General features: G+C 46.9%; 1 protein-coding gene and 2 pseudogenes across 1 annotated transcript; 1 reads left to right on the forward strand and 2 right to left on the reverse strand.

Moving 5' to 3' along the window:
* The first annotated feature begins 3,910 nt into the window (after window positions 1–3,910).
* LOC8043273 (prefoldin subunit 2) lies at window positions 3,911–26,963 on the forward strand. Its single transcript, XM_029978292.2, has 3 exons — window positions 3,911–4,095; window positions 16,415–16,538; window positions 26,556–26,963. Exons 1-3 carry the CDS (start codon window positions 3,938–3,940, stop codon window positions 26,724–26,726), a joined length of 453 nt encoding a protein of 150 aa, XP_029834152.1. The 5' UTR covers window positions 3,911–3,937; the 3' UTR covers window positions 26,727–26,963.
* Window positions 26,964–33,635: 6,672 nt separating this feature from the next.
* LOC115318614 lies at window positions 33,636–34,631 on the reverse strand (annotated as a pseudogene).
* A 36,584-nt stretch (window positions 34,632–71,215) lies between these two features.
* The window catches only part of LOC121836802, a 950-nt pseudogene continuing 76 nt past the window's right edge, over window positions 71,216–72,089 (reverse strand).

Here is a 72,089-nt window from a genome sequence, read left to right on the forward strand (position 1 = left end):
AGGCGTACAAATGAATTGGCGTTCCTTCATCTTACGTTCAACTTCACTAGAGCCATGTTGCTGTTGGTGTTCTGTCCAATCTTGTTCGGTTCAAGTTCTGCGAATGTTGCCTTGATTGTTTGTTTAATAAATTTCCTTGCCTCCTCGCCCTCTACACTTATACCCTCGTGTGTGGTCAATGAACAATGGAACCGTTGTGTTTTTCTCCCCAGTGCATTAACGTGCTCCCTAAACCTTTTTGCTGCATTCCCTACATTCTGATTTACATCCATCATTCACTGCACTCCAGCTCTACCGATCTTGGTCTGGATTAAAGCAGATGGCTCTCTTTTTTGTTCCTGAAATGTACTCCATTTCGATGCTACCTGAGTGGGTGTGTCCCCCCTTTTCTTCGCCAATCTGTGTTCCCTTGAGGCCTTTTGTCGCCATGCTATGGCCACCTTAGCCTCACTGTCCCGCCAGTTTTTTGGTGTGTGTTTCCCACTCCTTCTTCCTTTTTGTTTGATTTTGAACTTCTCTAACTCTCTTTTAAAAGTGTTTACCAAATCGTCATATGTCGATTCTCTCTCGCTCAAGAATTTGTGTCTCTGGTTCTCCACTCTTTATTTTAAGTCGCTTAAGGGGTATTCACACGAGGCACACGTTCATCACGAGACGAAAACGCGAGACTTTTGCACATCGCAAAGCCTGACGTTTTTGTCGTGGGATGCGCGTGCCGGGGAGAAATCCCCGGGATTTCTCCCTCGTGTGAATACCCCTTTACGATCACTTGCTAAGCTTTTCGTGCCTTCCTCGTCTATTTGCATGTGTCCTAATTTGCTGGACAATTTGCGAGACATTAGAGAGTGATCAATAGACCCTTTCCGGAATTCAGTGCCATCTGGTGACTCAAATGGCAGTTTATCTTTTACTATACTAATGGCGGCAATGAACCTTTGGTCTGCAGTATTTAATGGGGCACCATCACTTAAAGGTCAACAATAAACGAGAATGTGCACTTCACTACAATTATTTTTCAATCTCTTTTAGTGTCAATGGCGAAACAAATGCAGCCAGTCGGAACGAAGCACCAACCCACATAGACGCCTTGATAGAGTCCTATACATCAAGGGGCTTTGAGTCCGAGTGAGTGCTACTAACAGATTGACTGGGCCCGAGTTAGGAATGAACGCATACGCAGCTCTTTCGTCCAATTCCTGCTTCACGCCGCGCTAACATCTAGAATGTATAGGCCTCGAATCATCTGCTTAGGAGCGTCTTCAACTTCTTCTTTCATCAGTAAACAGAAGGCCGCCATTAGTATAGCACATATGCCGTTTTCAGATGATGATGATAGTGATCAAAGTGGCCAGACTGAATTCCGGAAAGGGTCTATTGTCGAGTGCAAATTGTTTCTTTCTCGCATTATTTTTTTCGTCGCATTTTACTCTGAATTAGAACAAGAGCATCGCGAAATTCTTGTAGAATCCTCCCCGTAGCATCGATGTATATCCGTCGAAGTCGTCTAAACGTTCTTTCATGTCTCCTAAGATAATTATCTCCAGATTAGTGACAATTTCTCCAACATCTTTGGAAATGCACATTAAGTGCTGTGCATTTTCCTCTCTTGAATCAGTTCCTGTTTCAAGATAGAAAAATCCTATGAGCGTCGTCTCTAAACCTCCGATATTACCTCTTACCAACATATGTTCCCTGCAGGTTTCCCTCTCCCTTTCCCAGCCCTGTCCTTTCACTAGCACTCCCAATCCGCCTCTTTTCCGTTCCCCTTCACATCGATTGCATCCCACCCAAAAATAACCTGCCGAGTAGGGTGTTTCCTCCATATCCCTAAAACGCGTCTCTGCCAATTCATACACTACAAAATCTTCATCATTTAACTGTTCCGCACTCTCTTCCCACTTTATTCTATTTCTACCCCCCCCCCCCCCCCCCCTGCACGTTTATAAATCCCAGCAACCTTGGCCCCGAGTGGTTGCCACTTCTTGAGGGTTTTGCTAACTTCACATAATTTTTGCGTTCTTTTGCGTCAGCCAGGTGAGCTGATGGCTTTTAACCCTTTATTTTGAGTGTGTGTTGTTGCCTTGTCACTGTCCAAATCAAGCAGTAAAAAGAAAGTGGCGTATCTCACTTATAATGTTTCCGCTTGGCATGCAACGGACCCAGGTTCGATACACGCGGGTGGCGGGCGATCTTTTTTGAGAATTCGCCAACGTCGACGACGGACGCCCTACATCGACAACAACTACTACAACTACATCAACAACTGCGACACCAACAACGGACGTCATTTCCGTTGATGAAAATAGCCCAAAACAGCTCTCGCTGTAAAAATTGAGCGATACTGTGTTAATCCACAGTACGATCCCCCAGCGATAGCTGCTGCATGTCTCGGCGAACTCGTTGGGAATCGGCGTCAGGTTCAAGCACCGTGGAGTGCGTGAACAAGAGCGTTGTGAACAAAATAGCCCCCTGTTTTGTTCCGAACGTATTTTGCTTAGTTACATTTTGTTTCCAAAAGCCCTTGTTTTTTTGTTTTTTTTTGTGCGTTTTCTTTTCTTTTTTTTTTTTTTTTTTGTTCCCAAGCGTGCAAAAGTGCGTCTTTCGGCACGAGCTCTTGGCATTGGCAGTGCTGCAACGGCATGCTGTTATCTGTTCCTTTTTTTTTTTTTTTTTTTCTAGAGAGCATGTGCAGTGGGTAATCGCTGTTAAAAAGGGAATTTGCATAGAATCCTAGGTGAAAACAACTCGTATTTAGGTTGGGGTTATTTTTTTAATTTGCTTCATGAATTAGAATACTGTGGGATACGTGGTATCGCGTTGAAGCTTATAAGATCACTCTTGAAAAACCGATTTGATTGCGTGAAAAAAATAATAGGGAACTCTAATCCTTTGGAAAGTAAGTATAGTGTCCCTCGTGGCCCTACTCTGTGTCCTGTGCCCTTCCTTGTAGGGGGTGTTGTTGTTTTTGTCAATCCAAAATAAAAATAATAAAAAAATCTGGCGCTAGCTTTTTTTTTTTTTTGTGTGTGTGTGTGTGTGTGTGTGTGTGTAATGGCAGGATTTACAAACAAAACCTTCCTCGTCTCCCAAACACATCCAATGCCACTGCTCGCGTCTGTACGGACTCCACTGATGCGTAACAACAAGGCTTTAGTACTGGGTTTTGCATCTCAGCCACAGTGGGCCACTACTGCAGTGAAGTAGGAATTCTACGTACACGTTCAGCTGGGTGCCACGCTGTACAGTATGTGTATGTACAGCGTACATACAGGGAAAGCTCGCGCTGGAGAACCCAGGATCCTCGGTTCAATCCCCATCCCTGCCCGCTTCGATCTAGATGAGTATCGTACTGGCGTAAGATCGCGTAAAACTACTTTGTGCACGCTAAAGATCCCAGGTTAGTGGTTGCACTGCACTGGCTAAATTTCTCATCTCCAGCTGAGACACCAGCCGCCCACTGAGGCACACTAACAACAATTTACCTTACATCGAGAGGCTCTCCAGTCAAAGCTGCGGCATTGCCATCGAAAAAGAAATTTACTCAACTTTGACTCCAGTCTCCTTCTTTCTTTCGCCTCTTTTAGTTAGTGCATAAATCATTCAAAAGCAAAGAGCTGGGAGAGGTTGTTTCGGCTTAGGTTGCGAAACCGAAACGACCGCGCGCTCTTTACGCGTCGGCGATAGTTCGCGAGTTGGTAAGTGGCGCCATCTATCAAATATTATCGCAGACTCAGTGAAACAGACTCGCAGCTTAGGAAAAAAAAGGGCAAAAATAAAATTAACCTAATTTATTACATTAAAACGTTTTTTTAAGTTAAAACATTACTAACATTTATTTAAATCGTTATTTAATATTATTTGTATGTCTTTAATAGCACGTTAAAAATGCCACAAACAACACAAACAAAAACTTCACTGCGGGTCTCACCTCTCCGAAATGGCGGCCGAAGGCGACAAGAAAGCTTCTAAAAAAGACGAAATGAAGCGTCAGTCTCAGGAACAGGGCATCGTAGATGGTTTTAATCAATTGCGACAAGAACAGCGTTCCTTAACAGCCAAACTGGTCGAGCTCGAGATGGATCTCAACGAGCACAAGTAAGTTTCCGTTGGTCCGACGCCCGGTCAAGTAATAGCGGCGTGCGTCTGACAAAAGCGTGTGGTGGTCTCGCGTCATTTGCTTGGTCCTACCGTCGCAAAGCCTTCCCTTTTTTGTTTTCATAAATAAATATTAGGACATCTTGTGATCCGCACATATTCTCGAAGCAATATCCGATAATTTCGCGGCTAGGACATAGTTTCAGTAAAGCGTGGGCAGACGTTGAGACGTGTTGTCAGGCGCGTTTGGGCCGGGGTGTCGAATTCGCGGTGTAGTTAATTAACACAAATAGAATTTTAGTGAGTGTCCGTCACACCCACTCGCTGAATGGCACATGGCTTATTTTTGTGTTTTCCGTGAGACACTAGAAACAAGAATGGTAACTACTTTTATCTGATGTGTGGGCGTCGGGCGAGGCAAACTTGCGGAGTCTACGACGTTTCTGTCATCTGTCCGGTATCTTCTGTGCCCTACACGGAAAAAGTGTACCGGGTGTTTTTGGAGAAAATAGAACCTCGCTTTTCTCACCTAGAAAGTAAGCCATTGATAGTTGAACGCTCAGTCTCGCTGAATGTAGTACGAGGGGAATCGCCGAGTACCGGAATTCCGATCGGCACATTCATCTGAAGCAGGGGCGTAGCAGGGGGAAAGGGGGGGGGGGGGGGGGGAAGGGGGGTTATTGGGCTTCCCCCTTATCCCCAAATCCAGCCGACTGTATCATAAACACAAACATTTTGACCCCCCCCCCCCCCCCCCCTCCCTCCCTCCCTGCTAAGCCCTTTGCTTCAGAGGGATGTGCCCATTTGAATGCCAGGTTTCGGGAATACATATAATATCATGACTTGAATTAGTTGAATTGTGCAAAAGCTCGTCGGCCTTAGTCTTCCGGCTTCATACATTTTGGTAAAAAACGCCAAGTTTGTTCCATATGAACGGTTTCTACTCCGTCATCAGTGTGAACACGTGACTTGTCCAGCCAACCAAAGAATTGAGGGAAAATGCTACCTTCAGGCCACACCTCGAATTTGTTAATTGCATCGAAAACTGACTCGTCACCCGGGATGTGGAAGGAAGAGTATGTGTCAAATCGTGTAAACATTTTTAAACACAAGACCTGCCTTCCCACTACAAAAGGCTCGATAAGCGCAAAAACATTTCCACACTTGTATCTGGATCTACCCTTGATACAAAAAGTTCTAAACGACGATTCTTCCGAGGGACAGCGGTCACCTTACTCGGTTTAGCCGTTCCAGCTGGCGGCTTGGTTTGCCGTTGGGGCCTTACCATGGTGTAGCCGTCGTCCACAGCGTCCTCCCCACCCGCAGCTCTCGCACCCTTCGAGGAACTCGACTCCAAGCCCAGCCCACCCTGAGTCGTCCCTGGAACTGCATTGGGAAGCGAATTTGCAGCTCAAGATCTCAACATTGACGTTGGCGCAGCAGGCGGCAGTGCTGCGACGGATGCGTACACGGTTGATGAAGAAGACGGAGGCAGCATTCGTTCATGGTCACTTTTACGGAGATAAAGCACTTCGTAGCGAAGGCTGTTGCTGTCCGCCCTAAGGCACTTGAGCTCTGTCGTAACTATATCCAGTTTGCTTGATAGGCTTTTGATGAGGCGTAGCAGAGCGGGTGGAACGGAGCCGTCATCAAGTGTCACATTTGGTGGTTCGACAAACGCCACAGGAGCGGGAACTACCCCTCCGGTACCAGCAGCGGCGTCGTTCCCCGGTGACACACTGCTCCTTCGGGCGCAGCCCGAGCACCTGAAAGCGTTCGTGCCACTCTTCATGTAGAAGTTGTACTCTTCATGGGCGACGTTCAAGCACTTACAGCGGAAACACCGATTGCAACCTGCTGAGCAGACAAGAAACTGCTGCTTTACATGGAAGCGAGCCTCGCACGAGCCACATACGTCTTTTTGCGTATGTCTCCTGTCCGGCGTCATTCTGCAGAATGGCGCAGGACGCTATGTTTTGTGTGTTCCACGATTAAATCAGTCTCTTGTTATGTTTTCCGCTTCTACCGGCTTCTTGAACTGCTGTAATGTTTTGCAATTGCCTGGGCAATTTTTCTGTGATTGATATTCGCTAATTAAAATATGCGACGACCTGTGACTCCGCGATTGTCGAGTGCGGACAGTCTCTGTCACGCACACGTCGGTATTACCCTCGGCACAAGGATCGCTTAATTTTGAAATCAAAGAGGCACACATCCGACTTTTCTGGACAGCAAAGGAACTTCATAGATCGAATTACACTTGAGTTCTTATGCAAATAAAGGATTGTTTGAAATATTTATTATTAGCTCAAATCTGATTTTATATTTTAGCCTGAATCTAGGTTTTCATAGCACAGACCACTGACACAGACCGATTTGGTACCATATAAAATAATTAAAAAATTTAAAAAATAATGTTTATCTCTTCTTTTTTTTTGAACTTCGAGCAGAATTTTCATTGACATTAATTTTCGGGTGCATGCATGCTTGTGAACAGGCAGTTTATGTTGTAGTCCTAAACAAGCTCCAGCTTGTTTAGGACTATAGATAGATTTAAAAGAAAAAAATAAAAAGGATGAAAACAAAGTTTGAGAGTTTGTGTCAGCGGTGGACTTAGTTTACCGCTGACAGGACCACTTGGAACCAAACCTGGGGGTATGTTCCACATCAATTTCAGAAATGTCGATTTCAAAGTCAATCTTCGCATCTAATAAAGCGTCTGTTCATGACATGATTGAAGCTAGACGTGAAACATACTGTAGCATGAAACCACTGGTACCATCCTTTTGACTTTATTGCTCGCCCACGCCGTCAAACGCAACAGCACTCATGTGTGTCTGCCCAAACAGAACAGTTTGAGCAAACGGGATATGTCCCCAGGAGTGTCGCGTGATTGTAACAAGTCGGGCATGACACTAGTTTTCTTGCCTTATTGCCTGGGTTCTAGAATCTAAAACAGCCTTTTGACATCTGCTTCTGCAACTGTATCCACGTGAATATCATTCACTGGATTGCTATGGTAGGTCGATGTTACAGTCACGACATCTCAAATCATCATTGAAAACACTCTGCTTCTTTTCGCAGAGAATGAGTGGTGCAATTCAGTGGCGTCACAAGTGGGGGGGGACCGCCTCGGGTGCTTTGCTTCGGGGGGTGTCACGGCAGACAACGAAGAGGGGCAGGCGACAACTAGGTGGGGGAGGGGGGGGGGGGGGATTGTGAAGGTCCACTGCCCCGGGTGCTGCTGCCCCTAGTGACGCCACTGGCGCAATTGTACGCACTGCGGCGGCTTTATCCCCATCACAATATATTTACTTTCCGTCAAAAACACACCGCTCACTTTTTCCGGGGCACAATCGAGCACGAGTGGCACAATCCTTCACACCCTCTTTCCACTACATTTGACAGGCATAGTATAGTTCAGCTTTGGCCAGCTGGAACTCTCATGGCAACAACGCGCAGTTGGCGAAGCGATGTTGTGCTCGCACATGCTCTCATACACGAAAAACACGAAACAATTACATGTCTCGGTTGATTTGTGGGCATCTAACTTGTTAAATGTCTCCCATGCACACAAGTTTCCGCTGGGATGTTAGGTAGGGCCACACAACTTTTGCCGCGGAGGCCAAATAAAATGAGAGACGGTGCTTTTTCTCGGCACCGTATGTTCCAGAAACGCACATCGAGGTATCCTATGTCCAGTTTTTGAGGTATCTTTTTCATTTCATTTAATTTCATTTAATATACCCTTATAAGTGCCCGGTAGGGGCTCTACATAAGGGGGGGGGGGGCAAAAACAACAATACAGATACAGGTCTACAAGAGCCAGGAATCTTTCCCTCCTTCCGCTCTTTTTTTACATATTGTCGAGAGTGGCAATTGTGGAACGAAATTTAATGGACTCTTTTACTGTTATGATGTAGTCGGGGAGGGAATTCCAGTCCGATATAGATAACTGCAAGGGAGAAAATTTGAAAGTGTTAGTTCTAGGAGTGGCAAGCTGAATTTTTTGTGAGCTGTCTCTGCGTGGCTAGCAGCTAGGCAATATTTTCCTTTCTTTGAGGGTGAATGATAGTACAGGTGATGAAGAGCAGTTAGTTGAGTTGTTTTACGTCGGTCAGCAAAAAGGGATATATTAGTTTGTTGTACGTATTAGTGTTATACTTGTGTGGGTATAATTGCGGAGAACGAAGCGAGTGGCTCGGTTTTGAATGGCTTCTAACTTGTTATTAAGATATGACTGATGCGGGTTCCAGATGAAAGATGCATATTCCAGCTTGGGACGCAGAAGAGATGTGTATGCAATCAGTTTTGTTTCCAGTTTTGCCAGGTGTAAGTGATGTCTTAGAAAGCCTGAAGTTTGATTAGCCTTTGCCGTGACATGGTTAATATGTGGTTCCCATGAAACGTTCGGCGTGAAATGAAGTCCAAGATATTTATATGTATGAACATTTTCAATGGAGACACTGAAAAGGGTGTAGTTAAATTGTGTTTGTGATTTTTCGCCGAGAATTTCTTAAAAGATGCACTGCTCATCCTTGCTCATTGAAACATACACAAGAAGCTGGTTAACTGGAGGTTATCTTGGCCACAGGAAGTTCCACTATTACTTGTTTATGATTACCTTGGAATACCATGTATAGCCTGCAGGGGCAACTTTTGGCAAATAAAAAAATAGGTGTTCTTAAATAGTCTGTACCTGGTGCATAGTTCGTGCTAGGGGTTTTCTTCATCTATGCTCTATGCCTGCTAAAAAATTATAAATCGGTAGTTCCCTATCGAATTGCACTTCTCATAAAACAATATGAATGTAAATTTGTCTTTTCATTGTTCTTACTGTTTTAAAACTTTGTATTGTTTATTAAAATTAAATTCAATGTGAACTCTCATCTTTATTTGGATGTACCTTGCTGTTTTACACACCCCACAGTGGACATATTTACTTGTAGTAATAATTGTACCACTGCAGGCAGTGGGCGTTAATATCATGAAGATCTAGCCTGATTCACAATGTCAGTTTCGGCGCAGTTACCTTGTGTGTCAATGACGGGGGCGTTGAGGGTGAAAGCAATACACAGAAAGTCTCAGATTTTTTTGCTGCTTAATTCCCAGCATGAAACATTGTGGTCTTGAAAATTGCACAAAATGAAAACGAGTAGTTTTTAAAAAGAAATTATTGTATATTGTGTCTTTAGATAGTCCACATAGAATAAAAATATTACCTTGTATACATGTACACTCTGTAATGTATACACCAACTCAACTCTTCTACGTCACGCCGCGGTGGTGGCGCGCCGGACGCACCTCCAGTCTGGGGCGATGGGCAGAAGTCGCCGTGCCAGACATGCATTCCTGTGTTCCTTTGGAAGAAACGAGACAAAAAACCTGCCTTGTCAAAATGCTGCGACGGGGGCTGTACCAAGAGAGTCTGGAAAGGCTTGAAGATCAGTTTTCATGTGTTTCTGCCCCCTCCATTCGGCCGAGAACGTGGATAGGAGCCGTGACAAGGGCAAACCAGACGCTGTCGAACTACGACTGCTTGTGCGGGCAGCACTTTGTGGTCGCCAGATGTATTTGCTTTGTTCCAACATGAACGAGAGAAAACCTCCAAGTTGTCCGAACCACCCACGGGTTCAGTGCGTCTTCGAATTCCCATGGCCGGCTGATCGTTCGAACTTTCGTCTGCTCTTTCAAACTTGCCTGCTTTTTGTCGTCTGCTCGTTCAAACAAAAGCGGCCCGTAGACCAAACTTTGACCCGGTGATAGCACTAAGAAGTAATTGCAGGCCTCAAAAGACTTAAGTAGGCTCCGTGTAAACAGTAGATACAAGATGTTGATCATTGGTACCGGTGGCCATCACCGACTTGATACGCTTGCTCTGTTCCCGCTTCCGATTTGCAGTATCGACGTCGATCATCGCCGCACCTTCTACACTTTTGCAGCACGAGCGACGTCGCAACTGAAAATAGCTAGAAGAATCTCATTGTGGCCGTCAAAAGACCCAACAGATGCCAGTAAAGAAGAAGCATCGCCGACAAGCTCCAGTGCGCCTTTTGCACGTGCGAAAGACCACTGGGGCATGAACACGCGCGTCCCGAGGCTGAAGCTCTGACCAACCGCCATTCTCATTCTAACTGATCCCGGTACTCGGTCAGTTAGCTGGCTCCGAGTTTATAATGATAATTAAATATAGTTTCTATTTTAAGTAGCATGGAAGTCCACGTGTTTTCAGCGCTACATTGGTGACCCGGACTCGAACCTCTAGCTTCTCATCAACCGTGCCACATCCCTTCGACAGCAATGACGGAGTCTGAACCGCCAACTGGTTCTCCCGCCGCTGATCCTATCTTGCCGGCTGCACACATCGCCAGCGCAAATTTCAAGCTGCCCACCTTTTGGGATGGCGACGCGGAACTCTGGTTCTTGCACATCGAGGCCCTGTTCCGTTCTCATCGGATTGCCTCCCAAAGGTCCCGTTTTGACTTTGTAGTAGCCGCACTACCCCAGGCTACAGCCGCGATTGTCCGTGACATTCTTCGTGCACCACCAGACAATCCATTCGATCACCTTAAAGATGAACTTATTCGCCGCACCACGGCGTCAGAGCAACGCCGACTTCAGCAGCTCTTGACATCTGAAGAATTGGGTGATCGAAAACCAACGGACCTTCTGCGACGTATGCATCAGCTACTCGGTGACAGACCAGACAGAGTCGAGGAACCAATTTTCCGAGAACTATTCCTTCAGAGGCTCCCAAGCAACGTCCGCATGATCCTGTCCGCTTCGGAAATAGCATCTACCGAGGCCTTAGCTCGCATGGCTGATAGGATCATGGAGGTGAATACACCTGCCATTGGAACTCTCTCCTCCACGACACCTTCATCGAACCAAGCGGTTGACCGTCTAGAGAGACTCAACGACGTCGTCCTACAGCTCTCAAGAAAGATGGACCAACTCTCTTCTGAGGTGTCATCTCTCCGTGTCACGGAGTCGTCTTTCTCAAGCAACCGTCGGGGATCATCCAGGTTTCGACCCAGAGCAAGCAGATCTCCTTCCGCCGAAGCAAGCGGATTGTGCTGGTACCACAAACGATTTGGCGACATGGCCCACCGCTGCATTTCTCCCTGTTCTTACCAGGGAAACTCCCCAACCACGCATTAAAGACGGCAAATGCCGTGGTACCTGATGTCAGCCGTCTTTTCTTTATCACGGAGAAGAATACTAAAATGTATTTTCTGGTCGACACAGGGGCGGAGATCAGCGTTATACCTCCCACTCCAGACGATCGCCGACACCGCCAAAACTGCTTGACACTTCAAGCTGCAAATGGTTCTCCCATCTCAACGTTTGGGGAAAGATCGCTCACGCTAGATATTGGTCTTCGTCGCACTTTTCGCTGGGTGTTTTTAATAGCCGAGGTAACTCGACCCATTCTTGGAGCCGACTTTCTACGCTTCTTCAACCTTATTGTGGACGTACGACGTAAAGAACTGACTGACGCGGGAACGCGACTCAGCATACAGGGGTTATGCTCAGACAAACCGCCCCTCAGTCCCATCATTTCAAAGGTCATGACCGATTCTCCATGGCACAACATTCTCAAAAAATTCCCCGCCCTCACACGGCCCTCTATAACAGAACGACCTGTCAAACACACCGTAACTCATTGCATTGAAACAACCGGTCCTCCCGTGTTCTCCCGACCACGCCGTCTTGCTCCAGACCGTTACCAGGTCGCCAAGAACGAGTTCAACCATATGCTTGAACTTGGCCTGGTACGCCCTTCTTCCAGCAACTGGTCTACTCCACTTCATATGGTACCCAAAAAGTCAGGTGATTGGAGACCTTGCGGCGATTATAGAGCCCTTAACAAGGTCACGACTCCTGACCGGTATCCTATACCCCATATTCATGACTTCACCGGTACCATCGCAGGATCAACAATATTCTCCAAGATTGACCTTATTAAGGCCTATCACCAAATCCCGGTGGAACCGTCCGACATTCCTAAGACAGCGATTATTACACCTTTCGGATTATTTGAATTTTTGCGCATGCCTTTCGGCCTCCGTAATGCTGCACAAACATTCCAACGTTTTGTGGACCATATCTTGAGAGGGCTGCCGTTCTGCTTTGCATACTTAGACGACATCCTTGTCTTCAGCCACACTGCAACAGAACACGAGGAGCATCTTCATACCATATTTTCAAGGTTAGACGACTACGGCGTTACCATACAACTTGAAAAATGTGAGTTTGGCGTGCCGGCACTTGACTTCCTTGGCCACCACCTTGACCGAAATGGAATACGTCCACTACAGTCTCGAGTCCAAGCAATCAATGACTTCCCCGTGCCGTCAACGGTGAAGCAGTTGCGAGAATTTCTCGGCCTACTGAACTTTTACCGTCGATTTCTTCCAAATGCAGCAGCAACACTCAAACCGCTCAACACCTTACTAGCGGGAATTAAGAGCAAAACCGCACCACTTGTGTGGAATGACACAGCAACTGCCGCGTTTACTACTGTAAAAAAGCAACTTGCTGATGCAGTACTTTTGACTCATCCACACTGTGATGCCCCCTCTTCATTAATGGTGGACGCTTCTGACGCTGCAGTTGGTGCAGTTTTTCAACAGTATCTCGGGGGCAAGTGGTGCCCGATTGGATTTTTCTCCAAAGCTCTCTCTCCAGCTGAAACCCGTTATAGCACGTTCGGCCGAGAATTGCTCGCCATCTACCTCTCTGTGAAATACTTCCGGTACTTACTCGAAGGACGTCAGTTTTCTATCTACACCGACCACAAGCCGCTCATATATGCAATGACCTCTAGCGCTTCGCACTCACCTCGAGAAATCAGGCACCTTGCCTTTGTCTCTGAGTTTACCACAGACATTCGACACATCTCCGGCCACAAGAACGTCGTTGCAGATGCCCTATCAAGAATGACTGTGAATGCAACAGGCGCCACACGTCCTTCCATCGACTATCCTGCACTGGCCACGTCACAAACTCTGAACAATGAGCTTCAACAACTCCGAACATCAACAACTGCCCTTGTCCTAGAAGACGTCCAGCTGGATTCACCTTCAGTGAAATTGGTTTGCGACATGTCAACTGGCACACCTCGACCTTATCTTCCCCCCGAATTCAGACGAAAGATCTTCGACATGTACCATTCTCTATCACACCCTGGCATTCGTGCCACTCAACGCTTAATTGCAAAGCGATATGTGTGGCCTCGAATGAACACAGACGTTCGTCACTGGGCTCGGACATGTCTAAAGTGTCAACAAACCAAGATTCATCGTCATACTACTACCCCAATTTCAACATTTCTTTCTCCAGATGCAAGATTTTCCCATGTACACATTGACCTCGTCGGTCCCCTCCCGCCGTCAAGAGGATATCGGTACATGTTGACCTGCATCGACCGATTCACACGTTGGCCCGAAGTGTGTCCCATTGTCGACGTGTCTGCAGAGACGGTCGCGAAATCCTTTTTGTCAACTTGGATAAGTCGATTTGGCGTACCGGCGACTATAACAACGGATAGAGGACGACAATTCCAAAGCCGGTTATTCGAAGAAATTTCACACCTACTCGGCATTAAGCATATTTCAACGACAGCATGCCATCCCGCGTCTAACGGACTAGTCGAAAGATTTCATAGGCAACTAAAAGCAGCACTGAAGGCTTCAGACACCACATCCTGGACAGAAGCCCTCCCCATGATTCTTCTAGGAATCCGAACTACGCTCAAAGAGGACACCGACTGCACCGTAGCCGAACTAGTCTACGGATGTTCGCTTCGTCTGCCAGGGGACCTTTTAGTTGCCTCACCAGACGCGGAGTTGCCAGACCCTCTCAACTACGTAACACGACTTAAAACAATGATGCAGGCCCTTCAGCCCGTTCCCTTTCGCAAACCACGTCAACCACAAGTGTTTGTGAGCCCCGATCTGGAAACGGCAACCCACGTATTTGTCCGAAATGATGCAGTAAGGCGGCCACTACAACCTCCGTATACCGGTCCTTTTAAAGTAATTTCGCGATCGTCAAAATATTACAGGCTTAACATTAATGGCAAAGAAGACACAGTATCAATAGACAGGTTGAAACCCGCTTACATGGCCAACACACTCGAAACAAATGCAAGTAACCTTAAGTCTTCCAACGCCTCCACAAAAGCTGAGACAAACGACTCAACTAAAGGCCATCCTACGACAACCACAACCAAGGCACCGACAAAAAATACGACTCCCAAAAGGGTGCACTTTGTTACTGAACCTCTTCCACACCATCGTAGCACACGACGTGTTCCCCGTCCTGTGACTAGGGGGGAGCTCCTGTGGCCGTCAAAAGACCCAACAGATGCCAGTAAAGAAGAAGCATCGCCGACAAGCTCCAGTGCGCCTTTTGCACGTGCGAAAGACCACTGGGGCATGAACACGCGCGTCCCGAGGCTGAAGCTCTGACCAACCGCCATTCTCATTCTAACTGATCCCGGTACTCGGTCAGTTAGCTGGCTCCGAGTTTATAATGATAATTAAATATAGTTTCTATTTTAAGTAGCATGGAAGTCCACGTGTTTTCAGCGCTACATCATCATGGTTTGGCATCCATTCTGCGGCGTTCATGCGAATGAATCGCCGCACGTCAAATTATTTACGGAAAGTTTAGCGGCATAACGAGCCTTGATAATTTCGCTCAGGTGATTAAAGTGGTAAGACATTGCAATGAGGATGTAGAATCGACAATTCCAAAGCGAAAAAGAGTATGCAGACTCACACAGACGCCGGCAACGTGACATTCGAATGGTTTGTTGACGCGGGACGCGGTGCTTTTTGCCCGTACTCCATTGCGCATGGGTTCGAACTGTCGTCTGCTCTTTCAAACTTAGTTGCTTTTTGTCGTCAGCTCATTCAAACGACAGCGGCCCGTAAACCAAACGTTGACCCGGTAATTGCGATAAGAACTAAGTGCAGGCCTCAAAACACTTTTGAAGGTTGGTTGGGGTAAGTGGGCCAACTGTAAATAGACACAAGAAGGTGTTGATCATTGTTACCAGTGGCCATCACCGACTTGTAATGCCCGATTCTACTTGCGGTTTTCAGTATCGACGTCCACCATCTCGGCTACGGTCCACGCTTTTGCAGTCCGAGCGACGTCGTGACTGAAAATGGCGAGCAGAATCTCATCGTGGGAGTCAGGCTTTAGCGCCCATTCCGCGGCGTCCACGTGAAATGAATCGCCGCACGTCCCATTATTTACACAAAGTTTTGCCTCGTTAGTTTTCCTGAAGCCGCTTAAGTAGTCAGACATTGTTAGGAGAACATAGAATAAACAATTCCAACGCGAAAAAGAGCACGGGGACTCCCACCGACGCCGACAACAACGCAATTCAATGGCTTGTTTATAGGCGACGGCGGGCTTCTTGCCCACCATCCACCGCGCATGCGCGGCGCCGGTGGCGTCCGCTAGGGGCACTCCGGTTTGTTTGTAAACATGAGTTGGTGTATAGTCCTGAAAATATGGTAGATTGTTTTTGCAGTTAGAAAGACGTTTTGTTTTTTTCAACCTCAAACACTGGATACTTGCTTATTTCTCGTTACAATGGCCGACCGCTCTTGCAGACACATAAGGCAACTTTGTCAATGCTCGAGCACTGGGCGCCCAGAAATAATAGGGAAATTTAGATTGCCTAAGAAGCAGACCCCCTTTTTGTGTTTTTTGCTTCCCTCTTTGCTTCCAGCGATCCACTGGAGGGTGAAATGGGGACGCAGTTATTAGCCTGTGCCTAATCATGTCCCTTTCAATTTTTATTCTTCATCTTTTTCTACTGATATGTTCATCTGTTATTCTAAAGGACTAAAACTCCTCAATAAAAATATATAGCATTTTTAGGTTGCTTTTTTTTTTTTTTTTAAAGTGGCACTTCAAGGGTTAAACATAATCTCATAAAAAAAGAAATTTAGCTTCATTTTGGGTTTTTGTGAACAATCTTTTTTTTCGAGATTAGTGAAGAAGGAAGCCTCTTTGAAGGAATTCTCAAAATTGCTTTGATTGAGGAACCTCTCTTTTGGTTCAGTTCTAGCATCCCAAATTTAAAACATGCCTCATCTATGTATTTTTATATTTATTTGTATTTCTGTAAAAATTAAAATAAATAGTTTGTAAACTATAGTTCTGAAAATATGGTAGATTTTTTTTGCAGTTAGAAAAACATGTTTTTTTGTTGTTTTTTCTTTTCCAAACATTGGATACTTGACGACTTCTTGTTACAAGTGCTGAATTTTAAACATGCCTGATCTGTTTCCAGCCTCGTGGCAGAGGCATTGCAGAAGGTGGACGGAGACCGCCGATGTTACCGGATGGTGGGGGGCGTGCTCGTTGAGAGGACTGTGAAGGACATCCTGCCAGCTGTCATGCAGAACAAAGACAATGTGAGTTCATCTTTGCTTTATTAAAAATATGTGGTCCTCATTGTGTTGTAAGGAAGCAAACTATGCTTCCTTACAACACAGGTATGGTTTTACCAATGGGTGTTAATTAGGGCCAGGCAATTGGTCAATTAACCTACCGAGCAATCTATTACTGCTTTAGTCGGAATTAAATCTTGAGACCGGTTAGTCGATAAACTTTTGACAAACCAACCACAAGAAAGTAAAAATTCAACGCTTTCACCACGCAGACGTGGACGAGAGCACCTGTATGAAGGGCTAACTTTAGGTGGAAGTTTAACTTGAAGTAAGGTGTAGGGGCAAGGTTAGGAACTCCTGACAAGTGCAGGAGGTTACACATATAGCTCAACGCCTTGCAAGTGTCCGCTTAGTCCAGTTAAGACTATTGTGAACAATTAAAGGAGGTTGCTCTTGCCGGAGAACATCATTGAACCTCTTCGCCTCATGCAGATGAAGTAATAATCTGTCAGTGCGAGTGTCTAAGAACATGTCTCAACCATACCTCGGCGAACCTCACTCATGAGGGCCCTCACTCACCCTCACTCACCCTCATCTTCACAGGTGAGGTGAGGGTGAGTGAGTTTCTGAACCAGGAAAATTCATGAGTGTGAGGGTGAGTGAGGGCAGTGAGGGCTGTGAGGGCAGTGAGGGCTGTGAGGGCTGTGAGGGCCGTGAGGGCCGTGAGGGCCGTGAGGGCCGGGAGGGCTGTGAGTGCGGTGAGGGCCGTGAGGGCTGTGAGGGCCGTGAGGGCCGTGAGGGCCGTGAAGGCGGTGAGGGCCGTGAGGGCCATGAGGGCCATGCAGGCGGTAAGGGCGGTAAGGGGTATGAGGGCCATGAGTGCGTGAGGGGCGTGAGGGCGGTGAGTGGCGTGAGGGCCATGAGTGCGTGAGTGGTGTGAGGGCGGTGAGTGCGTGAGGGGTGTGAGGGCCATGAGTGCGTGAGGGCAGTGAGTGGCATGAGAGGCGTGAGGGCCATGAGGGCCGTGAGGGCGGTGAGTGCATGAGGTGTGTGAGGGCCATGAGTGCGTGAGGACGGTGAGTGCGTGAGGCCCCCTTCAGATCGAGCATCATTCTCAGCAATTTTGGTGTTAATGGCGGGTTGTTCTCTAGCTTTCCCTAGATCGACACGAATTGCTGAGATCGGGTCCGGCTCGAAATAAGCAAGCAACTCGGAGCAATTGGAATACGTTTGGAGCGGCTGCATCCGATCAGGGACGCAAAATTTTCCCGTGATATTTCGTGCCGGTGATGATGACACCGAAAGACTTGGTTCTGGTTTGAAATCGATTGTTTTTTGGAAATAAACTGTTTCAGAAAGGTGCATTAGTATTCTTAACGAGATTTAAATGCATAAAACCACGTTTATAACGCGTAATTGTGTCTAAATAGTGCAAGAAAAATAAAATTTTATGATGACAATGGCAAATTGCAGCAATTGGTTGCTGCGTGTGATCGCGGGTGGCCCGTGTTGCTGGTGTTGCGACGTAAAGTTTCTGGGTCAAATTGCTCCATCTGAAGCTGGCCTGAGTGACGTGAGGGCCATCAGTGCGTGAGGGGCGTGAGGGCCGCAAGGGCCGTGAGGGGCGTGAGCAGAGTGTCGAACCGATATTTTTATCGGTTCGGTTCGAGTTCGGGTTCACGGCTTTCGGTTCAGTTCCGGTTCAGTTCCGGGGAGCAAAAAATAACGGTTCAAACCGGTTCGAACCGGTTTGAACCGCTAAATTGAGAATATATTTTCCGCGTTGTTCTGTCAATAGGCACTATTTAGGCCGTGAAACTAACTGCTGTGAACGATCTGATTTTTGCGAGGACCTATTCTTGAGAATTTCGTGAATCGCCTACAATTCTCGGAAAATGGGTCCCGCAAACAATTTCGGTAAAATGTAAACAGATTGAAATTTATATTGAGATTCCACCGCGGTCAAGAAAATTACAACCCGCGAATTATTCCAAAACTTCAGCTTTGACCTAAATCGCGAAATATTGAGCCCACGAAAAATAAGTCGTTTACAGTGTATAGTTTTCTTTTTTTTATCGTTTCTTCAATCCAGTTTTATTTTCAGGTACCAAAATTATAAAATTCTGTTATTTATTCCTACACAACAAGAAAAGAAAATCTACATTAACATACAAAACGTCGAGTCTATACGACTCAACATCCCTTCGTTTTCCAGAGTCACATGCATTGTACCTGAATCGAAATGTTTTCGCGAAGTGAAGTTGGTTGCCTAAAATACCCGTGATTGGTACAAATTTGTATCGCAGTATCAGATGTTGAATCGGGGTTTTGCCCTGAAACTAAGGAATTAATTACAGTGATTAAAATCATGAAATCGGCACCTCGTCGCCATATATACCATAAAATGTGTTTTACGGAATACGTTTCACAATATATATATGATGACGAGACGACTGAGCTTAAGGCAATATAATTTTCAAAATGTCACGAAAGTCACGGGACAAGTCCTTCCAGTCTATATTTTATAGAAACACTAAGCGACAATCGCAATGCTTGTTTTTCTAACTAGCATTGTTTGCTCTCAGCACCATGATGCGGGCGACGAATCATGCGAAAAGGAGTGGCTGAAATTGTTCACTCTAATCTATGAGCACCTTCGTACTGATATCGAATCTGACCTAAAACAGTGCTTACCCATGTGTACATTTTCTTACATTGGATAAACTGGCATAGCCTGGATGTTGAGGTTTGCTCTTGACAAAATGCCGGTCAATTTAATTTGCAAATGAGCATCATTCTCGCTAATTTATGATTTTTGCTAAATAGAACAAAGTGGTATTTCGTGCTCTACTCAGTTCGGAAGCTACTTAATCGGACACTTTCTGAGAGTTTAAGTGTGCAATTGTCATAGTTCCAGCATTCGTTCCAGTAAAAAAACGCGATAATAAAAACATAAAAAAGGCGATAATAAACTTCTATATATTTGAGAAGTTATATATGCGTGAGGAACATATAGGTATTTAAATTAGCTTCAAAATAAAAAAAAAATTATTTAAAGCTTTTCCAAATCACTTATAATTAACGTGTCTATAGAGGATAAAAGCGCCGAAAAAGATTTACAGAACATCTTTCAGATAATTTAAAGGTGCATTTACTTATATATCTTTGAGGTGAGGATCTCCTATTTATGCTGCCAAATATTCAGACAGGAATTAAGTATATTTTTATTATCGTCGATAAATTTGACTTTATGAAGTTCACATAACCGCCTGAGACCGACACGGAAGGACGACACTCGAAAATACGCCAGCTGTTGAGTCTTCGGCAACGTGCTTTTGTTAGCTGTTTTGCAGTGTAAAATACTGGGTTGCAGGGTATGCCAAAAAACACCGTGGTCACATGATATATCGGAAGGCAAATACAGGAAATGGGCAGAAATAAGGAGATGACACGCAATTTTTCCTAAATAATCCCTTACACAACGCTTTACTGCAAAAAGAGATGCATAGAAATGCATAAAATGATATTCCTAATTAAACATAGATTCCGCGCAGGCCAAACGAAGGTTTTATAAATCCTAATATAAATCACTTTTGGGCATCAGCTTGCCTCAGCCAAAGCCGCCTGTATACAGGCGGCTTTGCCTCAGCTCGAAACGTCGCGAGATACTACCTCGGAAGGCTAATGTTACCTCAGGTTTTACGTGCACTTGTTTTGGGACCTTACTTCACGACTCTGTTCTTTATCAGTCATGTGCTCCAACATCTGCGAGACTACTATAAATACTACACAACTTTACACCTTGGACGTCTACTGCTGGTGTTGCAAACGTCGCACTTCACCAGAAAGCTGAAGTATTTAACATGGTTTGCACGTGACGTAATCGCACTAGATAGTGGTTGTCATTGCGAGTTGTTCTTGCTGAGAATATCAAATCCGGTGGGGCAAAATGCACGCTGCAAAAGTTTCGCGCTCAGTGCAAGCTGTGTATTTGAGAGGCACACATTTTTCTTGTTGGTGCATCGTCGTTAGGCACGGCGCGAGTAACTCGCACGACGAAAACGTGCTTTCTGGCAAGAGTGTTTTTACAAATAAAATTTTTACCAACTATCCATCTGTCACTACCGTTTCCAAGCCACGCTTTCTAGTCTGCGCCGAAAATGCGGGGCAGAGGAATCTTTACGACACAGTATGTTTTAAAACTACCCCCCTCCCCACTCCCTTTTTTTTTTTTAGTTGCTCCTTGATAGTTTTTATTCCTCAGGGATTGCCTGCCCCGTATTGAGTGGTGTTCACTCGACAATTATATTTATGTCACTTGTTAACAGTAATTCTTCCTTGCTTTTACTTTGCACCACACTGTGAAGTTTAAACAAAATACAGGGCGGTCGAATCTTGGAGAACTTGAGAACGACACTCCTGTGAGACTTAGAGCGGCTGCTATCCCCCTGAGGCCACTAGGATCCCTCTCGCACACACTAATAGTTCCATGTAACGTCGAACTAATACGTCACATATAGACACTTTAACACTTCTATTCTCGGGACAACTTTTTGAGGCAGTTCAGCAATAACGAAAACATGTTTGGGAGCCTCAATGGTGTGCATACATGTAAAATGGGTCGTGCAGCATTTTTTTTTTAACTTAAGTTCAATAAATACCGCTAAGATGTAATCCCTGACGTTGATAACTTACAAAAGCATCCATTAGTTTTCCCCTCCGCGAAATGGCAGACAGTCGAAAGAAAGAAATGAAACAGCATTCCCCTCCTCAACTCGCAATTAGAACTATCAGCCACGTGATCTGATCCTAATATACACACCGTCAGTGTTTATCATAGTCATACGCAGGGTTGGCAAAGCAGAGAGCGTGGGCTGATCTTCAGATATAGTTTTAGTTGGGCTACAATGCCCGAGCCCCACTAAAGCGACAAACAGAAACAAACAACAGCGGCTAGCCTTAAACCAGAGTATTTCGCGATTGGACAGGCTTTGTAGAATAAAGAAGGCTATGCTCAAACACGAGAATCATGCACACGATGGTACCATTTTCAGGCTTGTAAACGCTCGTGCTAACTTCGCGAGCACCGAACAACTGAAAGCCGTATAAAGGTACTATCGCGAACATGCTGCATGTGTCTGAGGCTTGTCGCTGTCGTTTGTTTCTGTTTCTAGTTCTAGTGGGACTCGGGCCCATCATAATCTTTGAGTTGAACACGAGCCGTCACCCGAATGTTTGGCGATGCTGGTTGTCATGAACCAGAGCATTCAACTCGGGATCATGACAATCGGGCACATCATGGTGTCACGTCACTCTCAGTGCGAAGTTGTGATGTCATGTGACGTCACGGTATCAACAACGTTAATAGATCTAGGGACGTCCTCAATTTGAATCTGCGCGGTGAGTCACGTGACGTCACGGGGTCACGTGATGTGACATTACTTGATAGCGTGTCTTGACGTCATGACGTCACGTGACGATGTGACACATGGTTAATCATAGTGCCAATAAGAAAGCGTCGCAGAAAACCAGGATTTATTATACATTGCAATTCTGTATATGACGATTTGATCAATATAGAAATACAGCTGCCAGTTTTTTTTTTATTCCCAAATAATAAATTTGTAATACTAACAAAAAAAAAATACCGCGAACCGTTTTGAACCGGTTACCGTTATATTTTTTTTTCGGTTCAGTTCCGGTTCAGTTTCAAGATGGCGGCGAAGATTTCGGTTCGGTTCAGTTCCGGTTCGGCTAAAAATAACGGTTCTGTTCCGTTTTTCGGTTCGGTTCGGTTCCGGTTCGACACCCTGGGCGTGAGGGCGGTGAGTGGCGTGAGGGCGGTGAGTGGCGTGAGGGCGGTGAGTGGCGTGAGGGCGGTGAGTGGCGTGAGGGCTATGAGTGCGTTAGGGCCGTGAGGGCCGTGAGGGCGGTGAGGGCCGTGAGGGCGGTGAGTGGCGTGGGGCCGATGAGGGGCGTGAGGGCCATGAGTGAGTGAGGGGCGTAAGGGCCGTGAGGGCGGTGAGGGGCGTGAGGGCGGTGAGTGCGTGAGGGCCGTGAGGTTCAGTGAGGGTGAGTGAAGGGCTGAAGGTGAGTGTGATGTGAGGGTGAGGGTGAGTGAGGGGGTGAAGGTGAGTGTGGCTATGAGGGTGAGGGTGAGTGAGGGCGACCTAATATGCCGACCTCTGGTCTCAACTACACATTGAGGTTGATTCATAATTAAAATTTTATATTGCATCATTCATTACATTATAAGCCAAGATATAAAAAAAAAAATTAAATGTTGACTTTTAAAAATCTTTTGCAGGGAAACGAATGAGACAGGATTAATCAATTAGAGTCGCTATGAACCGGGGTAAAATTTTTAATCTGCACTCATTCCTAATAGTAATGATTGGCTGTATTGTTGTGAATAATGCACGCTAGATTCTCAGTTCCTATGTTCCATAACAAGAGCCCTAGATCACTTTGGACTGGTTGTCTTCAGTCATGCTGCAGCTGCCAAGAAGCCTTTATGACCACTGATAGTATGAGAACGGCAGTGACATTCTTCAATTGTCCCCCGTCTGTGAGAGCTTTCTATTTCTGACGACACTTTGGCCTCTTGTAAACGTCGAGCTTGCGCGCGCAGCAAAAGCACGGCGGAAGGCAGTGGGCATGTGCCAGAGGTTGGCATCCGATAAAGGTGCCCTCTCATTCTCATCCTCTCAATGGCTATAGTTGATATTTCCCTGGAACAGCAGTTGGGAGCTCATATTCAGGTCTTGTTGCTGACTAGTTAGTTTTTTTTTGGCTCCCTTGTTTATTTTACTCATGCGGCTTATTCACTTGTGCACCTGGGCTGTGTGCTAGCAGAAATGCAGGGGTGTACGTAAGTATGCAAGGTGTTTCACCGATTGCAATTTCTCCCTTGGTGTCGATATGGCACTGTAGACGGCCTAACGTTGTAGAATCTAGTACAAATTCTAATAGCTGCTTAACATGTCTGGATGACGGGCAACAGAGCTTTAATAGGAAATTGTAAAAAGAAGAATGGAAGAATGGGCAGAGAGAAGGCAGATTCTGTGGTAGCTTGAACACGGTTTCAGGAGGGATAGACGACTAGATGATAACTTATTCGTAATGACTCGGTGCATAGAGATGGCAATGACAAGCCAAAGGCCATTATGGGTAGCATTTTTGGACATCAAAGGGTATATGACGGTGTGAATTAGGAAAAACTCTGGGACTAACTGAAGGAATATGGGCTAGGGCAACCATGGTTACGTTTCTAGAACGGGTTGATACGGAGAATAGGGTGGTTATAACATGGGAAGCCGAAACTACAAGACCAGCACAGCAATAAAAAGAAGACATAGACAGGGTTGCCCATTGTCTCCGCTGCTCTTTATGATATACTTATACCTCAGTGAGATGAAGAAAAGATTAGAGCAGTGCAACCTAGGTTTTGACCCGACTTACATGGAGGAAGGACACAAAGTAAATCAAGTATTGCCAGGGTTAATGTATGCAGACGACATTGTACTTGTAGCAGAAAGTTGTGAGACAATACAGGAACTGATCAGAATTTGCAGCAGGGAAGGGGACAGTTTAGGCCTAAACTTCAGTAGGAACAAGTCGGGAATAATAGTTTTCAACGACAGGAAGGGGGAACCCCTGGAAGTACAGGACACAATGATCGAACACATAGAAAAGTGCAAATATTTGGGAGGATGGTTAAGTTAGGGACGAAAGTATCTAAAAGGACATGAAGATATTGTAAGAAAGAAGGGGAAATAAGATTCAGCTATTATGAAACACAGATCACTCTGGAACTATAATAGATATGAAGTCGTTAGAGGTGCATGGAAGGGAGTCATGGTGCCAGGACTGTCATTTGGGAATGCAGTATTGTGTTTGAGGTCAGAAATCCAGGTAAGTTTAGAGATACAGCAAAGGGGTGTAGGTAGGTTGACATTGGGGGCACATGGGACTACACCAAATGAGGGAGTACAGGGGGATATGGGTTAGGCATCTTTCGAGAGTAGAGAAGCGATCAGTAAAGTAAAATTTGAACAAAGACTAGCTGAAATTGAGGATACACGGTGGGCAGGCAAAGTGTGTGAGTATCTACATATAAAAAGTCTAAACACTAAGTGGACAAACCGAACCCGCATTCTGAGATCTAAATACATTCAACGAGATGGGGCCAATCAGAACATATCAGTAGAAAAGGGCGTAAAGGAAACTGAGAGGAAATTGGGGGAAGAGAGAATGCACGGAAAATTAACTTCAACAATATACAGGGCACAAAAACAAGAAATAAAGAAGGAACATTTGTATGATAATTCATTGGGGAGCTTATTGCTGTTTGAAACTAGAACGGGGGTGCTAAGAACGAAAACATATAGGGCTAAATTCCAGGAAATAAAAACTCTATGCGACATATGCAAACGTGAAAGGGAAACTATAGAACATGTAATTTTAAGGTGCACGGATCTTCGTCCCTCCCTCTTGGGGGGGATGACTACGGATTTGGAGGGAGCACTGGGATTCGCAAACAGGTATGGACGAATGGATAGGGAAAGAATTGCGGTAACTAAGAGCAGATTGGAAGGTTGGAGGAAAACAAATAGGGAGGAATAAAAATACAGCTAAAATTAAGCAATGGAAACACTTCAAAGGGAGGGGGGCGGAGGGGTTGTGTTAAAACACAATTTATACAAATTAAAAAAAAAGGGATGACGTCATGTTAGGCTAGGTGGCGCAAGTTGCCGCCCGTTACAAAGATATAGCCATTACTATCCATCCATCCATCTATTCATGCTATATAAGGTCAATATTTAAAAAGTTGGTTGGGGTATTTGGGGTAATTAGATTGCTAATTATCACTTTTCATTCATGCCCTCACGTCCACCTCGGTCAACAACATTCTGGGCTGGTTTCCACATACATTGCAGTGCTAAATCAACACTGGGAACTGCGCTGACTCAAACACAGCTTAGGATGTTACAGACCTGTATCACTAATGCAGCCTGACTTGGGCAATGTCAGTGTTATTTCCTGCGCTGTGCTGTATGTGTGAGTAGGCCCTCTGCCAAAGGAATCTTTTTTCAAATGTGTGTTGTTTTTCTTTTTTTTTTTAAGATTCTCGGCTGTGGGTGAAATCCCCTGCATATTCCTCAACTTTTATTCGAAGCAGTGTGCCAGTTTCATAAAAAAATTAATTTGCCTTAATTGCCGACTGACCTAGTGAGAAAGCTACATCTGTAAATGTCTGCATTGTCAAAAACCATCATCCTCATCGCTTTCCTTGGTGCTTCACTTTTCCTCTGCACGGAATGTATAGAGGCAGTCGAAAGAGGGAGCCCTCGAAATTGTGGAACCTCGTGTCCATAAGAAGTATCCTATGTAGATATCATATCAAGGATGACCTAAAATTCTGATTGTTGTGTCGTGGCACCTTTAAAGGGACCATGAAATGAATTTTGAGCTTGGATAGATTGAAATTTTACTAATTGCATATCGTTTAATGCACCAAAAGAAAACTAATACCTAAGGGTCAAAAGGCCTGCCTTTCAGTACAAACATTTGAAAATCTAGCATACTATTTCTTACCTTCTTTCCTTTGAAAGCTCCCCCCCTTTTCACTGCGATGGATCTGCTGTGCCCAAGTATGTGAGCCGAATTCAGCTCACGCTTTGAACATGAGCACTGCATCAGATGGACGTATGCACTTGTCGACAATTAATTCGTTGACGAGTATTTGAATTTGCGTTTGTGCTTAATCAGTACCATGACGGCACCTATCCTCATTTGCTAGTAATAAGTTTCATGGTATGTTTAAAAAGCACGGTGGAAGCTTCACCACATCCAGTGCCGAAGCGTCTCACAACCACGTGATTTCTCATTTCGCTTTTGAGTTGAGAATTGAAGCTGGGAAGGAAGAAGTTGAAAATTCATTTGAGAGTCCCTTTAAGCTGCCCACTTTCTACACATGCCACTGCATGCAGTATCTTGAGGTGGATCTCGTCAGAGTTTGCGTTGTGCATACCGTTCCAGATTGCAAAGTCCGTGGATGCGCTGAACGACAGGATTGTCAAGAAGGGACAGGAAGTGAATGAGTACAGGGAGAAGCACAACATCCAGATCAGGGTGTCTTCCAACGCAGCATCCAAGCCACAGTCAAGCGACAAGTCTGCGGCACAACCTGCGACAGGGGTTCTGGTCTGAGGGTCGTTTCTGGGTTTTACTACTTACCTTTCTTTTCCTGTCAGGCTCTCACAAGAATCTAGAGCAGATGGCTTTGAGAAAAGTGCTTTGCAATGCTGAAAGGAAGCAAAGGGTACAAAGCACACATTTGCTCTCAGATCCATCTTCAAAAGTGTGAAGCTGTTGTTTCCTGTCAATCTTTCTCTCTTTTTTTTTTTTTTACTGAATTAAAGATTGAAACTATTTATATTCATGCTGCAACACTCTTCCTGTCTTTATTGGGATTGTGATGTGATGCTTGTTTACTGATGAAAGTGCCTCCAGCGTTTAATCGTTTGTACCCAGTGCATGCGAAGTGGCACGGGCCTCTACGAGCATTTTAGCCATAAAGACGCAGCCTACAAGAACGAAGATGCATCATCATGGCAAAGAATAAAAAAAAGGCCGAAGTTTTGAAACCTTTGAAGAATTATATGCATTGCAGCTGGGACTCCAAAATGCTCCTTACAATAGAAGGTACTGTTTTCTTGTTTACACTCCAGAAGGACAAGCTAAACAAATGCTGCATCCACGGCACTAGTTAAAAAGTGGTTTCAACCAGGGTGTCAAACCTAACCGGAACTGAACCAAACCAATATTTTTTGCGCCATCTTAGAACTGAATCTGAACCGGAGAAAATGGAAATATTGTTCCGAACGGGTTTGACGAAACTGTTCAGATTCACAATTCGGTCATTTTGGTCCAGCTTTCCTATCGGCCTCCAACTTTCTTTTTGCTGCCTAGTTTCCATTTCTTAGCAGCAATTTTTTTGGTACTAATATGCATTGCCGACGTGCGGTCCTGTATCACTACAGCATGATGCTACCCATCGCACAGCACTGGCTAAATTTCTCATTTACAGTGTGTCACAACGTTGCCACATTCTGGCAAACTACACTCCCACAGTATAAACAAGTTATGACGAATCTTTATAAATTGCTTGAAGATTTACTTTATCGTAATGTTACTCAATAAAGTTACTAAATAACGTTCCGCAAACGTTACTTATATCCCAGCGCATAATAATTTCCCGTATATTATAAGGTAGCGCAGTCGAACCTGGATATATTGAAGTGTAAAAAAAGAAAAAAAATGCGCACAAACAGTATTGGTGCTGCTCCGAAAGTTAATGTCTAAGAAGCCGATTCTAGACTGCCCAACGAGATGGATGTCAACCTGCGCCATGTTAAGGAGGCTATTATAGATGGAGGAGTTCTGCAATGGGCTTTTCCGGTGTTTTCCGCAAACATTGGACGCCATCTATCAGAAAGCAGGAGAAACGTTTTTGATGGCCGGCCTTGCTTCCGATTCTAGCCGCTCCAAGCTATGTTGGCCATGTTGGCTGTCTGAACGCGGCAGGGGCGGATCCAAGGGGGGGGGGGGGGGGGGGGGGGGGGCGATGGGGACGCCCCCCCCCCCCCCCAAACTAAGTCGACCCTCGACCCCCCATCTCAGAGGGCAATTTGACACGGGCAGACCCCTTCCCCCCCCCCTCCCCCCCCCCCCCCCCCCCCAAATAAAACCGATTACTGACCTGCCAGGTGGTAGAAGGCTCGCTACTCAAGGACAAGAGTTCAAAATAGGTAGGTCGCAGCCTAGCAGGCACACTTGTACTGTGAACGTGGAGAACCATTCCGTCGAATGGGAGAATAGTATCCTTAAAAATGTTTGCGCCCCCTCCCCACCCACCCCCCCCCCCCCCAAAAAAAAAAAAATCTGAGTACTGGATCCTGGAACGCGGTCAGTAAATGCACTCGGCGTTTGTCTTCCCTCTATTCGACGCGATCGACAAGCACGTACATTTGTTTTCAATAAATGCGTTGAATACGGACGACTTCGTGTGTTTGTACACTTTGCCGAATGGATGGACGACGGACTTCGCCATGGTGCCCGTTGTGACTGACGGCACGATCGAAGCTCTCTGCCGTAGTTCAAGTCCAAGTTACAGTTAAGACAAGCATTTTTGAATCGCGAGCTATGCGTTTAACCTGCTCGCAAAATTTAATTGCGAAGAATTTTCATAAATGTGGAAGGCTCACTCTACAATAATAATAATACTTTATTTGCATATATTTGAGGAGATCCAGGCTAAGGAGGAGGAGAGAAACCTCCTGTCCTCTCTAACGTTCCTAGTGCTCTAAAATTGTCTAAAAACCTGGGAGCCTGCACGTACCGATGCCAAATGTTCATCAAAGGGTAATTTTAGTGGTGGCTTTCACCCTGTGAAATTTGAAAACGTAGCTCCATTCTTGTGAAAAATAGGACCAACAAACTTGCCGAGTTCAACGGCGGACGTTTCATGCTGTCAGGACTCAGTACAGGGCGAAGGCAACGCGAAGGGAGGGAGGGCAAACACTAGAAAGGCTGGGGAGGAGGAGAGAAACCTCATCTCCTCTCTAACGTTCCTAGTGCTCTCGCCCTCTATTGCCCTCCTTTCCCGTCCCGCCTTCCTAGTGCTCGCCCTTTCTCTCTCCGCCTGGCGTTGCCTTCGCCTGCACTGCACGTCGGGTCTCCATAGAGTTCCTGTATATGCTACCTACGGTAGCAGAGTTGCGCATTCAGCCTCGGCGCGTGGCCGTAGCGCCGGCTTTCCCGCACGCCCTGGATGCTTTGCTCCTCACGTGACTAAATTTGGCGAATAGCGGTGCCGCGCACGGAAAACAGGAGAGGAGGAAAAGGAGGCGGAAAGCAGGGAAACATACGCCGGGGCAAGAGAAGCGTCGGCGGAGCGACCGTAAAGGTGGCTTTCTTGCACGCCACTGGATGCTTTGCTCCTCACGTGATGGGTCTCGGCGAATAGCGGCGTGGCGGCGCGGGGAAAACAAATGCGCAACTCTGCTCCCCCTTCGGGGGAGCTATACAGGAACTCTAGGTCTCCAGCTCGTTGCTCGCCCTCCCGCGGCGGAAACGGGAAGCGCTCTAGCGAGGGCCCCCATTGTCCCGCTCAGGGGCATGGCAGAACTGCTCGCGTAAAGGGCTCGCGAAATGTCATTTCCGAATGCAAACAACACTCTTCACTGTCCTAGCGTAGTGCTGCAGCCGGTATGGGATTCTACCTTATTAGAGAGCTTTAGTATTGCATATAGAAGCAAGTGCTGTGCGTTTGCGTTAGAGTTGCGTGCTCTACGTTGCGCATGCGCGTCATTGCCATGCGTCAATCCAAGACCGCATTTTTCGGGCTCCGCGCGCGCGAAGTGTGGAACACGCGAAGCTAACGCAAACACACAGTGCTTGCGGTCGCTCATATACGCAACACTAACGCTTGCTACTGTTTGCAGGCTTCCAACGACAACGAAACGTGCTGCAGTGAGCAGACGTGCAAGCAGGCGTTCCTTCGAACTGAAAAAGCTGAGATTGGCAAAACATGCGGGTTAAAATGAAAGGAACTAAATGTTATAAAAAAAAATTAATTCAAAAACAAATTCCTTTTTCTTCGGTTGGGGGAGGGGGGGATATGGTCTGTGAGAAAATTGGCGGCGACTTCGCAACTTTTGCCATTGTCAAAAGTCGCGACTTAGCACATAAGCTTTACCCACATTTAACGTAATTTTACATGAATTTCTCACATTAGCTACAATGTTCTCATTGTTTTTGGACTATTTATTTTTTAAGTTTGTATTAAAAATGCTGCAATTGGCACCAGTGATGATAATTAGCACACTTTTGATTGTCATGCTTGTTCGCTCGTTTGAAATTGGATCATACGCCACATTATATTAGAGCTTGAAAAATTATGTACTCAGATATCTTAAATTTAATATTATTATTAATACAAATTGCGGCAATGTATGCCCCCAATTAACGCCACGATAACAAAAATATGCCATTTAACCTTAATAGTCTTTCAGAAAGGTATCATTTTGTTTTCTTTTTAGCACATGAGAAAGTCTGACGTCGTTATCAAGATAGACAAACAGTCAAACACTGGATGCAATATAAAATCCCATGCGTCCTGCGTTGCTAAAAAATATATATATATATATATATATATATATATATATATATTCAGTTGACTGACTTGGATTATGTCTGTCGGTTTTTGTAGTGAGAACGGTGTTTCTTAATTTATGCGTTTTGTGTACATATTCTAAAAATTGGATTCATTCTGTTATTCTTGCGATGTTAAAGCAATTAATCATCGAAATACAACAATACTCATTAAAAGGCCCGCAGTTCATTTCACACGACAATAATCTGAGAGAAAAGGCAGCAAGAACGCGCAAATATCAGCACTGATTTTTTTAAACCAATGCAATATTCCATGTTATCTCTAAGGTGCATGAAAGACCCTGTCCTTAAAAGGACACTGAAATCTCCGATTTATTTTGAAGTGCATAGATCGAACACGTATGTCACAAAATAAAGTTTCCGCGAACAACTTCTTTAACTAAATAATTAGGATGTGAGACTCATCTTCAGTTATGAAAGAATCCGAAATTAATACCTATACTGAGAAATTAAATCCAAAATAGAGGTTAGTTTCTGTTTCGCTCCAGAATTAAAACGTGCGTCCTGGCGTAAGTATTACGCTAAACACCGTTTTTGTTTTCAGGCTAAAGAGGTGACCTGCGCTCATAACACCCTAGCTTCATCGTATTACCAGAAATAATTTTTGTCGCTCAGTGAAGCCAGCACACTGGACAAACTCAGCAGCGGCACGCATTTCCGACCCTCACTATATCCGCCATTTTGGAAAACGAGCGGCGCCACCTATAGACCTTTGCCAAAAGAGCGCTCTGGCCGGCGCCATTTTGCGAATCGAGCGACCCCTATCAGCCAGAAATTTCTGGCACCCGCCTGAGCTGTGGAAACCCGGTCAGCGTGACTCCCCACCTGCATTTTGCATTCGGAGTTCGCCGGCTTTTCTTGGAAGTTTTTGCTTTATTCGCCTGCTTAGGATGCTTACCCTTTGTATGTTATCTTCCACTGTGAGAACCAGGGAATACCAGGGCTCGTAGCCCGCTCGGCCTTCGCAGGAAACGAACGAAGAGAGCGAACGTCAAGCAGCCCGCGACGCAGGCAGTTCGACGTTCTTGGAGGATTATTTCCGTCGAGATAATCTCCAAAAAGCCTTCCAGGCTGTGTTCCGGGTCTTCGCAAAAGCTAGCTGATAGGGTCGGGTCCGGGGTGTGGCGACGGAATAAGCAGGTTCGTTCATTTGCTTTGAAGCTGTGCAAAAAAGGAGTTCTCTTCTACATGTTCCCCAAAACACGCCGGATTCCGTTTGATCGTCGTGAAGTGACTATCGTCGACACTGTATATTGGATATGCTGTGTTCTTTGACACCTTTCTCAAATCCTGTTCGGATAACACGGCACCGTGGGGTACGTACAATATATTTTTTGTTCGATTGATGAGACTCATTGAATTTTGTGTTGTGGGCGGGGAATATCCATGCAGTACAGATATCCTGTGTGGCCAAATATTTTGACCTTTATAGACTGACACGACTGAGTGTACGGTGCCGTAAAACAATGAACATAAAATGAAACAAACATTTCAGTTGCATTTGTTCTGTCGCGCACGGACTCACCAAAACAACTTTCATTTCTTTGTTTTCGTTCCCAAAAATAGAGCACTGCTTTCTTAAAGACCTCTATAAATTATGTTCGCCACAGAATACAAAATAACAAAGAAAACGCGGCAATTCAGCCGCCACCAGCGTCCGGAATTGCGCCTACGCAGGCTGCCGCAGCCCACTGACGAGAAACTCCACAGCTCAGTGCAGTCGGGCAACACTGACGTACACTCTCAAAACCAGGGACGCTCGCTGTAAATCGCTTCGTTCGAGACTGCCGCTGGAAAGGTCTATAGGGAAAGGTAGGTCGAGGGAAGGAAAGGTGAGAGAGGAGGAAGTGGATGCAACGCTGGCGGGGGTTCCTTCTCCCCTCACCAGCGTTGCGTCTATCTCCTCCTCTCCCACCTTCCTTTCCCTCGCCCTATCTTGAGTTGTCCCCGAATATAGTGACACGGAGTATAGAGTCGTTTGCGAGCGCCGTCGACCCTGGCAAGTTTGCTGGTATCGTTTTTTACTGGAGGGGAGCAATACCTTGAAATTACACAAAATCAAATTCAACACTAAAATACATCTTTGATAAATATTTGAGATCTCTCGAGTTCAGAGCGAACCTCGAGCGCCTGTAGACTTTGTTGCAAACTAATTTGTTTCTCTTCTTCACTTGTTTCTGTCTCTTCTACTTTTAAGTTTCTGTTTCTACCCCAGTCTCGGGTTAAGTTTCAACATGGTAATTTGTTTACTCGATACATACATGAAGACAGCACATCAAGGCGATTGTTTTCTCTTCCTTGTTTAGCCACAAGACCAGCAGGTGCGGTCGTGGCAGTGAAACGGCTGCTCCCATTTCTCTTTCCGGTTGTGCACATAGCAACAACAACAAGAATAATAATGTTTATTTTTCCATCAAACAAATGATGGAGGGAGACCAAGGAAAAAAGCTGCATCATGCAGCTACGGGTCCCCGGCCCCCTTCTCACGCAAATAGCAGTGGCACAAGAAAAAATAAACAAGATGCAATGACATTCAAAAAGTATTCAGGCGGCAATATTAACGCCTTTCGTTGTAACATGATACGTACATTGAGAGTTCCAGGTAACTACGTATTTATGTAATACATGATACGTACCATAGATACATTGAGAGGATGCATACAGAGAAAATGTCATCAATATATACATTCAGATATATGCACAGAAAACACGAAGTGCTTTTTGTATATATACCAATCTGTGGAGCATAGGCTGTTTGCCCGATGCTTTATAATTATTTGTTTGGATTTAGTGGCGTCCCCTTTGTAACGGGTGGCCGCTCGCCGGAAATGCCGGCGATGGCCTGCCAAAAAAAGGCTTGCTCAGCCTGGTTTCCAGCCAAGCCTAGCCGAGTTCTTGTTCTGTTGGAACTTCGGTCGGGTCCACGGTGTGGGGCAGGTTGACTTGGGTGGAAAAAATCGGTTGTCCGGCTTGTGCTTCCACGTCCGGCCCAGCTCGCCTCTCCCTCTTCCACAGCCGCCAGGAAATCTCCCACCACTGCTCTAGTCGGCGCTTGGTGGTCTCGACGTGTTCCTCGCCGTCATCTCCCCGCTCCGCCGTCCGGAAGCTTAGCGCGTCCGGCAGATGGTCCACCTGGGGGCACGGGCTGAGGGCCCCGCACTGCAGCACCAGATGTTCGGTTGTCTTCTCTGCTGCTCTGCAGGTGACTCAGGCGATTGGGGCCCCAGTGTCATATCGCGATCTCCACAGCCTGGTCTTGAGGGTTCCCGTGCGTGCCTCGAAAAGCAAGCCGCCGCCCCTGGAGTCATCGTACAGCTGCTCCCGCTCGATCGCCAGCTTCGAGGCCGCGTACACAGTCATTGATGATTTTCGTGTGGCCGACTCCGTCCACCTTCGCGTCTCGACCTGCTGCACGTGCTTCTTGAGGTCCGTAACCCCCTTTCGGAGCGGCCGGCCGTCCAGCAGGGTTGGTGGTACCTCATACTTCCCCGCGAGCCTGGCCACCCGTTTGGTCAGGCGCGTGTTTACACTCCAGTACACGAGGTACTTAAACACCCTCCTGGCCCATCGCTCCTCTCCGAGGCCGCACAGACGCCTCTCGTAAGCTAGCTTAGCCACCGCTTCCCTCGACTCAAAGGCAGACCACCCGAGGTCCCCCTGCACCCCTTCGTTTGGAGTCCCCCTGTGTGCCCCGAGTGGCATCCGCCCCGCCTCCCGCTGTCGAACCTCTAGGAACTCCCGAGTCTGGGACGACGTGCACAGCACCCGATTCGCGAACGTCAGTCCGGGCACCATCACCATCTTCCACAGGCTACGAGCAACCTCGTAGCGGTCGAAAGCCCACATGGATGTTGCTGCCAGCACTCCCTTTCCCCTCATGGCCTTTGCCCGGACAGCCGATTCGTGTGCTTGGATGTAGTTCCTACCCGTGGACAGGTGTACACCCAAGTACTTGTAGTCCGTGACACACAGTCTCCCCCTGCAGTACAAGCGATGTGTCCAAATCCCCCTCTACATTCTCTGTAGGCCCCCACTTCAGCACTTTGCACTTACGGGAGTTGAACTTTAGGCCCAGTCTGTCCCCTTGTTTTGTGAATATGTCCAGCAGCTGTTGCATCTCTTGACAAGCACCCGCTGTCAGCACCAGATCACCCGCATAAAATAGTCCTGGAAGATGCTGTCTCACCATTTGCCCATTTTCCATGTAAGACAGGTTGAGGCCTCTCCCACACTCCTCCAGTTCTGCCTCCCATCTAGACATATACAACATGAACAGGAGAGGGGAAAGGGGGCATCCTTGTCGCAAGCCTCTTGTCACTGGGATTGGTTGCGTGTTCATGCCCTCCCATGCCACCACAACCGCTGTGTCCCTGTACAGCTCCTGGAGGAGCTCAAGCACTGAACCTGGCACTCCAATCTGTGTCAGTTCCCACCAGAGCCTTGAGTGGGAGATTGAATCATAAACCTTTTCAATGTCCAAGAAAGCCGCCCATAGGTGTCTCCCCTCCTGTTGTACAATCTCACTTGCTTGGGTCAGTACATACAGGTTGTCCTCGAGCTGTCGGCCACTCCTGAAGCCGTTCTGGAGCTCGCCCAGTATATGTTTCTGCTCCGCCCAGCCTTGCAGTCTGCGTCTTATGACTTGCGTGCCTACCCTGTACATTCTGGAGGTCACAGTAATGGGCCGGTAGTTTGTCAGGTCTGTCTTCTCTCCTGTTCCCTTATATATGAGCTTCACTCTCCCGTGTCTCCACTCCTTAGGTACGTCTCTGCCGTGTAGGACATCTCCAAGTGCACCTTGGAGGGCTTCCTTCATCTTGGGTCCCATTTTCTTCAAGACGCTCATCGGCACCCTGTCCGGCCCCATGGCTGTGCCCGCTTGCATGTTCTGAAGGACTCTGTGCATTTCCACTTTCGATGGTTGTTCCAACAAGTCAGAGTCTCCCGGGATCCCTTCCCCCGTGTTGCTGCTCTGCCTTTATGCTGACCCTCCTGTGCTAGCTGTAGTTTCATATCGTGGGTCCCCTAGGTGTGCCTCCCCTTGGAGCAGTTTGGCCACAGTCTGTGACACCAAGCTGAGACACTCCTCGTCCTTGACGATTTCCAGGGTCAGTGGATTCTTCAGGTGTCGTATTGTTAATGTTGGCCTTCCTAGGCGTTTCATTTGCCTCCAGAATTTCCTGGGTGCTGCTCTTCCGCTTCGCTTTAAGTCCTGCAGTGTATGCCTCCCCACTGCCCTTCTCCTTTGGACCACTTGTTTGCACTTTAGCTTGGTTTCTCTGTACTTCTCCCAAAGTTCCTTTTCACTTTCCTTTCCTCTCGCTGCCCGATGACACCTGCAGGCCTCTTGGCGAATGTTGATGGCTTGTCTGATTTCCGGGTGCCATTAGCTTTCTAATTCCCTCCTCGTTGACATGCCCTTGCCGATCTTCATCTTCTTAATTTCTATGCTAATGCAATTCAAAATGCTCTCATAGGTCATGTCTCTGTTTGCCACCTTTTCTAGCTTACGGGCAATCTCTTCAGTCTCGTTCTCTCGTAGAGCTCGCTCCCTTGGCAAGTTACGTGTAGCGCCTGCGGTCCTCGGTCCTCCGAAGATAGCCAAGATTCTGTTGTGGTCGCTGCCAACACTGACCGCACCCTCCTCGTCGATGGTAACCCTGACCAGTTTTCTACTTATCATCGGGGACATGAGGACGTAGTCTTTGCGTGACTTTCGGTCTCCGGATACCCAGATGTACTTTCCCTCACATGTGCTCAGTGTGTTTCCAAGTACCAAGTCATTGGTCTCTATCAAGTCAAATAGGTACCGGCCGTTTCCATCCCTCCTACCGTTCAATTCCTCAATATGTACGTTAAAGTCCCCCAGGAGATTTATGTCATCTCCATGGTTCCTCATCTCCTGGACGTCTTCATTCAGGCACTTGGCCATTTCTTTGTTCGTCTCCTTCGATCCTTTCCCTGTCCACCAGTACACCACTGCAACTGCTAGAGGTGTTCCCTTCACTGTGCCCCTCATCCGCATATGTTCACAGCACTCCACTTTTGTTCTTGACCATTGTTCATTGTCTCGGAAGAGGACTCCAACTCCACCTCCTTTCCTCATTTCACCTTGACTGTTACAGCCCTCCCAAACCAGACCTGGGAAAATGGGTGGGCCTTCTTTTCCTCGTAGATGAGTCTCCGCCAGCCCAAAGATAGAGATTTCTTCTTTGTCCATCATGGCTGCGACCTTGTTCCACTTTCCTTCTCCCTGTCCTCCCTGGATGTTTAGGAAAGCCACTGTTGTGTTCGCCTAGTTTCGATTTCCACTTCATCTTCTTCACAGTGTTGTAAATAGTTCGATGCTATCATCATTCTTCTCTTCTTCATCTTTCTTTTTCTTCTATTGGCTCGATCTAATGAAAGGACAGTCTATGAGAACGCTCGGACCAGACTATTAGCGGCGAGATGTTTCGGTGGCGCCCTCGTTTGGTTACCTTTCGTGACGTCATTACCTGGTGAACAACAACTCCGATGGTGTATGTCATGGGCATGGTGGAAGCCTGAAATCATAGCGCTCTCTAAGCAACACTGCCAACACCGTCAAAATTGAAGTTCTTACATTCCTCTTATTTCCGTCGATGAGACATCCTTTGTTGACGTCGTAGTCAGCATTCGGCCAATTGTTGTGGGCCGACCACAGCGACGCTTTCGATCGCTCACGTCGCCAATAGTCGGATGCAACCTGAGAACAATCTTTTAGCTCCACCCACAAGCGCATTGCGCCCATCTGAAGTGCGTCCGCCGTCGAGAAAGTAGTTCGCTAGCAACGTTGCTTTTTCTTCCTCCAGGAAACGTGTCTTAAACTACTACAATATTTTTTTAATTCATTCAGGACATTTAAATAATTTAGAATACGTTTTTGTCAACGAAATAGCTGTTTAGTAAAGAAAGAAAGTCATGTCCAATGTACCGTCTTCCGAATTCATTTTCTGTCCAAGATACTGTCTAACATACCGTCTAACATACCTCTCAGCAGTGCTAAGCCTCGCGCCCGCTTCGAAATTTTCGTTGGCGATAGCATCGCTGGATTCTCACGTTGTCGCGCAAAAACTGCTGCAAACGCAAGCGGATACCATTAAGATTTCGTGGCGTAACCTCGGGCACGTAAAACACGGTGCAAAAAAGCAGAATAATTGTCAAGAGAAACTAGCGTCGCGTTGCTAAGGCCAGCAGCCATGTTGGGCTTTTCTTTTTTTTTTTCAAAAGGATCGCGATTGGTCCACGGAATCGTGACGTCATGAAAACGATTGGCTGGCGTTTCTCGGCGTAGGATTACATTTTCCTCTGAGAGGCATTTCCGGTTTTTTCTTAGCTTGCAACCGACTATAGTTGCTCACTTCACAGTGTCCCCGTAGCCCGGGACACAACATACATTTCTGGCGACGAGAAGTTCCTGTACCCGATTGTCTTCACCGGCAAGACATCGGCTGCGCCCTTGGTTTCGTCGGCTGGTTCTCGGCGAATTATTCTGATCGTCCAGCCGCGTCCTTCGGTCGTCCCCAGCCACATTCAAGATGGCTGTGCTATAGAACGGCCTCCCTTGCAAGCAGAAGGTCATTATCCCATAATGGCGACGTCCGGCGGCAGACTTCCACCAGAGTTCTTGGCGAAACCGGGTTCTCCGCCCATTCCATGGAAACGTTAGATACGCATTTTTGAGCGATATCTGCTGGCCATTGGCGCTCGAGAGTACGACGCCGAACGTTGGCAGGCCATGCTGCTCAGCTGTCTCGGCGAAGCAGGCCAACAGATATTCGACTCATTACCAACGCCCGAGAGTGCTGTTGCAACGGCGCCAGCAACGTCGGCAGCAGCAAGCGGCGAACAAACTTGCCGTCCACCGGCGAGAGACATCTAAAAAGAGACGGTGGAACTCTTGGAAGCAGAGTCCACTCAACCCGTCAACGTGACTCTGCAACAGCTGAAATTTCACCTTCGGAAGCAACAAGAGGGTGAGTCCCTCAAGGACTTTCTGTCGGCGCTGCGAGCCTTAGCGATTCCGGCAAGGTTTGGGGACCAAACGCAAGCACAGGTCAGGAAACAGTTCATGACTGCGTCGCGTCGTCTGAAATGCAAGAGTGAATGGTTCTAGATGCAGCTCTTCCATTCGACGTGATCCTTCAGACGCTTCTCAACATTGAACGTGCACGACGTGAAGTTCGGGAATGGACAACGGCATCGACGCCTTCACCGAACTCTCTATCGACTTGCATTTTTCCACCGGAAGTGCGGGCTTCGAAGCAGGATCGTCGACAGAAAGGAGCTTGAGACGGAATCATACACTACCACCGTCTTCAAGAAACTCATCACCTCGAGAGTCTTCCCGTCGGTACACTTCTCGCTCTCCCGCAAGGAGTGAACGTGCTGAGAGCCGAAGATCGACATCTCGAAGCACGCGCGACGCACGCGCGACGCACGCGCGCCAGGTATTTCGCCCTGTGCCACCTGTGTAGGTACCGGCCGAAAACAATCGTCTGGAGGTGGACCACGACGGTCTGGACAGCCAGGTCGTAGGTCGGTCCAATTCACATCTTCGCCTGGCTCGTGGCAAGACCAACCCCCAAGACGTAACAGTTAGAGAATTTATGGACGAACGTGTGCGAACTGCGGACACGGGTTGGAACGCTGCCAGAGTTACGACACCTGCCCAGCCCGGCATCTTTAGTGCTACAAGTGTGGTCGTCGTTGTCACTTCGGCGGTGTCCGCAGAAGCGCGCCCCAGGGCTATTCACAACGGCCGCGGCGCAAAAAAGTCGAACAGATTCTGTCGGATGACGACGACGACGATGACGAAGATTCAACGCTCGTGAATCACATCACGGGAATGTGCAAATCACGAATCTTCATTACGGTAAAAGTCTTTAAGACGTCACTACCGTTCTTGCTTGATACGGGATCGTCTGTTTCGATAATGGACAGGTTCACATTTATACAGCAGTTCGCAAGCGACGCCAAAGTTGTGCCACCCCCTGTCACGTTGCTGAATTTTTCCCGCGAGCCCATCAACGTGTTGGGAGCTTTCACGGCCACTGTTACGTTCAAAACGAGACAGGCACAAGTGCTGTTTTATATAGCGGACACCGGTACGTCGCTACTTGGAATAGACGCTGTGGTAGCACTGGACATTCAAATGAGTAGAGCAGCCAGAACATGCTTCTATACCGACGCTGACGAACCTGATGAAGCGGCGCGACTGCCAGACCCTCCTTTGGTATCTGAGAAGACTACTGACAACACGGAAGGTCGACAACCAACACCTTCCACATCTACAACTGATGTAACCTGCCAGCCCGACGACATGTCTGCGGCGCTGCAAGAAGAGTGGGCGGCGCGTGCCATGCCACAAAAACAAGCGGCAGTAATTCTGCCTACTGCATCCGCACCGGCAATGCAAAGTCCAACACTTCCAGCGTGTCTCGGACGTTTTAATTACCTCTTCACCCCGGCTTGGGTCGAGTGAAAGGAATCCAATGAAAGGTAAAGATTCGAGCGTCGGTTCCGCCGGTTCAACATCGCATGAGGCGAATCCCTCAAGCGGCTCGGCAAGCCGTCTCGGAAGAAGTCAAACGCCTAGAACAAGAAGGCGTTGGGTCTCGCCCGTTGTGGTAGTGCAGAAAAAAGACGGGACCATTCTAATGTGCATTGATCTTCGTAGCGCAAACAAAGCGGTTGTAATTGATAGTTACCCACTTCCTCACATCGAAGAGCTGTTGAACGCTCTACACGGTGCCCGTCACTTCTCAAAATAAGACCTCGCGGCTGCTGACCATCAAGTGCCATTGCATCCAGACAGCCGTGACATAACAGCATTCATCACACACGAAGGGCTGTTCCGCTACAAAAGAGTGTGTTTTGGACTAGCCTCTGCTCCGGCAACGTTCCAGCAGATGATGTCCAAAATGCTGCATGGCTGTCAAGGCGCACTGTTTTACCTCGACGACGTTGTCGTCTTTGGCAAGACTCAACAAGAACATCTGGAACGTCTGCAGGAGGTCCTTCAACGCATTTCTGACGCAGGACTCAAGCTTAACAACAAGTGTGTCTTCGGAGCCCCAGAACTCTCTTTTCTGGGACACGAAGTCAGCGGCGCCGGAATTGCTCCTTTGCAACAAAAAGTGGATGCTCTTCAAGCTGCTCGGATCCCAACAGACCTGACGCAGCTAAGGTCCTTCCTGGGCATGGTCGAGTATTATGCACGATTCGTTCCCCGCCTTGCGTCTGAGGTAGAACCTTTGCGCTAGTACCTCCGGAAGGGCACGCCCTTTATTTGGGACCAAGCCGCGGACAAGAGCTTCGCTCGAGTGAAGAAGTTGCTTTTGTCTTCAAAAACACTCAGGATGTTCAATCGAGACCTACCCATCATTGTGACTACCGATGCTTCGGCGTACGGGCTTGGAGCCGTGCTTCAGCAACTCCACGGCACGGAAGTCCAGACGGTCGCCTTCGCATCACGTACGCTGACCCCGGCAGAGCGCAAGTACTCGGCGGGGGAAAGAGAAGCCCTTGCATGCTTGTGGGCGTGTGAAAGATGGCACACGTACCTGTGGGGTCGTCGCTTCAAGTTCCGGACAGACCATTAGGCACTCGTTGCACTGTTAAACACCCGAGGAAATGGCCTTCGCCCACTCAGAATTACGCGGTGGTCGACCCGTCTCCTGAAGTACAACTTCCAAGTCGAGTACCAGCGGGGCAGTGAAAATCAGGTTGCAGACGCGCTTTCCAGGCTTCCGGTACCAGATGACGAAGGCGGAACACAATTCGACGAAAAGATTGTGTCATTTGTCTCCCTGGACAGTGAGTGCGTAACAAAAGCGCAGTTACAAGAGGAAACTGCGGCGGACCTGCTCCTTTCTGCAGTAATGACCTACATCATCTCTGAGTGGCCACCCTGGAGGGCGTTCTCCGCAGATGAGGTCATTCTCCATGATCAGAAAGACACACTCTCGGTGGATGACGGCCTTCTGTTAAGGGTGAGCAGTTTGTCATCCCAACAAGCATGCGAGCGACGCTGATCGCTAGAGTACACGAAGGTCATGCTGGCATTGTCAGGACGACAACTCGCCTTCGCGAACTTTACTGGTGGCCCCGCATGAACGCAGAGGTCAAGCAGGCAGTTCACGCCTGTGACATCTGCAAGACAGCCGACAAGTCCGCGAAGACGGCAACCACGCCTCTGCAACCGGTGCCTCTGCCGGATCGACCGTGGTCAAAGGTCGGCATCGACATAGTAGGCCCTTTCGAGAGAGCGCCGCTGGCATACCGCTACGTAATCACGTTGGGGGATTACTTCTCTAAATGGCCGGAAGTTAAGTTCTGCTCTAACGTCACCACAAAAACGGTGACTAATTTTCTACATCTGGTGTTTACGCGCGAGGGCTATCCCGACAGTCTCGTCTGCGACAATGGGCCCCAGTTCGTTTCTGAGGAATTCAAAACTTTCCTGGCTCATCGAGGAATCAAACACAAGCTTGTCTCTAACTACCATTCACAAGCCAACGGGCAGGTGGAAAGATACAACAGAACCCTCAAGTCCTACATACAGTGCGCAGCACTCGAGAACCGCGCACTGCACGCTGCAGTCCTGGACTACCTTTTCGTCTACCGCTGTACGCCGCACGCCAAGACACAGTCTGCACATTTTGGGTCTCTCCTACACAGAGTTCCTCAAGACCCCGTTTGAGGAGGTGCGGCGACTGCGTGAGCGTGTAGAGCAGAGACAAGACCGCTGCAGGAGATATACCGATGGAAGACGGGCCGCTAGGACACCGCGCTTCAGAATGGGAGACCTCGTCAGAGTGAAAAAGCCTGAAAAAGTGCCTAAGGGAAGCCCAGCTTTCAGTCCTCCTACGCGCATAACCCAGCAGGTCGGTAGGTGGACCTACCGACTTGAGGATGGCAAGGTATGGAATGCCTCCAAGCTAGCAACCGTTCCAGAGCCGGAGGTGACTGTGCCTAAAAGCCTCCTCCAAAATAAAACCAGCGACAAAGAAAGGGTGATGTGCAGTCATCATGACTGGCAACCAACAGCTGTCGCTCCGACACCTCGGTTGAGACTATAGGTCAGCGGAACCAAATTCAACAGCAGCACCGCCCCATGTACCAAGACTGCGACGGTCTCAGCGCAGCCGGCGACCACCAGAGCGATTCAGTATAACTTATATATAGCGGAACTGTCATAGTTTATCTCATGAAACCTGTATGTGTGAGTGGGTAAAAATGAGTACATGTAGTAGTATGTGTTAACGTCTATAGTCCTGGTCAGGAATAACTAAACTTGTAGAACTGGAATGAATGTGCTGTAAATAAGTTCGAAAATGGGTCGTGCTACCTTGAGCGATGATTTCGAAATTGTTCTTTGTTTCAACGTAACGAACTTAGCATTGTACGTCGAAAAAACATTGCCAGTTGTATATATGTGTAATTTTGCTTCACATGCCTTTGGTACTGTATAGTGATCCGGTTTAATTTGTAATTTCCTTGAAATGTTCTTCTCTTTTTGGTTCTCTCTATTAACTATGTTCAATGTTTCATTCTTAATTTCCAAATTCAAGGGGAGGGGGCAGAATGTTGTGATCACCTAGTTTCGATTTCCACATCATCTTCTTCACAGTGTTGTAAATAGTTCGATGCTATCATCATTCTTCTCTTCTTCATCTTCCTTTGCTCCTATTGGCTCGATATAATAAAAAGACAAACTATCAGAACGCTCGGACCAGACTGGTTGCTCACTTCACAATGTCCCCGTAGCCCGGGACACAACAGCCACCTTCCTTCCTTTTCTCGCCACCTTACTGTTTCGGCGTCTTCGTCTTCGCTTTTGTGACCTCTTCATCCGTCGATAACCCTTTCTCCCTGTGTCGAGAGGAAACCCTATGCTGGTTGGCGACCCAGGACATGCCCCAGTTGGTAGTTTACCATGCGTGCCACCTTTGAAAACAGGTGGGGGAAAGGAGCTACCTCGGGTTTCCGTTACACTAGCACTGGTGGCTGGGGCCCCCATTGCTGGGGGTGTGTGGGTTCCAGTAGAGGTGGAGGCGGAAGCCCTACGAAGATGTTGGCCTGTGGAAAGCTCTGCTCTGCTGGGTGTTGTGGGCGCTGGGTGGGCCACGTTTTCTCTGTCTGTGACGTTGACTCGTTTTGCCGCTCTTCTTGGTCGCCTGGACCGCACCGCTGTGGACGTACCGGTTTTGCAGTTTTCAGCCAGCTGGAGTGGAACGTCTGGTTCGGTATCTCCCGGCCTTGCGTTGTTGTCTCCTGGTGCTTGCTCCCTTGACTCTGTTGACTGGTCCGCCGTGTTTGTTTCACACTTCTGCCTCGTATGCGCGTACCTAAAAACAACTTATCACCCGGGCTAGGCGGTCTGCTACCTTCCTTCCTCCTTCTTGACTGTAGTGCAGTCCATCTGTGGTCACGTCCTCATGGTACAGGTCCTTGCTAAGGTTGATGTATGTTGCCCTCAGCTCTTGGCAGAGGTCTCCCAACTTCACATTCAGTGACATGGCTGCAGCCTGAACCGCCTTTCCCCTAGTTGCAACCTCAGGCACTGCACAGATGGCTAGGACGTCACTTCGTTCTGACCATGTGTTCCTGAGATGGTCCACAATCTCTTCTGGCCTCCCTCCTTGCAGCAATTCCTTGATGCCAACATGGAGCACATATAGTCGGCGTACCTTTCGTGCCTGACTCCCATAATCTTCAATTAGTTTCTCGGTCACCTCTGCTGTTGCCTCCCTGTTGTACAGCACCTCCAGCCGTCGGCTATCGCCTACTTCCCTGTCGAGCGCGCGTGCGAAACGGGGTACGTTGTCTTCTCCAACTACAATCGCCTTTCGCGTCACACCCTGGGGTGATCGCTGGAAGCCAGCTGTCGCGTCACCCTTTTCTTCTGCTCCGTCCACGTGTTTCCGTTTGTCGGTTCGCACTCCGTCCGAACTCCTCGAGGATAGCGTACTCTCTAGGCTCTGTTGTCCCGCATCTGTCGTCCTTTCTGCAGCTTTCTCTTGCTCCACATTTGCCGCTGTGTTGACTTGTTGAGTGCTGGTTTCACCAGGTGCCTTCGTTTCTTCTCTGTTGCTCCGCTGGACTTCTAGGTCCTTCTCTCCGGCATTGCCTCGGTGGGACTCCATGTCCCCACCGTCATGACTGCCATCGGATCGCACTGGCTGACACAACTCCCCCCGTCCACTGCCGGAGTGTCAGCTCTGGGGTAGCTGCTCTGGCCGTACTCGCCACCTGGTCCTCTAACCGCCGGATCTGCTCAGTCAGGGAGCTCACCAGCGCTGTCAGCTCGTCTGTTCGCATTCCATGCATGTTTTCCAGTTCTATCAGCCTCGTGCATATGCTGCAAATGAACGGGTTTGTGTCTTCCTCCGCCTCCGAGACATCCTTACAACGGCTCTCTTCCAGGAAGGCCCACCTCCTGCATCCGTCGCACTTTATGAGTACTTCGTCGCCAGATTCCCCACTCCGCCATAGCCGTGGGCCCTGCTGGTTTTCCCCTGGCTGTTTGTTATTCGCCATTTCGCCGTTTCGCTAACCGTGGGCGATTCCAGGGTTTACAACCACAAAGCAGACAGGCGGGGCGTAGCAACGTGAGGCCGTCACTTTAGCAAGCAAAAACGTGCGCCAGTCAAACGCACGATCACAGAGACGCGAACTCCGAGGCGCTCGCTCTGCGTGACGCATAAGCGACGCGGCAGCATACCTAATCAATCTGCTCACTTGTATTTACGCGCTAATAAAAAAATAAAGGAACAAAAACCTTAACTTTCTTTGAAGTGGCAACTGAAAATGCCGGAGTATTCTGAAGGCTGACTCCACGAGCCGTCCGCATTGTTTCGCTGGATCGCCCGAATCACCAGCTGCCGCTTCGTCGGATGCACCAGGCTAGTATAAGGAAACCCGAAAAAAACTAAAACCGCGACAAGGCTTGCTGTTGTTGCTGCAGCCGACAACGAAACAGCGTTTGGGCATGTCGAAGAACTTCGAAACGCGCGACCACCGCTGCCTTTCGCCACCAAAAATAGCGGACTCTTCTCTGCCGCTGCTGTGCATGCGCCGTGGGAACTCCGGAACTTCGCATGAACGAGGAAGAGCGGCAGAACGTTGACAAAGTGCTGAGCGCGTTTGCGCCTGTTGAGAAGGCAACAATTGAACTGCAAAAAAGGCAACTCACAATGGGCGACTTTTATAAAGCGTGGCTCACGTGTCGTATAGAGACATCAAGAACGGAGAGTCCGGTCGCTGTTAACATGGTTGCTGCCATGAAAAAGAAAACAAAACTGCTGCTTAGAAACGATCTCTTCTGTGCTGGGATCTTGTTGTATCCGCGGTATCGCGTCACTTTGACGAGCGAAAAGTGCAGAGCGAAGCAACAATTACTCAGTACGTGCAAGAAGCTAGCAGCGTTCCTTCAAGGTATCTAGGAGCCACAGGCAGTGGAAACGCTTGAAGCTATTACCACGTCTGCTTGTGCTGGCGAGAACGACCTTGAAGCTGTTTTGACGGAGAACGAAGTCTACAAGCGGTTGCGGTCACACACCAAAATTTAATGAAATTCAAATCCCCTTCGATGTGCTCGAAAAAGTGCCTAGAACGAGCAAGGATTCGAATGTACTCGAGTTTTAGGAAATAGAGAAGTCTTGGTGGGGGCTTTCAGCTGTACTCACTTGCTATCGTATCTCTTGTAGTGCCGGCAACTCAAGTCAGCTTGGACAGGGCGTTTTGAACTATCAATTACATCATTTTAAGCCAACGCAACCGGCAAACGTCTTGTGTCTTCGTTCTATGCTACTAAGGATGGCAGTCGACGCGCTGAGTGATGCCAGAGAAACGAGCAATAAAAACTCGAGGAATTCATGCACTGTAACTATGATGAGAAATAAACAGTAAGGTTTTGACTTCTGTTCAGTTCGACCTTATTCCACTTTGAAACATGAAACAGTAGCAAGCCATTTGTGTACAGTTATTTCACGTCCGTGCCGGTAACCAAGGCGGAGACGACCGGGGGGGGGGGGGGGGGGGGAGGGGGGGGAGAGGAAGCATGCCCCCCCCCCCCCCCCCCCCCCCCCGAAGCATAGCATAGGCGTCGACTGCGGTGGCGCTGGGGGCTCTCTGAAGTTTCAAGGGGGGATTATTCTGATGCTCGGACATCGAGGGAGTCTTTCCACGGCGCCGTTTTTGTTTTCCATTCCTGCAAGCGCCGCCCGACCAAGCGCTGCGACAAGGTGCTCCCTGCTCGCATAAAACGTTCTCGATGTGCTTTCTCGAGAAAACACAACAGTTCAAAAAGGGAGGCCGGAGGGTACGGAAAACGAATGTAAAAGGAGAGAAAGCAGATGGATTGCTACAGAGGAGAGGAAAGTGTAGTTTTTGTTTATCCGCATAATTCTTTTTCTCCCTAAAGCCAACTATACCTCTCTCTCTCTCTTGTCGAGGATTTGGTCAGTTGCCCGTTGAAGTTGAGTGCGTCATGCCGTCCGACTGAACAAGAATCAACTTGCCTTCTGGCCTCTGGCTCCTGGCGTGGACTTTAGACACAAAATCGACGGTTGCGTTCACGCTGGCCACACCATGTTGTGACGGGCCTTTGTGAAGGGTGGAGGCCACGTTCTCCCTTCCGGGCAGCGGGAATGCCCTACCATTGTTTGGCCCTAATTGCAGGGTGTCTAGCGACCGGGGAAACCGGGAATTGTTAGGGAAATTTTAACTACCGGGACGAATCAGAGAACCCTCAGGGATATTGTCAAAAGCGAGCCCAGTCAAGGAAAATGAGCCGGAAACGCCATAGAGTGCCCTGAGCAAAAACTTAAAGACTTAGGGGCAAACAAAAAAAAAAAAAAAAAAAAGACAATAAATTCTATTTAGAGCAGAGCGCACGGGGTGAGCACTCTGCTCACCCGATGTAGAGTGTGCTACCCGACGCAAAGGAACAGCCGACAAATCTAGTCCAAGCCTTGGATTGGATTGAAGGCGCGACACTATAGCTAGAGCTACTGCAGTAGAATAGAAAAGCCGCATACCCCAATCCAATCCAAGCCTTAAACCGAAAGTATCCGAAAGTGTGCATCGGCGGCCATGCTGGCCGTGCTGCCATTCTGTTATTAATATGTGTGGTTGAGCGTCGTGTTTTCATCGTGCTTCCGGAAGGGGCCTGTTCACTGACGATGTCGGCGGGAAGAAAGTGCTCGTTTAATCCGGACTGGACGTACCCGAATATTTCAGAATATGCAAGTTGGATTAAAGGGACACTGACAGGGTATTTATGCTCGCCGAGGTTTTTAGTTGTACGTGACATTTGAGAGCTCAACTACCCAGAACAGAATTTGCGGCTCGAAATTCGGTTTCTTTCCGCCCGAAAACCGCCGATCAAGAACTGGCCGGTTCGAGTCTCGCTCACTCTCTTTTCCGCGGTCACGGGCCGTTTTCTAAGGTATCGATGCGACCACCAAATTTAATCAAAGTCGTGGGTCACTGAAGGCACACACTCAATATTAAAAATAGAAAAAAATATGAAACCAATTTTTTGTGGCTTCTAAAAAGCTGCAAATACGTTGATTGAAAAAAAAGTTTCACAGACAACCGGAAGCATTCTGTGCGTTCGTCGTTTCGCGTATCGTGGGACTCCCAGGGACGCGATGGCAGCGGACGACGGGCGTGAGACCTCTATTTCAGAACTGTCGTTCGCGGTACCGGAGAATTTTGTCTGCCTTTAAAAGAGAAATTTGGGACTGATCGAAAGAATTGGTCCTCATCCCGTACGACATGCCCGACCACCAAGCCGATTTGCACGAAGACGTCGCCGAGCCGTCGCTCCCTTCTCATGGCTGAAGACATCGCTCGCGCAAACGTCAAGCACGACGTGTCTACTTCGAGTTGAATATGCACGCGTACGATTTCTTTACAAGGTGAGAATGTCGCCAATGCGGGGTGCATCCCGACTTCGACCCGGGAGTGCTTTTGCTAAAGGAAAATCGGTAGCAAACTTTCAAACTTACAGTTTATCGGCTGAATTATTACTAAGGAAAAAGATCTCCAACTTTCGGTATCCCCCAGTTGCTTAGTGGGAAAGACGTTCGCTTTACACGCCGTAGGGTCGGGTTCGATCCCCCGTAGAACTTTTTTTTTTTTTTTTTTCGTATGTTTTTTGATGTCTACATTTCTTTTCTTTTGTTAAAATTATCACTGAAGAAACAAAAAAAGAAACAAATGTTGTGGACGACACGTCGCTGAATTAAATGGTATGGGATTTCCTTTTTGGCACCTGCGAACTCAACGTAATCACTTTCCACGAGATGCAAGGAGCATATAAATCAGGTAGCGTCCGCTTTCCGAGGTGCCCGTAAATGGTCTACAGGAATTGCAGCCAGCCAATGGTCCCGATCCCGTTGATCTTTCGGAAACTCTGTCGCACAATGCCACTTCTGTTTCGGAGGCAGGACATGTGAGCCAGCTCTTCACGCAACATCTTGGGTGTATTCTTTTCGGAGCCGATCAAAATTCACCACGGGCACTCACTACTCATCTCCAACTCCTCAATATACAAAACAACTCATCTTGGAGTACAGAACAACGAGCGGAACATACATAACTGCAAAAGAATCCCACGGCGAACAGTTCCCGTACCCGCACGCCGCATGTCGTCTGCTACCGGGAAGGAGAAAAAAAAAAAAAAAACACGTCGGGTGTAGCCACGTGACTTCCGCCACTCGCTCTCTTCTCTCCACTTCTCCGACCTCCGTCGGGTTTCGGTTTCGGTTTCGAGCAGTTGCGTCTTTTGGCTTTATTAAAAAAATACGCTACTCTCTTGCAAAATATTAATTGGGTAGTCCTCTGACACCATAATGAAGCGCCTGGCAAAAAATTAAAAAAAAATTTTGGGGGGTGTCAGTGTCCCTTTAAGCCCGTGCAAAAAGATCCTCACAGTGCTCAATGCCTTGTGTTTTAATGATCTTATATATTTAACCGCCTCTACAGTGGTCAGCGAATTACCCCAGTAATTGTCAGGGAAAACCTGGAAAAGTCTGGGGATTTAAAAATAATAATTTGGTAGACAGCCTGGACTGATGCTGCCTGGATGGAGAACTCCTCCGTCTATTAACAAACTGAAGAACTTTTCTTTCCAAGTGTTGAGGACTGCGCCCATCGTGAACGGATTGTCCGGACCCCAGTGAATAATAACAATGTAGAAATACCATGTGAGGAAGCGGAAGGCTCCAAACAAAGACGATGCGAGGCCGAGCTGCTCCTCATCGAGCGCGAGGCCCCACCCTGTGGAGCCATCACTTGCGAAGGCTCGTCCATTGATCAAATCGTGAGCACTTCAGGCATGTCGGCAGCCGCCGTAACAATGCCTCGGTTCCTTGCCCTTAAGGGGTGCAGAAACGACGTTACAAACCAACGTGGAAGCTCACCTACAAATGGCTTCATTATGATGCTTCATTGAACTACCGTAAGTGTTCTGTGAGACCTGTCGCGCTCGTTACGATCGATGCGTTTATCCCTCCCAAACACATCGGAGACAAGGACTCTTACCTTAACTTTGTACAAAATGGCTATTACAACTGGAAGTGTGGTTTGCAGAGATTTCAAAGCTACGAGGCCTCCAGTTTTCATCGGGCAGCCTTAGCCTCTAAATCATCTGTTGATAAGAGTGCAAATGTTGCTTCTGGCTGCTTTAAAGGAAAGCAAAAGGACATGAAGAAGAAGAAGAGGTTTATTTAGAAAAAAAGAAAGGTCGCTCCATGCAGGAAATGAAGGACGCTAGAAAGGCACTTATAGACGATTTACAGCAGCTGTGCATGAGCGCCGCCATAACTGACCTACAGTTTTTGTTCCCTCTTATTCCGTTCGCTTCACTTCATCATTACCACAGCAGGACAGGTTATTTCCATTTTAGATGCTACTGTGTTCTTGTGCCCAGCACAAGAACACAGTAGAAAAGAGCAGGTATCGATTTGCTTTCGAATTGTTAAAGTCTAAAGATAACTCCGAGTTACAGGAGTTATCTTGTGGTTTCTATAACCCACCAGACACAGAAGTGATCACACTCTTTGCCATTAACAAGGACACACTCTGCCGTTTTAGCTTGCCGAGTGATATGTGCCGTGAGCAATGTTACGATGATGCCGCAAACATGAGGGACCAGCACAATTGGCTCCAAGCGCATGTAACAGGGAGAGCCCCGAGCGCCGTACGTACACTGTATGGCGCATGTCCTTAATCTTTTGTTACAGGACTTTAGTCACAACGTGAACATGTGCTGTGACTTCTTGGGCATAACTGATCTCATAAGCTTTGTAACGTCCCCTTCAAAGTGTGTCTGTTTGTTTCAAGCGTTGCAACAGGAAGATGGAAATATTAATTTTAGAAAATCGTGTCCCACAAAGTGGACCCTCAGGGAGGCTTTTTTCAATGAGTCCTTCTCAATTATAGAGAGCTGATAGTATCTTTCAATCACATAGCTTCTGACGAGCGGAATGACGCTGGGGCAAAGGCGAGCGGATTCTTGAAAGTATCGTCGAAATTCGCCACATATTTCACGTTGAAAGTGCTCTTCCTGGTAATTTCGTGGTTGGAAACTGTAAATACCACATTGCAGAAGTCAACGTTGAGGTTTGACTGACGAGAGACAATGATAACAGCCGTTAGAGAGAGTTTAAACGAATTATAACGAAAGGATTTTTTCTTTTTTGGAACGAAACATGTGCAAGGGCTGCTGAGCTTGACGTTGACGAACCATCTGTTCTAACGCAACGAGAAAGAAAGACTCCGCGCCGGTATGACAATGGATTCGCAGGTCATGTACACCCGTCTTTTGAGGAGGTGCATCGATAGTGGTTCTATTAGGCAGTTGACGCGGTACACTCCTCGCAAGACGAAAGGTATCCGCCTCCGACGTGGCAGCGCCTGGCTCACATTGAGCGCTTTGTAACTGGTGAAGAAGACAGCAGGTATCTTTGTGGGTTTTACGGAACAGATATTGAGTCTCGATGCCTTGAGCTGCACCGTGATATGCTCATTGATATTGCGAAGAAACGGAATATAGCAATCAGCAGATTTCAGGACGTTGTAGAGGTATTCTGTGGCAATCTAGAGCGGTGAAGAGTTAAAGGAGCTGTGCAACGATATTCAGTTGGAATGTTTTTCACTTTACACGAGCTTACTGGCACTAGTGGCGCTCAAGGATACTCGCACGCAACTCCGCTGGCCAAGAAACTCCTTTGTTGCGGTGTAATTTCAAGGACAAAAGCGATCATTTTCATTCAATCTCTCTTTTGCAAAATTTAATGACGTAACGTGGAAATCGCAGAACACCCAAGTGACGATATTTGAATGCTGTTCATAGATTGGACCCGAGCATTCCGTGGGCACTCGATTTGGGCTCGTGATAATAACTAGCTCGAGAAGCGTTCGGGTAGTGGCCCGTGTCCGATCGCTGCAACGACGACAATAGCCGAGCCATAACAATATCTGGAACTCAGCGCGTGCCCTGTGCTTTGCCAACCCCAGCGCGTGGCTATGATCTACATTGGCGGTATATAGTCGGCTCCAGATCACGTGGCCGCTTGTTCTGGCTGCGAGTTGAGGGGGTGAACGCTGCTTGTTTTTCTTTAATTTTTTTTGCTGGGACTTGTATTGCGTGGGGTGAAAAACGAACGCGTGTTTCATAGGTCATTAACGTCAGGGATCCGTTTTAAGCGGTATTTGCGCAAAGTACAAAAATTGTTGCATCGCCCCTTTAAAGGGGTACTCCACTGGTTTTTTCATTGTCTCCGATTTGCTTGAAATTTTGCTAAACTAACCAACAAGCATCATGAAAATAGTATCCCAAATATTAGGTCAAAATATTGTTTTTTTGCAAAGTTATTGAATTTACTGTTTTGGTCCTCACCATGTTTTTCAAGCTCGAAGTCTCTACTGGCAACAATGAAAAAGTGACGTCAGTGGAAGGCAGGGGTTCGCTCTTTGGGCTGTAGATTTTGTTTTAAACTGATTCGCAGCAGTTTCATGGTGTCAAATGAATGTTTGGGAAGCTCGCTGCAGTACCCGCGCTCCAGCACGGAACAAATGATAGGCATATTCTGTTTTTTGGCTGCTTGCTCGATTGGCAAGCCTGCCTGCCACTGAAGTCACGGCACTGAAAAGTGCGCGTATATTTGAATGTTGGTTTTTGCACTATTTTCATTTGTCGATTGCACAATACCTATTATGAATTTCGCGATTCTAAATAGCATACCGGAGAGAGTAAGGGCCGGGAGTCAGAAAATATAGTTAGTTAAGGTAGCTCAAAAAATCGGTGGAGTACCCCTTTAAGGGCCCTCTTGCCAGAATTGTCTAGCCTGGTTAAGAGAGGAGTGGCGATTCCTGTCCCATCATGCACGTCAGAAAGATCGTTTTAGAGCGCAGCTCTTAGGCGCCCGTTTCCGCGTATAGGGGCGTCGCCGTCACCTTCGCCGTAACCCCGCTAAATTTAGCGGTAAAACTGACGTCGCATAACCTCAGCACCAATTCGGTTTCCCCACTAAATTTAGCGGGAAATCGATTTGGTGTTGAGGTCACGTGACGCCCGGTTTCCCGCTAAATCTAGCGGAGAAACTTAATTTGTTCATTGGTGACGTGACACGAAGACGTGACATCATTTTCCTCGCTAAATTCAGCGGGAAAACTGAATTGGTATTGAGGTCGCGTGGCGTGAAATTTCCAGCTAAATTTAGGGGGAAACTGTTGGGAGGAGAGTGTATGGAGGACGAGGAGATATGTATATATTGTGAGGAGGAAGGGAGGGTCCTCCGTACCCTCCCCTTCTCTCTCCTCCTCCTTCGCACTTTCCCGACGCGGTATATTGGAAAATAAAATACCAAAGGAGCTGCGCACTAATTTCGCATTACAGAGATTTGTAAACTTCTTTAAATTTTGTTTCTGTCTCCGTTGCATTAATTTGTACTTGAGGTCAACCATAGGACAGGTCCGCTTAATTCATGTTGCACTTCTGCATAGCCACAAATATCTCACCCGCATAATAAACCTTAATAACTTTGCAGATGGCTTTATTAGGCAATCAACTGTACGGCGAAACATCTTTTACAGCGGAGTTGTTAAGGGCTAGGTCCCCCAGGATCGTGTCCGGTATGTCGACACAAACATACCTGGACAGCTACCGCCATCTATAAGCGACGGCGGCAAGCACACAACCAGTATGGTTTCCGCCGTCGCTCGTAGATGGCGCCAACCTTTCCAGCTATAATAGAAGAATGGATAGTTGGGCTTGTTGGTGGGAATTCATCGTAGGAAACAGCGCGAAAAACAGACGACGACGAAGAAGAAGCACACCGTGTATCAAGTACAGCTCCGCTGGTCTTCCTTCTCACAAGTGTGAAAAGGCTGAACGTGTTTCTTTTTTTTTTTTTCTTTTCTTTTTATTGAGGGTTGAGTTTTGTACAAAATTGTAGTGTCCGTCTTTTATTTTTTTAATTTTGTTAATCTAACATGGGCGCTTACACGCTCGTCTTTTAGTCCCGTTCTGGTATTCCGTAAGTTGCTTGCGACGACGAATTCTTCAGCATTTACGGTTTTTAGGAATTAGACGACAGTTTCATGGGAAGTGACGGGAGTGATAAAAACTATGTGAATCCTGCAAGCATTCCATCAATTTCGGCGTCTGCACGTCAGTGGGATTCAGACCAGAATTCTTGATAATTAGAGAAAGAAATGACACCTGGAAATCAAGGAAATGTTTTTGTGTTATCTTAATGCAAATTGCCTCTTTAAAAAAAAAAAAAAATAAGGAAAAGTGTTAAAACCAGCCTCGCCATATTTTTGTCGCGGGGTTGCGTTTGTATTCCTTTCATTTTCTTCACCAGGCTTTCTGCCGCCTCAACCAGAATGCCCTGAGGGAAACCCGCTCTCTCCAGCCACGCTATACCTGTTTAGAACTTTCTTGGGCCTGCAAGACTTTTTAAAAGCCGTCTCTAGGCACATGCAGTGTTGTACACGTTCCTCAAAAAAAGGAACGTAAGCTCGTTCCTGGTTCCTTCTGATTCTTGGAACGCGTTCCCGTTACAAGTTCCATATGTGAAAAAGAAACTCGTTCCCGTTGCAGTTAAAAAAAAAATGAAACGTATAGTTACATATACGTTACATTTGTATTTTGCTGAGTACCATATCTGGTTAGGTTGAGCAAAGGTATTTTTTCTTTTTTTTTTTATCTACCCCATCAAATAAGCAGTTATAACGTTGTTCTCCATTTTGTACATGTATCACTGTATTACTTGATTACTGTTATGTAACTTGTATTACCGCTTTTGAAATTTAGCATGTATATTGTGTTATTTTAAGTATTATATAATTTCATGTATATGTATCCTTTGCAACTGCTGTGTGACTGTAAGGGGGCTAAGAACCCGTCGAGCTGCTTGAACAACTTTTTTTCTCAGCTCCCGCCATACTTATATTGTAAATAAAGTTTATTCTTATTATTATTAAATGGCAACATACGAATTTGAATGCCGTCATGGAAGGGCACCAGGAAAAGAAAACAAGGGGAAGCAAGGTTTCATTTGTTGATATAACCACCTTTAAAAATTGCAGATTTTAACCCTATTGCTGCTTGTGGGGGCCGACTCTGGCGAGCCAAATGTACTCTTGCCCCACATTACACGAGCGTTTGACAACAACCTCAATTGTTGCAATCTAGCAAAGTTCCTTGTTCGAACATAACAACTGTTGCTTCTCGATGTTGCTGCCCTCAAAACGAGGAAGTGAAGAAGAGGGGAGGGCTTTTTGGAAGGTCGGTCTTGAAAACTACAATACCCTTCACAAAGGTTGGGTTAGTTGTTTAGTTTGAACGTGGGGGACAAGTGGAGAATGAATAAAGGTTAATTTTTGATTATCTCTTAAGTGACCAATGCTCGGGATACAAGGATGTGTTCGATGTCTGGTAACTTGTTCTTTTGTTGTAACTGTGGGTATTTTTTGTGGAAATTCAGTGATGGCTGTAGTCGGCCTTAGATTTCTGGGTGTATGAGGATTTGTGGGAGCGAAGAAAGTAGCCGAGTTTAAAACGTCCTTTTTTCTTTGTCTTTTCCTTCGACTAAAAGTTTTGCTTTTTGTACCGCAATCCCGGGCGCTGAAAAATGAATCAATGCCCACTAGCTTCCCTGCACCCGACTGTTTGTTTCTTAATCCTGGATTAAAAACATGGCGGCTGGTTTGTCGCGGTCGACGCGGTGGACGAAATTGGTTGTGCAAAGTGTTTTAGGCTACATCAGCATGAAAGTCTCGACAGAATGACCTTCCATTGTGACAAGGATGCAAAATATTGTCGCGTGAAGTGTTTATCGACCCCTGTTTTCAAGTTGGCTCTCCACTCTCAGGGCGTGTTAGCCCTAACCGAGATACGTACGGAGCTGTGGGTCTGTGGGGCTCACGGGGCTCACGTCCGTCTTCCCGTTGGTTCTTCTGTCAACGAGCTTATTCGTATGTACTTACTAATTTTCGCATAACCGTAACGTATTGTTATTTACCACCTTGTTTATTTACACTTGCAGCGCGTATCCTTCAATTCGATCAGCGCGTTGAATAGTGGCAGTACATGATCTCGGCGATCAGCTGATTGTCGACATCTCTGCCGTTCGCATTAGATTGCGGCGCTTTTAAGTAATAAAACAACGAAAATTCAATTTCTTTCGTTTTCTGAGTTTTGAGACAATTTCAGTGAATTTTCCTAATCTCGCGAGTAGAATCTTGGCTTCAGAAAACTGTATCGTTCCATAACCATAACTTTTTTGGTGATCGCGATTTTTTAGGAATATTTTGCTTTATATCTTTCATTCGTGGCTACGGCAAATCGTAACGACTACTATGCTAGATTCGTTCATTGCTGTATCGGGGCAGGCTGGGGCAGGCGGGGGCAGGCGATGCGAAGAGACGACTGTTCTTATCGGCACGATGTGATGTACTAGTGGGAGTTTTTTTATTTTTCTGAACTCGACAGCGGGTGTGAAACTGAAGTCCGTTTCAGGCTGCAGCGGATGTTCAACGACGGTACAGTGCAGTTCTGTGACCTTGCTGATAGCAACGAGTACTGTTGATGCAAGGTCTCGTGACCTGACCTCTCGACGACTTCTATTCGACGATTTCCGGGTATTTTCGCAGCTGCCGTGGCGAGTTCGTCACTGTTTTGAACTTCATCGGTCTCAGGCTTGACTTGATTTTAGTAGTCATCTTACCTGCCTACTTATATCGATGATGTTTTGTCTTCAGCGATGTAGCGAGTAGAGTCCCCGATGGCTCCTTCACCCCAAAATGTGAGCACGAAAACTACTACCACTGTCAAAATATCCTGTTATCAACCGATATTAAACACACAATCACAGATGTAAAGAGCATTCGTGTTTATTTGAAGCTTTGACTTCTGTTATTGAAAGCTAAACGAAAAAAATGATTGAATTTGGAGACCTTTAATTTGTTACTCACCGAAGAAATACAGCGAAAAGCAGACGCCGACGACGACTACTACTACGGCAGTTTTTTTTTTACACATCACGTGATTCCTCTCCGCCAATCGTATTCGTCCCTCTAAGCGTTCCCTAGTTCGCTCTGTTTATCCCTAGATTCCCTACGCAAATCCAGCGTTTAGCTAGGGGCGCGTCTGTAAAGCCGGCTTAACGTTGGTGCAACCGGAATTTAAACCCGTGCTTACCTGAGCTCGGTTTAGGGCGCTAAGCCGGCCTAGGAAAGTGCCGCTTTGGGTTAAGGTAAGCGGCGTTGGTGCAACCGGCCCTTAGTGAGTCAGCCTGTTCACTCAGAATGAGGAAATCATTCACATATATGAAGACTTTGAACCTGTTCGAATCCCGCAGCTTCTCTGAGACTCTTCCGCAGGCACTTAAAACATGTTGCATAAAACAGGTGCCACACAAGAGCCGCTGCAGATGCTTCTCTTTTGCGCAAAGAGATCCTTTTCAAGAGAAACAAATCTGTGCTTTAAGTAAAATGTCAAAAGCTCCAGAAAATGATCGACGTTAATACCACAGGAGATGTGGAACGGGAGTATACCGTCATGTTCAATGCACTCTCTGAGAGAGAGAGAAAAAAAGGGGGAGGCTCGTGAGGCACTGAATAAAAAGTGCTTTAACCGTCGCACAGGGAATGCACTTCGCATTCCCTGCGTACCTTCTCTCAAAACATCCATGATGCATTTGGAGTTTTGCGCCATGAACGGATCGGTGATGCTTGGTTTGGGTTGTTTTGCCGCCTAGACTTTCACACTCCTTACAACCATAAGGTTCTCAACGAAATGCATACCCCCTCTTGATTTGCATTTCTAAGTAGTATGGTGCACAGTTACTGAATCTGCTAGGAAGTATCGAGTCATTTTCAATACATTTCATTGTTGTTGTTGTTGCTGATTTTTTTTCTTACGATAATGTTTGGTAACTTTGTATCAGGTAAGCATACGTGGATGCAGAGCTCGAATGCCACCTCTCTCCCGCAAGGCATATTTAAAAGCACCCGCCTTGCACGCTTTTCTGATATGTTGCGGCCTCACGAGGTGGCGCCACGGGATTTAAACGTTGTTAGCTTCGAGTCCTCCGACCGACTTCGTATGTTTCCATAGCAAGAGTAGCGCTTTATCCAAACATTCAAAGCTGCCTGGGAAATGTACTCAAATAATGGTTTCTTACCTGAATGAGGATAACGAGGGCAGACGAGCAATTGCGCTACCCTCTCGCTCTCTTGAATGCCACGGTGTAGATGCTGCGGGGTCAAAATTGCGTACACAACTCGTCGCACCCGCGGCCTTTTAGGAATATTTGCAAAACGCATATTAGATGTTTATAGCAATGACAAGTCGAATTTCAGTGGGCTATCCACTCTCGTAATGAAAATCTAGCTTGTTCTTTGCATGTTTCAAATCAACCTAGAGCGCAAAGTGACTATCCAGATGGGTATAAATCTGGATCTGTCATCTGGAAGTTGTAAGGCATTTTCCACTGGTGTCTTTTTACGGAGACGGCAGCCGCGGGAACCTCTTCATGGGGTCATCTTAAAGTCATGTGAGCGGACCCTGTAATGCCAATGTATATAGCTCTAATTGTTGATAACTATGCATGCAGGACCTACAAAATTTAAGTCTCATTAATATCATTTTTATTAGCATGTTTAAATCAAAGATAATATTCATATTCTTGTTTCTCTAAGAAAAAGTTGCGTAGTGAGTAAATTGTTCTGGGAATATAGAATATTTAATCATCCAGTTAGCATGTTTTTCTTTTCTCTTTTTTTCTGCCTTGTCCCAACAAAAACAAAAATTAAGGACGCATGTAAAATCAGTCAAGACCTGTGCTTTTTGGAAATTGGAATATCTACGCATAGCTGACAAACTCTCTATGCATAGTTCGTCAAAATAATACAAACGTTTTCCTTTTAACTTTGTTCTTCCGGCTCACGAATTAAGGCTGGAAAATATGTACGAAAAGCAAACCGAAAATCTCACTAAATAGACCTTTTGAAAAATTGAAGCGATCCAAGCAGTGCAGTGCCGCGCAAAGCATCTTGGGCTTTTTGTCCAGTGTTTCGGTTTCGATTTGACAACCTCAATTCAGGACATCCTGCCAAGGCCAAATACAGTGCATGCATTTTCGAATATTTGACTTCCCTTAAAATTATGGTGCTGCCTACCAATACATATAGAATACTGGGGCACGATCTTTGAGACTCCCGACGTTCCAGAGCTTGTGCACAGGTAAACAAAGGAAAAAGAAGCATTGTCCTGGGCCGATCATCCTGTTTCATCGTCTCAACGTCTTAGGCTGGGAGGATCGTACTGCACTCTGGAGTGTTAGCCTGCCTGCCAAAAGGGCATGGGACGTGGCAGGCCTTGCTCCTTCTCCTTGCTAAGTCTAGGCAGGTCCTTACAGCCGCTGCAGGTCCGTGTCTCAACGGGGGCTCTCGCGAAGATTATGGGTGCAATGCGAACGAGCGCTGACTTTATTTTAATCCAGTGCTGAGATGCACTATGTCGTCAACGCGGAAATCGAAACCATGGTACTCCACTCCATGGCCAAAGATGTCCCATGTAACGCACGCAGCGTTGCATGCAGGGATTCTTGGAAGTAGTCTATTTAGAACTTGCTAAAATTACCTCACACTATATACACAAAAATGTATTTGGAAATACAAATACTGGAATACATTAAAATAGTAGCTAAAGTACTGATACTAAAATATATATCTAAAAATCTAAAAAGGTATCGCAAGACGTATCGGTAATACATTTTAAATAGACACAAAATGTCTTTGGAAATACAAATACAGGAATAAAGTTTAGGGAGGGCAGAAATACAAACACAAATACTGATACTGCAATACATTTTTGAAATTTGTTTGAGACGCCAACTGAGATGAAGCTTGAAATTTGAAGTGGAAGTTTTTGATCCCGAAATTACTTTACCGTAGGCTTGGCACTTTGCCTTAAAGGTAGTGGTTTCGGACGACGAGGAGTTTTCAATGGGCTCAAAAAGCGTTCCATCGAGGACTGACCGCGGTTCCTTCCCTGACATCCTGTCTGCCTGACGAGGGATGCGAGAAGACTTCGACCTCTTATAAATTCGATGTCATCCTAAATTCCATCAAAACGTCACCACGCCCCTGTCCAATAGGGACGCCCCTGTGAACGTCGATCACATGACACCATAACGAACTGCTATTTTTTATCTGTAGGTGCGGCCTTGAACATGAAACTTTACCACACTGCTGTAGGAAAGGACAATACGTCTAGGTTACCTCGTTGATGATCGTGCAGGCAGTGTCATTTGTAATTTCCGAGAATAGTGGACCACCTGAAGCATCCTGGAACACACGTCTTATCTTCCGTTTTTTTTTTTTTTTTTTTTTTTGTGAAAAGAACGATACGGTGGCATTGCTGTTGTAAAGGTCCTTTCTGCCGATCCTCTGCCGCCGACGCATGGATTGTACAGTCCTCAAGCTGCGCCTAGCATCTTCGTGGATTGTGACCTGATATTGCCGGCACAAGTGCGAGCTCTCAAAAAACAACGTGCTCGAGACGAGTTACAGGTGTACGAAGCCTGGATGGTCTGGATCGGCACAGCGAGGCCACGTCTGGCCTCCTTCCTGGGTTTCAGATCACCAGAGCATCGGGTCACGTTCACGCCGGCTGATAATATCCTTGAGCCGTGCAATATTACGGGTGCAACCGCAGACGCGTTCGAATATATGTTGGACTTCACTGCGTGAGTCATCCTATTATTTCAAGCCAATCACCGCCAGGCTTGTGCTGCAACGGACTGTGACTCAGCTTTGCCGGCTCCGGGCTGGGTGTACTGTGTACATTAAGGCGAGAGAGACGGTTAGCTGCGGGCATTGGATGTCAGTAAACAATAGGGAGTTTTAGAATAGCGCACGCTAAAGCTTTGCGTACGCAAAGAATAGCGTCGTCGCCGCTGCGCATGCTCCGAACGCAAACCAGGTTTTGCGCTCTGCGTGCGCTATTTCTCGGAAATAGCGTGCGTACGCAAAGAGTCTTTGCGCTTCTCTAAGGAGGATTCGTGATGAGAAGTTGGCTAAAGCCAACACGACCAGAGTTAAAAAATGGCGGCTTCCAGGATTATGTCGGCGGCTGCTTTGGCAGCGTCGTGAGTGCGACGTCGGCGGCATCCTCGCGACTGCGATTTTCAATACGGAACGACATTGTACGCGGTTTGACAACGACCCCCGGCAACTTGATGCTTGCGACGCACGAACATTTCTCGGCGAAGGTACGATGTGCGAAGGTCAGTACACGAGACCTCTCTTGCCGAGGCGACGCAAGCAGACACGACCTGTTAACCGCTCGCGTCGCCTTCTCATGTTTAAACAATTCTAAAATAGTGCTCTGAACCAAAAAACTTGTATGTTTCTAAAGTTACAGCATTTCGCGCGTGAAATAAAAATTGTGACTGTATCTTGGTGGCGCCGCAAGCGCTAGCTGCTTGGGCTTTTGCGTCGCGGCGGAGAAACGCTATTCTAAAACTCTCTTGCGTCGCGTGCGCTAATACAAGCGCTAAATTTAGCGTTGTATTTAGCGTTACAGACAGTGTTCGCGAGAGCAATAAGTGCCAAGCAAGCAACAAAAAAAAAAAAAAAAAAACCTTGGCATTTTTTTGTAGCGGGGTGAAATATACAAAAGGCAAAACAAAAATGTCTGCTTTTTTGTGTGTGTCTACTTCTTATTTTCTTCAATTTTTTATTTTCTTGACACTCAAGTCTGCATTGTTGTCGTAGGTCCTTTTCCTGGCTGCGTTGCGCCTCAGGGTGGCATTCTTGCTTCCGTAAAACCACATCTTTTGTTTGAGGATTTTTTTGGGGGAAACTCTGTAGAAACAAAAGGCGCCTTTGAGAAGGCGAGGGGAGAACCTTCATTGTACAAACTTTGGGCTGAAATATGAGTTACAATTGGCAATAAAGCGATGTTTTCACTAGCTCAGTCAAAGTCACGGTAGTTAATCGGAGCTAGCAACAGGATTTGGTTGCTCGAAAGAATGTTCACGTTTACTCGCGTCACGCCCACGCCACTTCGTACCGAAAAACTCGGAAAATGGCGGAATGTCAAATTTGTATTTAGGATAATGAGTACAAGTTACTTGGAATTGTAATTAAAATAGAGTATCAAATACTCTCGATCAAAGGCATTTGCAAAATAACAAGATACTTCAAAAAGTATTTAAAGGGGCCCTGCAATCATATTTAAGCGTAAGTTTTAAAGGGGGCGCACAAAAGTGCAAAGAGCGGTGCTGGAGGCGCATGCTATCGAAAAAAGCTGGCGCGGGGCACTGCGTCAGCCAGCCTTCGGTTTCTCTGCACAAAAAAAGAGATCGAATTTATAGATGCATGGTAAGCGACACGCGATTGGTTTTTTTCGGCGTTGGTTGGCTGTGTGGTGTTTTCTTGTTTGAGCCGTTTTTAATAAAACTTCAGTTGATAGTCAGCGCTTGTCCTGTGCTCTTCTCTTGTTGTCTTCGCCTTTTTGCGCGCTGTTTTCAATTTCCTCCTCTAGTTCACGGCCACTCGAGCCAGGACCTACGACGTCATGAAGGAGGTAATTTTTGCTTGTTTCTGTAATTCTAATTTGCCTATAACTTTTAAAATAAAACGAAATTTGAGAAAATAAAAGTTTCTTTAAGTTACTACGTTCAGTGCGCTCAGGATCGGTGCAAATTAAAAAACAGTAAAAAGTTGTTGCATGGCCCCTTTAAGATACACTATCTTGAGTAGAGTATTTGAGATAGGCACAAGTCTGCCCCCAACTTATGCGATTCTTCTCTCAGATATGAAATGTTGCTCTCAAATATACGTTCAATATTGGAATGTACTCAAGTGGGGCACCAATTAAGTAGTAAAACGTGATGTTCGACATTTTACTCTAGAGGCAAAATCGGAACAGGCACAAAAAATTTTGTTCGGGCTTTTTGAGCCGCACACAAACAAGCCTTAAAAGCTGCTGAAAAAAAATGTTGCGCGATTATTACGTGAGGGTGTGGCAATGAGACTCGAACAAAACGATGTCTCAATTTGTGTTTTTTAGAAACAATTCCAAACTAATCTTTCATTTTATCTAAAAAAAAGACGGAGTATACACAAAAAGACGAAATTATGTAAGACCTTCGTTATTAGAGAGTTTGAGTAGATCGTTCCCATATACCTTCAATACCTCAGATAAAGATACCCGATAACGATACGATCTATGCGCAACGCGGCGGCGGAGCATTGGGTTTCGTTATCAGAGTCATTCGAACGATCTAATATATATATCGCGACTTCAGCTGGATGCTCGCCCTCTCGTGGCGGAAACGGGAGACGCTCTAGTGAGGGTCCTTAGCTTCTCCCACTCAGCGGGCAAGGCGGAACTGCTCGCTGTCATGGCTCGCGAACAGTCATTTCTGAATGCAGACAACACTCTTCGCTATCCCAATGGAGGGCTGCAGCCGGTATGCGATTGTACCTTATCAGAGAGTTTTACTATTGCGTATAGAAGCTAACGCAAGCGTTGTGCGTTTGCGTTTGAGTTGCGTGATCCGCGCTGCACATGCGCGTAGTCACCATGCGGCAATTGAAGTCCGCGATTTCGGGCTCCGCGCACGCGCAGTGTGGAACACTCAACGCTTATGTAAACACACAATGCTTGCATTCGCTCATATGGGCAATGCTAGGCTGATTTACCGGTTTCCCAACGCCAACGAAACGTGCTGCTGTGAGCAGACCTGCAAGCCAGTAGGCGTTTTTCCAAACCGGAAAGGCTGGGAATGGCAAAACGACGGTGCGTAAAAATTAAATAAAATAAGTGTTCTAACAAATTTTCCAAAAAAAAAAAAAAAACACAAGAAGATTTTTTTTTTTTTTTTCTTTTGTATTTTGGGCATTCGTCGTTGCCCGCCCAGTATTCTATTATTAGAGAACGCCAGAGATGACTAGAAACACCAGAGATGACTAGATCACTGATATCTCGTCTTGGCGCTAGTGCTAAATTTATAGTAAATTTCCCTTTCCTTCGTCAATTTTCTTCTCTCCTTCTTCAAGAACGTTGACACTTTTGGGGGGCGGTTTATATGTTTTGTCATTCAATGTTGTTGTTCAATGAAAGAAGTCCTGTTTCCGTCCCCTTCCTCGATGTTTTATCCTTTCATGTATTCGTATTTGCACATGCTTTACCCATAATTGCACCATTTTACATGCATTTCTCAGAGTTTCGAGAATTTTTAAAATTAATTTAATGCTCGTTTATTTTATAACTTGTTAATTAAACATGCTGCAATTGGCACCAGTGATTATAATTTGCAAACTTTAGATTACCATAGTTGTTCGCGCGTTTTAATTTGAATTATGAGCAACAAATGATAGTTGAACTTGAAAAACTACAGGTTGAAATATCTTAATTGTATTAATAATAATTGCAAATGACGACAATGTAGGCGCCTTTCAGGGGCTGTTTTTTTTTAGAACATAAAAAAACTGACATCGTTATTTATTATTTTTTTAAATTTTATTTATACATACTGTTTGCCCCTTCCTGGGGCTATTACAGGAGTGCAGAGTAAAAAACAAAATATAAATAGTAAGAGTTTTGCAACAAACACGATTTCAATGCCACACTGCAATTTATATTATCCGCGCAATGAAATGTTAGACACTACCTAAAACAAACTACTCGTCGAAATATTTAGGAAAAGTTAGTTATTTCTGCGCCGCTATGTCACAAGTCAACACAAGCAACATTTTCATAAAATTACTAATTTTCACATGAAGATATACATAAACCCTGGATCTAATACAAAGTCCTATGCTCCACGCGTTGCCTTAAAAAACACATACTTTTCTGCCGTCTTACCAGGATTCCAGTTTTGACTTTTTGTAGTGAAAACAGCTTTACTTCATTTATACGTCTTTTGAACATTTTTGGAAACGCATCATTCGTGACGATATTTAGTAAAATCTTGATCGATTTTGTTGTTCTTGTGCTGGCAATAATACTAAGGCAATTAATCATCTTAATGCCCCGAAACCCATTAAGGGGCCCGCAGTTCTTTATTTCACATGACAATTATCCGAGTGAGAAAACGCAGCAAGAACACGCAAATATTCGTGCTGATATTTTTCAATAAATACAATATTTTATGTTAGCTCTAAGGAGTACGAAAGACCATGTCTTTAAAGGTACACTGAACACTACCAAATATATTGAACCGCCTAGATCGGAAACGTATGTCACAAATTAAAGTTTCAGCAAACAATTTATTTAGCTCAATAATTACGCTGTGAGACACATCTTGAGTTATGCGAGACACCGAAATTAACAGCGATACTAGTTTCGTTTTGTTCCAGAATTAAATGTTGCCTCCTGGCGTAAATTGTACGCCAAACAGTTTTCCTTCTCAGGATGCATACACTCTAAAAAAAGCCCGTGCATCCGCTGTCTTGCACAGCACTCGAAGAGCCAATCACGGCAACTTACGAAGGCAGCTCGGCGAATGACAATGCCGAAACATATGTTTAGACCAAAAAACGCAGTCTGAGTTGTGACATTAAGCATTGCAAAACGTCACGCTTGCATTGCTTAATGTCACAACTCAGACTGCGTTTTTTGGTCTAAACAGATGTTTCGGCGTCGTCATTCGCTGAGCTGCCTCCGCAAGTTGCGCTGATTGGTTCTCCGAGTGTTGTGCGTGAAAATAGACGCACATACTTTTTTTAGAGTGTAGGCTACCTTCGTGCATATCACTCTAGCTTCCTCGTATTAGCGGGAATAATTAGTGAAGCCAGCACACTAGGCAGGCTTAGCAATTGGTATACCCAGCACGGATCTCCGACCCTCACTATAACCGCCAGTTTGGAAAACGAGTGGCGCCACCTATAGACAGTTGGAATCGCGAATTGCATTCGTTCTTAGGACCAAAGAACAATAACACGCAAACTTGAACTTAGGATAATTGTATGCTAGACTCTTTTATGGGTTCCTCTGCCTCGATCAAAAACGTCTCTGACGATCATAAAAAAATCGAAACCGAACGCTTATCATGCTCAGTCATCGATCAGCCCGACACAATTACCTTACTCTGCTACGGATTTCCATCGATAGAGCATCACCATTGGGATGCTACCTAAACAAGCATTATGCGTTTTCTTAGTCGGAGACACGAATCAATTTTTCCGTCCTTAATCGCTCCCAAATCTAGAGCGCCGAGTGAGTCGTGCTGACCATTAGGGTACAAGCGATCATCCAGCGATTGGTCGCGTGGGACGCACGACTCAAGATAAACGAGAAGTTGCGTTCCTTTTAACGAGTCTCCGCCGTGCAAGAAATAGGACCGCCATAAATCGAGGTGCCCCGCGGTTCGAAGCCTCTGTCCCCAACCTAGCAATTGGTCAAACAAAGCATCGCTGTCACCGCGCCCGCGACGTATACTGCACGGCCCGAGTTTTTGCCGGTGACGGATAGGGCGTCCCGCTATCGCTTCCCCGGCATTTACATGGGCCTTCGGCGATTACTGCGACGACCGAGAGCCAGGTTATAACTCAGACACGTGCTGACAGTTCTGTTTCATCTGTCTGCTCTGCGCGGCGTCGAAGGATCGGGCGTCCTGGACTCGTTGGTCGTCGCCGCACTGATCGATGCTCGTCATTGTGTGGCCGTGTGCTGAGAAAGCAACGCGGTCCGCAATATGCTGAGACGCGTTGTCCGGAGAGCGCGGAAAGGGCGATCGGACGACCAGCGGCTTTAAGCGATTCGATTCTCGGCGAATGGGAAGGAGATCGAAGGGGGATGTCCGCTGGCGGTGTGGGTCGTGATTTGCGTTCGATGGAGAGCTTGTTTCGTTTTTTGCTTGGTCCTGGAGTGCGCTTGGCTGAGGACGTTTGGGGGGGGGGGGGGGGGGGGGGGGGGGGGGAGGTGTCGCTATTAAATAAGCTATGCTTCAGAGTAATGACACTTCGTCATATTGTGTCTTGAAATGATGGTTGCCAGGTATCTGAAGCTTTCTTTGAAATCACAGGAGACACTTTTCCGTCCTCAACAAATGTTTAAACAGTTCGCAACAGAGCAAAGCAATACTACACGAGCTTCCTAACACCGAATTGGGTTATGGGGATATTTATACAGCGTGTAGTTGGTCATTAAAGTTGCGACGAGTCACTCGCTGAAGATGAGCAATTTAGCCAGTGCAGTACAACCGCTAGCCTGGGGTCTTTAACGTGCACCACGCAGAGTGATACACGACCGCACGCCGGTACGATGCTCATCCAGATCGAAACGGGCAGGGGTAGGGCTCGAACCCAGGATCTCTGGGTTCTGCAGCGCGAGCTTTCGCTCCACGCGCGTCGAGCTGGGTGTTAAGGGGTATTCACACGAGGGAGAAATCCCGGGGATTTCTCCCCGGCACGCGCTCATCACGAGATGAAAACGCGAGGCTTTTGCACATCGCAAAGCCTGACGTTTTCGTCGTGGGATGCGCGTGCCGGGGAGAAATCCCCGGGATTTCTCCCTCGTGTGAATACCACTTTAGCCCACTCGGTCACCGATCCCCCCCTAACACCGTATCTAATGCTGAGGAAGTCGCACTTTTGAATCATGACGATCGGCAGTTGCGTCTGCTCTGCACAAGCACCAAAATCAGAGCCGTTTATACTGAGAGAGTTTGGCCTTCTTAAGGAGATTTTGACAGTCTGACAACCACAGCAGCGTAGTCTGGCAACCGGGGGATGACTACTTCCGTCCGCCATATTGTGGATCTGACTCATAGGAACTCTACGCGATTTCTCAGGAATGAACAAGACAAAGAAGTAACGCCATATTGTGTTATCGCGAAATCCGCTTGTTCTAGCGGCCAACAAGCTCCGCCCATCGGCCAAACTCTCTCAGTATAAACGGCTCTGACCAAAATGACTGCGCCTAAAACAATGTCGGGGAACGGAGTGCCGATACTCTAAGCGCAGCTCATTTAGTGGGTCTAGGTGGGAGCTACGCGGATGTAGCGATTGGATAGTCTCTCGGTACGTGGGGATTCGATTTTCGTTAGCACGTGGGCTCGGACAAATCAGCCGCGGTCACGTTGCAGATACATCGTACAAAAGACAGTCTGCAGCAGACTTGTACGTAACGCGTTACAATAACGAGTTACTTCTACCTAGTCACTCTTTTCGGTAACGAGTAACGCATCTAGTTGCATTTTTTGAAAGGAACGAGTAACGCACTTAGTTAATTTGAAGGCCAAGTAACGAAAAACGATATTTCGTTACTTTTGAGGAGAACGTGTACAACAACGTTTAAACAACCTCGTTTTAATTCGAACCTGAGTACTCGTCTATTGCGACAAAGGCCGATGGGCGTCCCGAAAAACAGCTGAACAGTAGGAGAGCATAGCAACGTTTATCGCTGGATACGTCAGTCGAACTCTGCAGCTGGAATTGCCCTTCACCCAGAGAAGACAAGAAGGTTCGTTGGTGAAACCTTCTAGAATCGTGTACAGGCCGAATGTAAAAACGGAGGTTGCCAACGCGGGAAACGCACAGAACCCATTGTCAAATTAGAATATTAGAAGCAGAGAGAACAAAAGAGAGGAAAATCCAGATTCACCAGCTCTTCCCGAAGCACAACACTGCCGTTCTTTCGAGCGCGTCAGTAGAACGACTCTTCAGCGTCGCCGAAGATCTACTCTCAATAAAGCGGGGAAAAATACTGATGGAAATTTTGAGAGGCAGCTACTGCTTAAATTCAACGACTACTGAAAAGAAAACAATAAACCATGAAACAAAAGCAGTTGAGTATTCGGTCGTCAAACTAACGGGAAAAGTAACTCGCTACTTTTGAGGTTAGTACTGCGTTCCTTTAGAGAATCAGTAACGAGTAACGTATCTAGTTACTCTTAAGCGAGTAACGAGTAATGGTATTTTGTCACTTTTTTGGATACCGTGTACATGTCTGGTCTGCAGACACCATTTGAGGAGTGTTCTTCCTTGTATGACGGCCCTGTCCCATTTGTCATAAGACCGTCTGCAGACATGTGCGAAGCCAACATGATTCGAGCATGCTGGTCTGTCCTCATGTCTACAGCGAACGACGTGTATTTTGTATGATGTATGAACCGCGTGACTGCGGATTTGTGGAGCTTCTGTAGATCGTCTTCCCCCCTCCGCTACGCTTTTAAAACAGTAGATATAGAACCAACCATCCTCAGGGGACGGGTAAGCACGAAATGTGTAGGTCGGTCAACCCGTAACCGCTAAACAATTTCTAAAAAAAATTAAAAAAGAAAGGCAATTGGTGCTAGGTATAGAACTCCGGTCACCGGTGTGGAAGCAGAGTGTACTGCTGACCAAGTTGTGGGTACTTTTTTTTTATTGCTGAGCTACGGATCCAGCACGCTGGAACGGGAGGAGCAGGAGCAGATGGTGTGAGAAAGCACGCGTGGCGCGGAGGGCTGGAAAGGGCGAGAAAGAGAGGAGCAGAAACAGGTGATGTGGAAAGAGCACGCGGAACGAGGAGTGAGAAGGGCAGGGAAGAGTGCTTCTCTCTCTCGGTGGCCCAGATAATTAAGCGCGAAAGTTTTGCATCCGGGCGGTTCTGAAGGAAAGCGCGTGCAGCGTCACAAGGAGGTTATGGTGTGACATAATCCCTTTTCCATTGCCCTGAACACTGCCTGCACTGCACGAGCGCGCGGGTTTGGCAGGGACGCTGAAAGCCCGGAGCTCGCGCTTGTAGCATCAGCTGAGACTGAACCACGGTGTAAGAGGTGAGGACACGGTGGGGCTGAACGCGCGGCGCGAGGAATCAAATAGTGCTCGTTCGACGGGCATCCGAAAGGCTGCATTATTCCGCGGCCACCGTGCCCGCGGGTGAGAGTGTCGCCGGCGGCCAAACGGCGAAACTGTGTGAAGCGTGTTTGCCGTCGCAGCGCTCTGGCGGGCAACAGCGGTTCAGCGGCACGAGCGCCGCGAAGGCAGAAATTGCGCCGCTCTAGGGCCAAAATCGCTGCATGTGAAACACGCTTAAGTGCGAAAAAAATTATCTCGTTGCCATGACACCCCGGTGCACCTTGGTTTTTCTGCACGAGCGCCCACCTCGCTGGAGCTCTGCGCGTGTGGTGCATGAGGCGGTACGAGCCGTCTTTGCCGTGCCCACGGGTCGACGAGTCATCTGCCGGCGCTGCTTGAAACCATAGTGAGAGAGGGAAACAGAGAGAAAGAAAAATGAACTTTATCAGCACTGCGCGAGGAGCGCGCTGTCCTCACCTGAAGAGTATTATCTTACACCGTGGACTGAACTTAAGCAGAGCCATGTATAGAGGGAGTTTGGTCAATGGGAGTAGCGGGCAGAGCCACGGCGTGCATCAGACGCAGATAGAGGGCTGGGCATGCTCTCTTGGCCAATCAGAAGCCGAAAAGTATCCCCTAGGGGTGGTAGCGAGAATCTGTTTAATAAGAGTTTAAGGGTCAAAAGTAGTAGCTCTTCATGGTTGAAAATATAGTGTACGTAATGTTTCGGGTATGATCATGCAAAAAGATGTCAGGAACCAGTGACTCCGGAAGTATTAGGGGGGGGGGGGGGGGTGACGCACGGACAGCGCAGGGGAGGAAACGGGAGCATTTTTGTATTGTACATTTTTGTTGAAAGCTATTTTTTATCTGTAAAAATAATTCATGAGATGTTATGCGCACATATCATTCATGAAATATTTTGTTGCCGTCCATCTCTTGCCCTGTAGTACATTTAGCCTTCATGGCTATTGGAGCTGATTGCTCTGTAATGGCTTATATAAACAATAATCATGTACACACTTCACCTGGTAATTTTAGAAAATGTGCCCGCACACAAGAAAAACACGAAACACCTGAAATTGAATTTTCAGCGAATCACATTTATTACTCCATCAAAGACCGAAAGTGGCTGTTCGCTCAGCAGTCCTGGTAACAAATTTTTTGATCACGTCTTCTAAGCTGAGCGTGGCGGTCCTTTCCTTGTGAACATGCATAATGAGTATGTGTGTCAGCCTCCACTGCGTCATGCGGTTTCTTAAATAAGGATTTATTCTGCGTAAAGCGCTGGATGAGCGTTCTGTCGAAGCTACAGATGCAGGTACAGAAAAAAGAAGTTGCATGTCTTTTGACAACTTGGTTTAACAGCTTATGAACTTGTTCAGATTTTGCCTGCAGAGTCTACGAAGTGCTCTCAAGTGATAAAGACTCGACACTGGACAAAATAAAAGGAAAAAAGTGAAAGCCGTTTACAACTCCCTCTAACCCCGAATCAGAGCGCAGCTCTTGAGGAGGAGAAGGGAAGGGCACTGAGGGGAAGGTATACCCCTCCTCCCTCGTTCTCACCTCCTAACCCTGCCTGCTACTACTCCCTCGGAGCGGCGTCGGCGTCGCCACTGGCGTAACCGTGAGGTCACGTGACCCTCGTGACCTCACGGGGCTCACGTGACGTCACCGGGGTCGCGTGACCTCACGGGGGTCACGTGACTTACCGAGGGTCACATTACCCCCTGAGGTCACTTGGAGTCACCGGGGGGTCACGTGACCCCCGTGACCCGCCGCGGACGTCACGTGACCCGTCGCGGACGTTTCGCCACCGTGCCGAAACGTCCCCACCCCGAAACGTCGCCGCGGTTACGCCGACGGCGACGCGGACGGCGACGCCGCTCAAGCCGGAAATGGGCGCCTAAGAGCTGCGCTCTGAAAGTAAGAACTGCGCCGAGAGACGGCTTAGATCAATATCAGTTGCGTGCACGCCTAATGCCGTGT

This window comes from Ixodes scapularis, unplaced genomic scaffold (genome assembly GCF_016920785.2).
Source record: "Ixodes scapularis isolate PalLabHiFi unplaced genomic scaffold, ASM1692078v2 PGA_scaffold0__279_contigs__length_252992795, whole genome shotgun sequence".
NCBI classification, from domain to species: domain Eukaryota; kingdom Metazoa; phylum Arthropoda; class Arachnida; order Ixodida; family Ixodidae; genus Ixodes; species Ixodes scapularis.

Excerpts from the sequence above, each read along its gene's own strand:
- LOC8043273 (XM_029978292.2), top strand. The coding sequence starts at position 3,938 with ATGGCGGCCGAAGGCGACAAGAAAGCTTCTAAAAAAGACGAAATGAAG. Across the intron at positions 4,096-16,414 it reads ATGGATCTCAACGAGCACAA|CCTCGTGGCAGAGGCATTGC; the intron begins GTAAGTTTCCGT and ends ATCTGTTTCCAG. Across the intron at positions 16,539-26,555 it reads TCATGCAGAACAAAGACAAT|ATTGCAAAGTCCGTGGATGC; the intron begins GTGAGTTCATCT and ends ATACCGTTCCAG.